This window comes from Aquarana catesbeiana, linkage group LG10, assembly GCF_042186555.1.
Source record: "Aquarana catesbeiana isolate 2022-GZ linkage group LG10, ASM4218655v1, whole genome shotgun sequence".
Classification (NCBI taxonomy): Eukaryota; Metazoa; Chordata; class Amphibia; order Anura; family Ranidae; genus Aquarana; species Aquarana catesbeiana.
Window position 1 is genome coordinate 85609902 of NC_133333.1, and position 72089 is coordinate 85681990.

General features: G+C 44.1%; 1 protein-coding gene across 1 annotated transcript; it reads left to right on the plus strand.

The window, feature by feature from the left end:
- Positions 1-5163: 5163 nt before the first annotated feature.
- On the plus strand, positions 5164-42777 carry PTH2 (parathyroid hormone 2). The gene is made up of 3 exons (XM_073602353.1): positions 5164-5322; positions 7503-7628; positions 36816-42777. The coding sequence occupies exons 2-3, from the start codon at positions 7519-7521 to the stop codon at positions 37261-37263; spliced, it is 558 nt and encodes a 185-aa protein (XP_073458454.1). The 5' UTR covers positions 5164-5322; positions 7503-7518; the 3' UTR covers positions 37264-42777.
- The last annotated feature ends 29312 nt before the right edge of the window (positions 42778-72089 follow it).

Genomic DNA, 72089 nt, shown 5'->3' on the forward strand with positions numbered 1-72089 from the left:
GAAAACATCGTAGATCCTGCCAAAAGTCGATATTCTCTCAGAGCTCAAGTGCAGAAGAAATGGAGACATTTGGTAATGTAATTAATCTGTCCCACAAGGCATTGTCCGATGGGGAATAGTCACTACTTTCAAAAGGTTTAGGTTTTTGTCCCCATTCGCATTTTAACCCATTTGATACTGTTATGGACATTAATAGATTTTGGCGTAATTTAACTGTTCTGAGACACTATTTCAATACAGATGAAATAAATGTTGATATATCAGATAACAATGCTGTTAATGATGATCACTTGAAGTTTTCCTTTAAGGAACAATGTGTCATTACAGATATGGAAGATCTTAGGGCTGAGAGTGCACTGGTGTTGAAACCAATGCAGGTGGCATTCATCTCGTCCCCCTGCATATGTCATCTTCTTTTTACCCTATACAGTCTAGAAGTCCCGATATGGACAAATTTCAAAAACTAGTTGAACGTGATCTGTTTGCACTTGCTTCACAGATTTCTTCCAGCACGCAGATCAACAAAGATAATCCTAGTATTAAAGAGAGATCCATTTTAAGAATCTTGATAGATGATCCATCTATCATGGTTCGTAATGCGGACATGGGTGGAGCAGTGGTGGTTATGGCCAGGGAGATGTATAGGGAGGAAGCTTCAAGACAATTAAATGATATTAATATTTATTCCATTTTGATAAGTGATCCCACCAAAAATGATAAAAAAAATTCTTACCCTGTTAGTACAAAAGGGAGCCGACTTAGGGGCCTTTACTCCCAAAGAAGCAAAAAAGTTGATCCCAGATTTTCCCATACCGCCCACCTTCCGCCACCTCCCCAAGGTTCATAAGGGCATTGTTCCAGTCCAGGGCAGACCCATTGTATTGGGTATTGGTTTCCTGAATGAACACTGGGGTGAGTGGGTGGATGGACAGCTCCAATCTATTGCCCATACACTGCTCAGTTATCTTAGGGATACAAACCATTTGTTAGACATCATGGATCATTTTCCATGGGAGAATGAATTCAATTGGCTCAGCTGTGATGTTGCAAGCCTTTATTCATCTATACCACATCATCTAGCTCTGGAAGCTGTTTCCTATTGGTTGAAGTTTAGTACTGAGATGTCTTCAGATTTATGTTCATTCATTTTGGAAGATCTTGATTATTTGCTTACACACAATTTTTTTTTATTCAATGGGGTTTTCTATCTCCAGAGGTGTGGGGCCTTGATAGGGGCAATATTTTCGCCCCCACTAGCCAACTAGCCAATATGGGTTGGTGGGAGAGGTCCCATATCTTTGGAGATAGAAAACCCTTTAGGGAACAGATTGTTGTGTACTATAAGTATATAGACGATTTGATCTTTATTTGCCGTAGAGGGATTGTACTTGACTGTTTTCTGGAATTCTTGAATGAGAATCGGCACAATCTCCACTTTAATTGTGGCAGTGATAGGGAGTCTATTTTCTGTCTGGATGTTTTGTTGAGCAACAAAAATTGGAAAGTCTCCTGTAGTCTATATAGAAAACCTTTAGCGGGCAAGAGTCTCCTTCACGCCAGTTCCAGTCATCTCCACCACACCATCAAGGGTATCCCAGTTGGGCAATTTCTCAGATTGCACTGCATCTGCAGTGAGCAAGTGGCTTTTGAGGAAGAATCCTCAAAGCTGTACCATCGCTTTCCAGCCAGGGGATACCCTAGATGGTCATTAGACAGAGCATATTCTATGGCCTTGAACAGAGAAAGGAAAGATTTATTATCTTGTCCAAAGAAATCATGTACAAAAAAGTTGAAGAAGAATTGGGTGGATAAGTGTCCTTCTTTGGCTTTAGGTTATAGTTTAGAATTTAATCAAATTAAACACATTGTCAACAAATATTTATCCATACTTTATAATGACCTGACGTGCTCATAGTGGCCAGAAAATCAAAAACCCTGGGTAATTACTTATCACCCAGTTTTTTTGTGTCCAAAGACATTCCTGCAGGGTCACACTTTCTGCTCTTCGGTTGATGGCAGGCAGTACAGTATTGACAAATTTTTCAATTGTAACACCCTTTATGTGGTGTGTGCCATTACCTGTGCAGCATGTTCCATGCAGTATGTGGGGAAAACCACTCGCAGACTCACAGGCAGGTTTCGTGAGCATTTAGCAGACATTAGATTATGTAAGCCCACTAATGTAGCCTGTCATTTTAACTCCAAACATGGAGGAAATCGGTCACTTGTACAAGTACGGGTGATCGAAAAGGTGAAAATCCCCCAAAGAAGAGGTGATGTATTTTGCCTCCTCTGCAAAAGAGAGGTCTTTTGGATCTTCAAATTTACACAGTACGATACCGAGGGGCTTAAACGATTAGTGGGATGTCACAAATTATTATGAAGTCTGACTTTTTGTTCCAGAATCAGTTCCCCCTCTGGGCAGTGCCCTTTCATATAATAAGTTGTGTTTTTTCTTTTTTTTTTTGGTATTCTGTTGCAGTCTATATACTTATATACTAGTCATTAGGGCTGTGTACATCATTATTTTGTGAAATATCTGTCAATACATGTCACTATTGATAACTTTTTTTTTTATCAATAGTGACATGTTTTGACAGATACAAGCATTATGTACATATAGAGAGAGCACTCTAAAGGAGGGAGAGCTGTCTGAGGAGAGCAGACTGAGGTACAAGCATCAGGTTAAAGGAGAGAGAGACACACACACACACTGACACCAGAGAGGGTGTGACCTATTATAGAGAGAGAAAGCCAAGCCTTTTCAGAGACTGCAAAGAGAGAGAGAGTGTGGTGAGGTGACCAGACTGTGTGGTGGAACTCCTCCAGAGAGAGAGAGACATTTTTTCCTGCGATGCCCTGGAGAGCGCTGCAAGAAGATAGAGGGGAGCCAGGATCAGTGTCACCCACATGTTCCGCCACCGTTAAGCTCAGGAACCCTGATCGGTGACCCAAGCAGCACCCAGCTCAGCAGAGACGACCCACGCCGTTTCAGGGATCGTGATATCCATCCAGGTATTGGGTCGGCCGCTGCCTCTTCACATTGCGAGTTTTGCTACCAGTTATCTCAATCGGCCCTCAGAAGGAGATCCAGTGCCTTACAAAATTGCTAGGAGCATCAGGAGCCTGAACCAGCACCTGGGATTATCGTTGTGTCATCGCACAGAGGATTGGTGAGAGGGTGAAAACCCAACATCCTTCTTGGCACCATACTGACACTGCATGCAGACACCAATTTCCCTTTTTAGTGTCACAGGATGCTTGTTTGGAGCTGCCGCCTCTAGTAGTTTGCCCTTTAAACCTCTACCTAATGGAACATTCTAGAGGATTACTGCTCCATGCAAGCTTTTTTAAACCTTCTCTTTTAAAACAAGGGCCCCACCATTTGCTAGCAGAAGACACTAGTATTCTTCACCTCAGGACCTGCAACATTACAGACTTGTGCTTACTGTATTTGTGTAACCCTTTTCTTTTCGTTGTGTGTTTGCTTCTCAAAGGTGTTTGCGGCCAGAAGGAGCTGAGAAGTTGACAAGTCTTCTCTCCTCCCTCTCAGCGCCTGTGTTAAGAGCATATAGATTACTGCCCTTTCTATACCTGCAGTTGCTAAATATTGAAGGTTGTTTTTTCTAATGTATTAGTTATTTGTAGCAAGGTTTAACAGTGTTGTAAGTTTCCATATACTTTAAACCGTACTAATATATTCAACTTGTTTATCACTACCAGGTGTGTGTCTATTTTTGGTGATAATCCACAGCCAGGATAATGGTATTTACCGCATGTGTCCTTAAATGTGTTTGCAGTAATTTTATTTAACCAGGTGTGTCAGAGGGGCTGAGGTCATTCTTGGAGCTGAGGCGGAGATCAGAGAATCCAAATTCACCAAGCGGCTCCAAGCAGCTCCTTGGTTTTATTGTATAGGTTGTAATTATTTGTGGTATTTGTGTTTTTTGTCTGTTTTGTTGCAGAAACCTCGGATACAAGGGTTAATTGGCATAATCAATCACTGGTTGACTTCTGTCAAGCAGGGGAGCCCACACACATATAGAATTTGATCAGTGTATGGCCAACTTTAGTTTCAGGACTGACTGAGCAGAAATTCAAATCCTGTAGCTGATAAAAATAGCTCCATGCTATGTATTTTATCTGTGTATTTTTGCAGTCTAGTCTAAGACATTGGCCATGCACAGTCTATAGCTACCCAAAGAATGCAGAGAATGCATGGGTATAAGGAAATAATAATTCTGCAGATGATTTCCTTCAAATAATAATGCTGTGTGTTCATATCGTATACTTCTGTTAGAAAAAGATACTCTGACTGCCTCTGTTATATAGGCAATATACAAAAACAAAACTCAATTGATAGCCTCTCTCCTACAGAACATTGCTATATGTGTCTTCTGGGTTTGCAGCTATCACATAACTACCCTAAGCTTCATAAATCCTATCAACACCATTTATGAGCACCAAATTTCTCTTTCAGTATAAAGTCATGTTCAAGTAGATAAGAAAAACTTTTTTGCCATGCAAATAAACTTTGTTATTCTTAAAATTTGTTTCTCTAATGATAGGAAAATTCAAGAACAAGGGCAGCCATTATTTCACGTCTTGTTGTCACATCATCTGTCAGAAAGGCTGGTGACTCATGTCTAGGCTCCAAGCAGCTAACAAGCTAACGATGGCTCCTGTTCCATAAACAATTAGACCATCAGCGCTACATTTTTAACAAGGTCACCCTTAACCCCAACACATCAGGTCATAGAGTTTCCTGGACATTTGATATTGTATTATTAAATACAAGACAACAGGAAAAGAAAAAGGAGGAGGTGGGTTAAGCAAGAGGTCCATTGTTTCTGCTGACTTTGAATTAAAACCAACAATATTGGATTCTTCACTTGCAGACCTGACACCAGTCTCGATCCTGAGGTTTTGCAAAGAAGACTCACCTAATTTTTGCATGTCATTATTCAATTCATTAAAGTGTCCAGTTTAACCAATGTACCATATATGCTGTGCTAAAGAAATAAAGACAACCAATAAAGTAAATATATCCACTTCCTCTTGCCTCCTCCTTTATGTCTCGACACAAGGCCTTGGACTAATAGATGTTGAAGAGCTATCGAAGAGACCCGTGAGTTTTATGGGCAGAGGTGACATAGTCAATTTTTCACATAAGGAAACGAGTAAGAAATTTGCGTCATTTCGGCATCATATTTACGTGTATATAAATGAAAAGAGGAGCTGGTGTAGTAAGAAAAAAAATCATTGCACTTCTTAGAGGCTCCTCAAGACAAAAAGTCAAGAAGATAAAGATAGACTATTCAGGTAAACTCAATTTTTTCAATTCGAAACTACTAATATTTAAATACTATTGTATATTTGTACTATATCATTTTGTATGCTTGTAGCAATACTTAGAAAAGAAGGTACACTCTTTCAACATTTATTACTAAGACCTGTGCAAAAATATATTTTTCAAGCAAAGGGTACATTGATGTTAGTATTATGAAGCTAAACATTTGAAAGTTTTCTAAAGAATATTTTCTTTTCAGGTTTAAAAAGTAAACCACACAAAAAATATTAGTATTTGTTAGATTCTGGAGAATTAAGCCACTGACTTTTATCCCTTTAATATTTTATCCCTTGGGGACTATATTGGCAGGATCTCTCTGTTTGAATTTCTGGCTCTCTAACCTGCTGTGGTCAATGGGGGAGGGCTGGGGGATCTCATTCTCTCTGTTGGATTTTCCACTTGTTTTGCAATATAGAGAATGCAACAGGACATGTTGGAACAACCAACAGTGGGGGACAGCACCTATAACCTACAGGTGAACAAGAACAGAGCCAGGAAAAATGATAGGGATAGCTCCCCACTGAAGTATTAAAAGGCATATAAGAACCCAGAGGTTAATTCAGCCAACCGGTTTAACATTCAATAATAAATATATTACTTTTAGATAGTTTGACTCTCTATAAATATAATAATCACAAGCTGTCTAGTTTAATATAGTTGTAAAGATTTGTGCTGCTTATGTTTTTGTGTACATTCCATAATTCATGACAACATTGTCCTATTGCTTAAAATATACCTAAAAAACATAAATATATATATTCTCTATTGGTTGAACTGGATGGACTTCTGTCTTTTTTCAACCAGATTAACTATGTAACTATATTGTAAATGTAAATTTGTTTTGGAAGAGGGACAAAATTCCAAGTAGGAAAAAATTAACAAAAGGGGTAAAAATCCAAGGCAGTGAAAAAGAACCAGAAAATATGGTGGTAACATCTTGCCACCTAAGTTTCTAAAACATAAATGTTGTTGGTGGGTGACTCAACTCATTACTATGTATTAAAAATTGATATATCAGATTTGATTGGACTGACTCTATAATAATAGAAGAACTATCAGTTCTGGCAAATATACTAAGGTACAGTTTTGCAAATTTAGACATTTAAAAGTGGTTCCCACGAAATACTGTTGGCTTCTAATAGGTGTACAAAACATATTAAAGAGGTAAAGTTCTAAGGTTAAAATAACCTAAAATAAGGAGCATTGTACAATTGTGTTAACCAACAGCAACCAATCAGTAAGAATCTTTCATTGTTTGTGCTCTAAATTAATTAAATATGATGTGATTTGTTGCTATGAGTTACTGTACTTTGTACACTATTATCCCTCTGCATTTCCTATTGTGTAGACAATACAATACATGTCTATAATATGAGAAAATGTACACGTGTAAAGTGGTGGACACAGAAATGTAATTGTTTCTTCCAATGCTTTACTTTTCCAAAACAAATGCAATTAAGATTTTTGTTTTACATAATTAATGTTGTACAATTAATAAACCTGTACCGATCAAAGAATAGTGGGCTATCATTGCTAATCTAGTTCTGAAAATGCAGTTTGCCTAGAACAAGCATGTCAAAGCAAAGTCAGAGCTGTTAGTGTGCACACTTATACAGAGGCAGTGATATAAAATGTATTGAAGCCAATGGACAATCAATGCCTCTGAGAATCACATTTCCGATTCCTTAGCTGCATTTGTAGACCAGCAGTAGCACAGAAATCATCAGGTTTTGTGGACGAGAGTTCTCAGGTAAGTATTTGAGGGTAATGCATTCAGATAGCATTTGGAGCAGGTACACCAATGGGCAGTTTCTGACTTTAGGTCTACTTTAAAGTCAATTTTGTCTTAAAAATACAAGGACCACATATTACATACTGTGCCCCATCTAAAAATGCAGCATTATACCCATTTAAAACAAAGTATCTGTGCAGAAGAGTTAGAAAATATACTTACCTTACCTTCAGATTCCACACTGAAAAGACGTCATAAGAAGACACTTAAGCACAGTGCATAATTGGGTAGAGTTCCTCTCCTTTCTTTAGACTTCCTAAATCAGTGATACTTATGCCTAAATAATATACACAGAGATCAGTGTACAATATGTATTATGTTATAACATGATATGACATTAATATATTTGATGCTTTGTAGTGACATTGCACAGGGCATGGAAAAAAGAGCTGCTGAGCGAAGTTTCTTTCTGATCACAGTCCTTCTGGGATACTGCATTGTGTTGTCCTCTACAGCCATAATCACCAACATCCGGAATCCAAACAGGTATTAAGCACAGTATTGTTTTTTATCCTACAATTTAGGTAAATAAGCTTTACACTTTATATCAGGGAAGTTGAGTAAAGGTAGGATCCACAAAGAAGAAACTTGCATTAGGCTCCTGTATAGACTCTGACATTCTATTATATAGGAATTTAAAGCAGAAGAAAATGAGGGAAGGGGACAAACATGGTTTCTTTTTTGGGTTGATAGGTAGAAGTTATTATTGCATTAGAGGTTTTATTACTCTAATGCCCCGTACACACGAGCGGAATTTCCATCAGAAAAATCTTGGATGGTTTTTCCGACTGAATTCTGCTCAAGCTTGGCTTGCATACACACGGTCACACAAAAGTTCTCTGAACTTTCAACCATCAAGAACGTGGTGACGTACAACACTACAACGAGCCGAGAAAATGAAGTTCAATGCTTCCGAGCATGCATCGAATTGTTTCCGAGCATGCGTGATTTTTTGTGCGTCGGAATTGCATATACAGACGAACGGAATTTCGGTCAAGAACTTTTTCCGTCGGAAAAATAGAGAACCAGCTCTCAATCTTTTGCTGGTGGAAAATCAGACAGAAAAAGTTGGATGGAGCATACACACGGTCGGAATATCCATCCAAAAGCTCCCACTTTTTTTGACGGAAATTCCGACCGTGTGTATGCAGTACAAAACTTTTAATAGAAATGCTTCATGCCAACCTTATAGATATTTCATTTATTGCTAATAATATGTACTAAAATGAATCATATTTTAGAAATTAAAAAGATAATTATTTATTAAGACAAAAAAGAAACCTTATTAGGAAACTATAATTCAGTTATATTACATGCCAGGAAAATACATTGGGTCATTTTATTGACTCTTTCCTTTTACTGAGAGGATACTCCTATTCAAACTCTAGGAGACAGTCGATTAAAAGGAAAAAAAAATTTCATTTTCATTTGAGGACCCCTAAAGCTCTTCAAATGCTGTAGTATCTATCATTATATTTGGCGTCAAGATGATTTCGTTTTTTGTTTTTGTTTTTGTTTATTCTTGTAGGGTTATTTATTTCTCTTTTAACAAGGATACTCATATATCATTCATAGTTCAAAGATAGAATCCAAAGGATAACATGTTTTTTTTTTTTTATAAATGTAAACTGTAATGGACTTTGGTCGATTTGTTATCTTTTTGGTGCTTAAGGTTCCGTTCACACTTGCGAGAGTCCAAAGTTGTGCGATTTCCATTTTGATGCAATATTTTGATGGAACTTTGGATGGGTGTGATTTGGATGCGGCTTTATTGACTTTGGCTTTGACTGTTACACAACCGTTGCATTGATAACATTAAGATGCGACTTTCATGCAACTTTTGAGAGTTTACATTTCAGTCTATGGCACTCAAGTCACATGAAAGTCTTATCAAAGTAGTGCAGGGACCTTTTTAAAGTTGCTGTGACTTTAAGTCGCATAGGTTTGAATGGCTTTCATTACATGGGCTGCGACTTGTCATGCAACTTTATGTGTCCAAAGTCGCATTACAAGTTGCACAAGTGTGAATGGAGCCTAATTCTTTAATGATCTTATTTGTTTTACAAATAATCACATAATTAATGACGTAAGGATTTCTAGAGACCCTAGATGTATCAGGCTAAAGAAAAACCATTGCAGAAGCAACCTGCCCTTTGGCTGGCTTTCTCTGATTGAGACCTTAAACTAAACTGTCAGATAAGGGATGAATAACTGTAATGAAACATTAAGTTCAGTGCTTACATTTACAAGTATAGTTAAAACTGTTTTTGTTTTGCATAGAATAGGGAGGGGTTAAAACATATGTTTGTGTCCCAGCAAAGAGATTTATCTTCACTTCCTGTCCCGGAGATGCAATAAGTTAGAGGAAGGTTGTCATCGGAACTGGTGTCCTCATTGAAAGATTTTAGTCACCTCTTGTTCTGGTAATAACTGTTGAATTTTGGATTTCCCATCACCTTTTAGGTGACAGTGGCTAGTAGAGGGCTGAGTCTACCTAGCTGAGACACAGACAGCAATAAAAACATAAACAAAGAATAGTTACAATATCCTGGGTAACACTATTACTTATCAATTAATCAATGTGTTAATCATGTATTAATAAATATATTAGTTACATCACCAATAAATCTATAATATTATTACTATTATTAATATTATTATCATTATTACACAGGATTTATGTAGAGCCAAAAGTTTGTGCAGCGCTTTACAAAATAAAGGGGAACAGCTACTCACTGCAAAGCATATTCCCATGGGCAATAAGTTTAAAAGGCCAACGTTAATAAAAACTATAAATAAAAATAAAATAGCTTTTAAAAATATTAAAATGAATGCACACTATCATCATTTAAATGTTACAAAGAATATAACAGAGTTTGTAAAAAGGAAATCAGGGATGCAAAAATTCAAAACGAACGACAGATTGCAAAGGATAGTAGGAGAAACCCCCAAAAATTCTTCAAATATATTAATAGTAAAAAGGTCAGGTTTGGCCTGGGTGACTGGAGACAAAGAGAAGGCAAATATATTAAATACCTTCTTCAGCTCTGTGTATACAAAGGAGCATAGGGGAGATCATGTCCATAATGGGGGTGGTATTGACACAGCCCCAAATGATTCACAATGGCTCAAAAGTGATATGGTCAAGAAATATTTAGACAGAATAAAGGTGGATAAAGCACCTGGACCAGATGGCATACGCCCATGGATCCTAAAAGAATTGAGTTCTGTCATTTTCAAAGCCATTGTTTCAAATTTTTAGGTACCCTTTAATGACTGGAATGGTACCACTGAATTGGCGTAAGGCCAACGTGGTGCCTATATTTAAAAAGGGACCAAAGTCTGTACCAAGCAACTATAGACCTGTTAGTTTAACTTCTATATTTGGGAAGATACTGGGGAGTTTAATAAAAGACCACATAGATGAGTTCTTGCTGGAAAAAAGTATTTTAACCACTTCAGCCCTGGAAGGATTTACCCCCTTCCTGACCAGAGCACTTTTTATAATTTGGCAGTGTGTCGCTTTAACTGCTAATTGCGCGGTCATGCAATGCTGTACCCAAACGAAATTTGCATCCTTTTCTTCCCACAAATAGAGTTTTCTTTTGATGGAATTTGATCACCTCTGCCGTTTTTATTTATTGCGCTATAAACAGAAAAAGGCCATGGGCATATGTGATATTGCACCCCAAAATACATTCAGCTGCTTTTCCTGAGTACGGGGATACCACATGTGTGGGACTTTTTGGAGCCTAGCCGTGTACGGGGCCCCGAAAACCAATCACCGCCTTCAGGATTTCTAAGGGCATAAATTTTTGATGTCACTCCTCACTACCTATCACAGTTTTGAAGGCCATAAAATGCCCAGATGGCACAACCCCCTCCAAATGACCCCATTTTGTAAAGTAGACACCCCAAGCTATTTGCTGAGAGGCATGTTGAGTCCATGGAATATTTTATATTTTGACACAAGTTGCGGGAAAGAGACAAATTTTTTTTTGCACAAAGTTGTCACTAAATGATATATTGCTCACAAACCCCCCCAAATGACCCCATTTTGGAAAGTAGACACCCCAAGCTATTTGCTGAGAGGCATGGTAAGTATTTTGCAGCTCTCATTTGTTTTTGAAAATGAAGAAAGACAAGAAAAAATTTTTTTTTTTTTTTTTCAATTTTTAAAACTTTGTGACAAAAAGTGAGGTCTGCAAAATACTCACTATACCTCTCAGCAAATAGCTTGGGGTGTCTACTTTCCAAAATAGGGTCATTTTTTGGGGGGGGGGGGGGGGGGGTTTGTGCCACCTGGGCATTCCATGGCCTCCGAAACTGTGATAGGCAGTGAAGAATGAAATAAAAAATTTACGCCCTTAGAATGCCTGAAGGCGGTGCTTGGTTTTCGGGTTCTGTACGCGGATAGGCTCCCAAAAAGTCTCACACATGTGGTATCCCCATAGTCAGGAGAAGCAACAGAATGTATTTTGGGGTGTAATGTCACATATTCCCATGGCATGTTTGAGCAATATATAATTTAGTGACAACTTTGTGCAAAAAAAAAAAATTGTCTCTTTCCCGCAACTTGTGTCACAATATAAAATATTCCATGGACTCGACATGCCTCTCAGCAAATAGCTTGGGGTGTCTACTTTCCAAAATGGGGTCATTTGGGGGGGTTTGAACTGTCCTGGCATTTTATGCACAACATCACAACATTTAGAAGCTTATGTCACACATCACTCACTCTTCTAACCACTTGAAGACAAAGCCCTTTCTGACACTTTTTGTTTACATGAAAATTTTTTTTTTTTTGCAAGAAAATTACTGTGAACCCCCAAACATTATATATTTTTTAAAGCAAATGCCCTACAGAATAAAATGGTGGGTGTTTCATTTTTTTTTCACACAGTATTTGCGCAGAGATTTTGCAAACGCATTTTTTGGGGAAAAAACACACTTTTTTAAATTTTAATGCACTAAAACACACTATATTGCCCAAATGTTTGATGTAATAAAAAAGATGATCTTAGGCCGAGTACATGAACACCAAACATGACATGCTTTAAAATTGCGCACAAACGTGCAGTGGCGACAAACTAAATACATTTTTAAAAGCCTTTAAAAGCCTTTACAGGTTACCACTTTAGATTTACAGAGGAGGTCTACTGCTAAAATTACTGCCCTCGATCTGACCTTCGCTGTGATACCTCACATGCATAGTGCAGTTGCTGTTTACATTTGACGCCAGACCGACGCTTGTGTTCGCCTTTGCGCAAGAGCAGGGGGGGACAGGGGTGCTTTTTTTTTTTTTTTTCTTTATTATTTTTTTGCTTTTTTATCTTATTTTTAAATTGTTCCTTTCATTTTTTTTAAAATCATTTTTATTGTTATCTCAGGGAATGTAAATATCCCATATGATAGCAATAGGTAGTGACAGGTACTCTTTTTTGAAAAAATTGGGGTCTATTAGACCCTAGATCTCTCCTCTGCTCTCAAAGCATCTGACCACACCAAGATCGGTGTGATAAAATGCTTTCCCAATTCCCCAATGGCGCTGTTTACATCTGGTGAAATCTAAGTCATGAAATGCTCATAGCTTCCGGTTTCTTAGGCCATGGAGATGTTTGGAGCTGCTCTAGTCTCTGATCAGATCTATGGTCAGCTAGCTGAATCACCGGCTGCATTCTCAGGTTCCCTGTTGGGACAAAAGAGCCAGAGAAAAACATGGAAGATGGTGGGGGGGGGGCATTCCCTCCCACTACTTGTAAAAGCAGTCTAGAGGCTAATTAGCCACTAGGATTGCTTTTACATGAAAGCCGACCGCTGGCTGAAAAGAATGATACCAAGATGATACCTAAACCTGCAGGCATCATTCTGGTATAACCACTCAAAGTCCAGCAACATACCAGTACATTGCTGGTCCTTGTTGGGCATATATTGTAATCTTTTTTTTTTTCATGCAGCCTGTGGGCTGAACGAAAAAAAGAGATTGATCGATGGGTATGCCCACCATTAGAATACCTCCCTTCATCCACCCACTTCTAATGATGGGCATACATGCACCGTTTATATATGCCGAAGCATGGGGGCATCCTCCCGCAAAAGGTAGGAGCAAATCGCTCCTCCGCCCCTGCTGCCCCCATGCTTCGCCATATATCACCTTCGCTGGAGTCACGGCTTTATATATCCTGGGAGCAAACGCTGTTGCTGTCAAGATAAATAAATCCGCGCTGCAGCTGAGTGGTGTACCTGAAGACAAAAAAATGGTTAACAATAAAACACAGTAAACGGCAAAGTATAAAAAATCGCATAACTGTAAAGCAAACATAATAAAACATAATAACAATAAAACATTGCAGAATAGAATACAGAATTTCCTCGTAGATGGAATTGGTCACATCTGGCAGATGGATAGATAGATAAGGAACCACAGATGGATAGAGGGTCTAGGTAGGTGGCAGGACCATCACTGGAGCATCAAAAGAGGCTTACCAGAGTTAAGTGACTTGAAAAGACCTATGTCTTACAAGTCTGAGAAGCTTATTGACCACCTGGTCTGGCAAGATGAATCGTCAGATATCCTCAGCTTACAATAGAGGGAGGGGTCTCACCACAGCTTTCAACGTTCCCGAACGGTCCAACAGGCCAAACGAATATTTCAAATACCATGCTAGAAATAAGACTCACATAGCGTGATAACGTTTAAAAACATCAATTTATTAAAATAATAAAAGATAAACTCACATGGTAGGAGATCAAAGACAGCTCAAAAAAGATCAAACAGCGGTAATCGTGAGGGGTCCACTCGACATGTTTCAGCTACAAAGCCGTCATCTGGAGTGCGGAGCCCCCCACCTCACCGCTTTATAAACAAGTAATGACCCCCACTGGGAGTGTCACAATACCGGAAGTTAAACAATTGATGTCACTTCCGGTTACTAGAAATATTGATATACTGTTAGACTAACACAGATATGTATGAAATATGAAGGGAGCAATAGACAGTATTATACAGCTATCACTCACAAATGAAAAATACGAGTTATATGATGAGTATTATAGTAACAGCTTGGTCTGCTGATTCGGAAGTGATCCAAACACAAACCAAGCCTCTCTGTCAATACAGCCAGATCCCATAGGCTGTAGTGCCGTCACGCTCCGCCTATCTGATTTGGCCTCGTAATCCGTGTATGCGCGATGACGTCATCTTCCGCTCTTCAAGTGCGGCGTCGGTGCGCTCCACTACTAGGACCAAGCCTCTCTTTCATGCTAGCAGCCACATCTCGTCTCATATGAGAAACGAGGCGCTGATAGGTTAGAGAGGACCGGAACTCAGCCATAATGATCTGACATCAGTTTTAAAGTGTCAGCAGAGATGGATCTAAACAGAAATAGTATTTAAATATGCCATGATGTCGAAACATCATGTAATCTGTAAACAGACCTAATTAAGATTATAGAGGGGCATCAACCGCAAACCATTTATTAATTAAAAGTTGTGAAGGGAAACTAAAATGACACTACCAATGAGGGGCATCACATACCATCATATACAATAAAATAAAAATAAGAAAAAAAGGGGAAAAGGGGAAAAAGAGGACTGGACAAGACCTCAACATGAGAAGGCATTCTCCATACAGTAATCAATATACAAATTATGCATATCCTGAGGTGGTATTAATACTACTACGTTACTTAATAATAATATGCAAAGTATATTAATCTAAAATTCATATTGACACCAATAACCGATATATGAATCTAAAATTCATATTGACACCAATAACAGTAATTAGAATTAAAAAATTGTTAAAAAGAGAATATAAACTATATACCTAAGCTTGGTTAATAAAAGAATTGATGTCCCACTCCACATTAATACCTTGCGGGAAGTGGGACCCCAATTCATAAATCCAGTAAGTCTCCAAACGGAAGACACCCCTAAGGGTCGAACCCCCTGGCAGGGGGCAACATATTTATCGATAGTGAGAAATTGTGTGCCCTCAGGGTTTCGGTCATGGAATTCCCTGTAGTGTCGAGGCACAGTGTGTTTGGTACTACCTGCTTTAATGAGATTAATGTGTTCAGAAACTCGTGTGGTAAATGATCTGATGGTCCACCCCACATACTGCTTACCACATGGGCAAGTCAGGAGATAAACTACCCCTGTGGTAGCGCAAGTGCAAAATTGCTTGATCTTATAGGAACGACCAGTCACAGTAGAGGAAAAACTATGACTGGCCCTCCTACCGCAGGTGTTAAACTGACATACTAAACATTTTTTGCAGGGGTAGAAACCAATCCAATCATGAAAAAAAGAAGGTTTACTCGGGGGGTTGATGACATTGGGTGCCAACTTGTTTCGAAGAGATGGAACACCTTTGAAATCCACCTTGGGGGTTCTGGGCAACAGAGGGCCCAAAACCTTATCCGTTTTAAGGACATTCCAATGGTGTTCAAAAATTCTTTTGACGTGCTTATGTTGAATGGAGAATGATGTCAGAAAAGACCATTTAAAATCCTCATTTACTTGTCGAGGTCTATCCTCCAATAATAATTGACGATCAGTCAAACAAGCATTATCAATCTCCTTATCCAAATCAGAAGAGTTATATCCCTTCTCTAGGAACCTATCTTTTAAAGACGCTGCCTGGATCAAGGTGTTAAGGTCAGTGCAGTTCCTACGTAATCGTAGGAACTGACTTTTGGGAACTGACCTAATCCAAGGCGCGTGATGGCAACTGTCGGTCGGTATGTACGTATTTTTGAGCTGTCTTTGATCTCCTACCATGTGAGTTTATCTTTTATTATTTTAATAAATTGATGTTTTTAAACGTTATCACGCTATGTGAGTCTTATTTCTCGCATGGTATTTGAAATATTCGTTTGGCCAGTTGGACCGTTCGGGGACGTTGAAAGCTGTGGTGAGACCCCTCCCTCTATTGTAAGCTGAGGATATCTGACGATTCATCTTGCCAGACCAGGTGGTCAATAAGCTTCTCAGACTTGTAAGATGTAGGTCTTTTCAAGTCACTTAACTCTGGTAAGCCTCTTTTGATGCTCCGGTGATGGTCCTGCCACCTACCTAGACCCTCTATCCATCTGTGGTTCCTTATCTACCTATCCATCTACCAGATGTGACCAATTCCATCTACGAGGAAACTCGGGATTCTCTTTTCCATCATTTTCAACACACAACCCTCATAGACTTTTGGTGGTGGTTTTCTATTCCACTAGTCACTACTAATATATTTGTTTATTTTTTATGGACTTGATTGGTTGATTTACCATATACGTATGGTTTCCTAGACCTACTATATTGTTTTTTTCATTATTGTTTATTAATACTCACCGTATTTCAAGTGTTGTTTTGAATCACATAGTGTCACTGCAATATGTTTTTTTGCCCCGCAAGGGGTGACTAGGTTTCTATTCACTGTTTCATATATGTAAGATTTATAATATATATATACACATAGAGCTACACTATTATTATTATTATTTTTAACCTGTACCTGTGTCTAGAGGTGTGTTAGCTGCTAATTGTACTATATATTTTTTTAGTATTTTTTGGCGCAGCGCTGTACTTATTTTCCTATTGATCCTAGAATAGAATACAGTAAAAAAGAGCAGAACAATAGAGAGAGAATAGAGAGAGAGAACAATAAAACAAATTTTTTTGTGTTTTTTTTTTTTTTACGCGTTTTTTTGTAACTGTAACTTTTGTAACTGTAACCGGTTCCAGGTTCGGGTCTCTCAAAATGCGATGGCATCTTGGGAGACCCTGTGAAAGTGTGCCTAGTCTGTGCAATGCTGTACCCTACGCTAATACTCAACTAGTGTATGGTAGCATTCAAAACATTCACCAATGCAAAGACAAGGATTGTCAGGACAGGGGGGACAATAATAGCGGGTGTCACGCCTATATCCGCGCTTGCTGCAGACATGACATCTTTTTTGGGGGGGTTCGTTGGGTAGGGGTACTCGGGAGGACATAAAGAAAATGCCTCTCATGCAGCCAACTGCATTTGGTTGGGGATGTGAATGGGGGAAGTACGGGCGCTGCAGAAGTGGTGGGTTCCCAATTAGGATTGGCGAATGCAGCAGGAAGGGCATTATGGGCACGACAGGCCTGTGTTTGTCTTCTTCTTGGTGGCAGCGGGACACTACTTGTGCTTGCCACCTCACCAGCTTGAACTGCACTTATGGGACTCCCCACGTCACCAAGTATTACTGCAGTGCTGGTTTGACTACGACCGGGGTGTACTAGGCCGCTGGTGCTTGCCAGTTCACCAAAACGCTACCAAAAAAACTGTTAGCGATCACAGGGATCAGGCCTGACTCTGCGAACGCTGCAGTTATGTGTGTTTAGTGTTTTGTAAGTGACAGTGATCGATCGATACTGCACTTGGGTGGGCTGGGCTGGGCGGAGGGGCATAACGCAGGTGCTAGCAGGTATCTGGGCTTATCCCGCTAACACTGCGTTTTTGGGAACCCTAAACTGCTGGGGACGCTAGTATAGATCTGATCGGATCAGATATTGATCCGTTCAGATACTATACCACTAAGGGAGGTGTACGGTGCATGCGTGGGTGTTAGCGGTACTGGCGCTAACCTGACGCTGCCTGGGGAGACGCAGACCTTATCTGACCCTAAAACCTAAGTTATATCACCGCCGGGCAGTCAGGGGGCTAAACCTTTATTCGGTAATAAACAGCGGGTGCCCTGACACTATAAAAAATAAACAAACTAACCAGCGTCACCCGTAACAGTTATATGGTGATTACTGGTGAAAGGGTTAACTAGGGGGCAATCTAGGGGTTAAAACCTTTATTAGGTAGTATATGGGGGTCCCTGACGCTATAAAACACTGACGGCGAACCTAAATATTTACCTCCCTAACTAGCGTCACCAGTGACACTAATACAGCGATCAGAAAAATGATTGCTTAGTGACACTGGCGACGGGGGGTGATCAAGGGGTTAAAACTTTATTAGGGGGGGTTAGGGGGATTCCCTAGACCTAATGGGGGCTAACACTAACTGCCCTACCACACTAACTGTCACAAACTGACACCAATGCAGTAATCAGAAAAAAAAACTGCTTGGTGTCAGTGTGACAAGGGGGGGAGGGGTGATTAGGGAGTGATCGGGGGGGGGGATCGGGGGGTAAAGGGGGGGTGTAAAGTATGCCTGGCGTGTTCTACTGTGTGTGTAGTGTTTGTGCACACATAGCGATGTCTTCTCTCCTCAGCGCCGGAACGGAAAATACCGAGCCGAGGAGAGATGACATCACTTCCTCCACTTCTGTTTACTATGCAGAAGCTGAGGAAGCCTGTCATTCGCCAGGAGCGATCGTGAGGGGGGAGCCACGAATGAGTGGCCTCCCCCTCATCTCTCATCGCTCCTGACGAGAATCCGACCGCCGCAGGCACCGGGGGGGTCCGTTTGGACCTCCGCCCGTGCAAAGGCAAGGACATACCTGTAAGTCCTTTTGCCTGCTCGTGCCATTCTGCCGACGTACATCGTCGTGCGGCGGTCGGCAACTGGTTAAGCAACAGACTGCATGGGTTCATGAAAGACAGAAGTTGTCAAACAAACCTGATTTATTTTTATGAGGAATTGAGTAAAACATTGGACAGAGGGGTAGCTGTGGACGTGGTATACTTGGATTTTGCAAAAGCGTTTGACACAATTCCCCGCCCATGGCTAATGTGTAAGGTTAAGTCTACAGGTCTGGAAAAATCAGTTTATAATGGATAGAAAACTGGCTAAAAGACAGAATTCAGAGAGTAGCAGTTAATGATTCTTACTCTGAATGATCTAAGGTTATCAGTGGTGTACCCCAAGGTTCATTTAATAATTTAATATATTTATAAATGATGCCTGGGATTAAAAGTACCATTTTAGTCTTTGCAGATGACACTAAGCTATGCAGTGGAATAATGTCCTTACAAGATGTCTCCAACTTACAAGCTGACCTTAATGTACTGTTTAATTGGGCAACTATGTGGCAAATGAGGTTTAATGTTGATACTGTAAATATAAAGTTATGTACTTGGGGGCTAAGAATATGCATGCATCATACATACTAGGGGGAGTACAACTGGGGGAATCAACGGTGGAGAAATATCTGGGTGTTCTTCTAGATCATAAGTTTAATAATAGCATGCAATGCCAAGCTGTGGTGTCCAAAGTAGGGATGAGCGACTCGAACATCGGCTGTTCGATCGTTCGTCGAATTGCGAACGATATGGGCCGTTCGTGCCAAATTCGTGTGGCGCGTCACGGCCCATAATTCACTGCGGCATCGCAGTGCATTGCTTGCTGATGATTGGCCAAGCATGCACTATGACCCGCATGCTTGGCCAATCACAGCGCCGCCTTAACAGAGAGCCGTAATTGGCCAAAGCCAAGGAGGCTTTGGCCAATTATGGCTCAGGGGATTTAGTACACGCCCCACACTATATAAGGCCGCCTGCACAGCGGCCCTGTGCAGTGTGTTCCGGTGTGCTGAGAAATAGAGAGAGAGAGAGACAGTGTCATTTCTTTTGAGTTAGCTAAATTAGGCAGTACAGTCAGTCAGTTAGCTGCACTTAAACTGTATTGTCTATATATATGCATCCCAGGTGTTGCATATATATATATATATATATACACTGTATTCAGTTTAGCTAGATCCGTTCCTGTTATCTTCTAGACTATTTACATTTAGTGCAGTGCGTCCTGCTCACAGTGTTCAGCTAGATCCGTTCCTGTTATCTTCTTACTGACAGGCAGGCTTGTCTTGTTACAGTATTTTGAAGAAAATTACTGGTGTTCTTTTGATCCTATTAGTACCACAGTCAGGCAGCTAGACTATTTACATTTAGTGCAGTGCGTCCTGCTCACAGTGTTCAGCTAGATCCGTTCCTGTTATCTTCTTACTGACAGGCAGGCTTGTCTTGTTACAGTATTTTGAAGAAAATTACTGGTGTTCTTTTGATCCTATTAGTACCACAGTCAAGCAGCTAGACTATTTACATTTAGTGCAGTGCGTCCTGCTCACAGTGTTCAGCTAGATCCGTTCCTTTTCTCTTCTTACTGACAGGCAGGCTTGTCTTGTTACAGTATATAAAGCTACCTAAAGAAAATTACTGGTGTTCTTTTGATCCTATTAGTACCACAGTCAGGCAGCTAGACTATTTACATTTAGTGCAGAGCGTCCTGCTCACAGTGTTCTGCTAAACCTACAAGTTAGTGGGGTGCGTCCTGCTCACAGTGTTCAGCTAGATCCGTTTCTGTTATCTTCTTACTGACAGGCAGGCTTGTCTTGTTACAGTAAATACAGCTACCTGAAGAAAATTGCTTGTGTTCTTTTGATCCTATTAGTACCACAGTCAGGCAGCTAGACTATTTACAGTTAGTGCAGTGCGTCCTGCTCACAGTGTTCTGCTAAACCTACAAGTTAGTGGGGTGCGTCCTGCTCACAGTGTTCAGCTAAACCTACAAGTTAGTGGGGTGCGTCCACCTCACAGTGTTCAGCTAAACCTACAAGCTAGTGGGGTGCGTCCTGCTCACAGTGTTCAGCTAGATCCGTTTCTGTTATCTTCTTACTGACAGGCAGGCTTGTCTTGTTACAGTAAATACAGCTACCTGAAGAAAATTGCTGGTGTTCTTTTGATCCTATTAGTACCACAGTCAGGCAGCTAGACTATTTACAGTTAGTGCAGTGCGTCCTGCTCACAGTGTTCTGCTAAACCTACAAGTTAGTGGGGTGCGTCCTGCTCACAGTGTTCAGCTAAACCTACAAGTTAGTGGGGTGCGTCCACCTCACAGTGTTCAGCTAAACCTACAAGCTAGTGGGGTGCGTCCTGCTCACAGTGTTCAGCTAGATCCGTTTCTGTTATCTTCTTACTGACAGGCAGGCTTGTCTTGTTACAGTAAATACAGCTACCTGAAGAAAATTGCTGGTGTTCTTTTGATCCTATTAGTACCACAGTCAGGCAGCTAGACTATTTACAGTTAGTGCAGTGCGTCCTGCTCACAGTGTTCAGCTAAACCTACAAGTTAGTGGGGTGCGTCCACCTCACAGTGTTCAGCTAAAGCTACCTGTGGAAGGTTGGTGGTGTTCTCATACTACAGGCAGGCAGTTGATTTTGCTAGCTGCAGTATCAGTACATATATATATATATATATATATATATATATATATCCCAGCTTAGTGCAGCTACAGGCCATTAGTATGTCTGGAAGGCCAAGAAGGAGAGGCAGACAGTCACAAGCCAATAAGAGAGGGCAAGCAGGCTCTGTGTCTAGTGCTGGTCGTGGAGACGGTGCATCCTCATCAGCACGTGGCCATGGGACACGCTTGGCCTTTTTTTCGGCAGCTGGCCATGTTGAGCCGCAACATGCGAAGACTTGGTCGAGTGGATGACCAAGCCGTCCTCATCCTCCTCATCCTCTCTCACCCATGCCCAGGGTACTTTGTCTGGCAAAGCAGCGGCCTCTTCCCTCGGCTCAATGTCATCAGTGACTCCTTCCCTAGCCCCACCATGTCCTCCTGAGGAGTCCCTTGAACTGTTTGACCACAGTGTTGGGTACATGCTCCAGGAGGATGCCCAGCGTTTGGAAGGCTCTGATGATGATACTGAGCTCGATGAAGGCAGTAACATGAGCACGGACAGAGGGGGTGCCCAAGAAGGACAGCAATCTGGCAGTCATGCTCCCCCTGCTGCAGCATACTGCCAGGTTTGCTCCAGTGATGAGGAGGGAGGGGATGATGAGGTCACTGACTCAACGTGGGTGCCTGATAGGAGAGAGGAGGAGGAGGAGGAGGAGGAGGCGGCACATCACCAACGAGGCAGGATGCCCTCCAGGGGCCAGCCTAAGGGCAGCACATTGACTGCATCACACCGCAAAGCTCCACATGTGCAGGGCGCTGCAGTCTCTGCGCGTTATTCAAAAAGTTCTTTGGTGTGGGCCTTTTTTGAGACGAGTGCATCAGATCGCACCGCTGCTATTTGCAACATATGTCTCAAGCGTATCCAAAACATCTCCCGCTTGGGTACCACATGCTTGACCAGACATATGTTGACCTGCCATGCAGTTCGTTGGCAAGCGTATCTAAAAGACCCACACCAAAGAACAAAGAGGACCTCTCCTTGCTCCTCATCAGCTGAGATTTCCAACCCCACTAGACCTTCAGTCCTCTCTGAGACCTGCACTGAGAGGAATGAAGGTGTAGAATTAGGTGTGTCACAGCCAAGTACTTGTGGGCAATCTGATTTTGGTACACCGACATCAGATTGTACCAGGCAAATTTCCCTGCCCCAGCTGCTGCACCGCCGAAAGAAGTTTGCTCCCAGCCATCCACATGCCCAGCGGTTGAATGCTAGCTTGGCAAAATTGCTAGCACTTCAACTGCTGCCTTTTCAGTTGGTAGACTCTGCCCCCTTCCGTGAGTTTGTGGAATGTGCGGTTCCTCAGTGGCAGGTACCCAAACGCCACTTTTTCTCACGGAAGGCGATTCCGGCTCTCTACCAGCATGTGGAAGGCAATGTCCATGCCTCGCTGGACAGGGCGGTCAGCGGTAAGGTGCATATTACCGCTGACTCATGGTCCAGCAGGCATGGACAGGGACGTTACCTAAGTTTCACGGCGCATTGGGTGACTCTGCTGGCAGCTGGGAAGGATGCAGGACAAGGTGCAGTAGTGTTGGAGGTTGTTCCGCCACCACGCCTCCAAAATGCTAATGATTGTGACACACCTCTCTCCTCCACCCCCTCCTCTTCTTCTTCCTCCATGGCCTCTTCCTCGGAACCAGCGGTGCTCCGTAGTCGTTCAAGGGGCTACGCAAGTACGCAGGCCAAAAGATGCCATGCGGTGCTTGAGCTGGTGTGCTTGGGGGACAGGAGCCACACTGGGGCAGAGGTTCTGTCAGCTCTGCAGGGGCAGGTTCAGAGGTGGTTGACGCCACGCCAACTTAAGGCAGGAATGGTGGTTTGCGACAATGGCACCAACCTCCTCTCTGCCCTCCGACAGGGACAAATGACCCATGTGCCCTGTTTGGCTCACGTCCTTAACTTGGTGGTGCAGCGGTTCTTGGGCAGGTACCCGGGCTTACAGGATGTCCTGAGGCAGGCCAGGAAAGTCTGTGTGCATTTCCGCCGGTCATATAATGCCAGTGCTCGGCTGACGGACCTCCAAAAGGAGTTTAACCTGCCCAAGAACCGCCTAATCTGTGACATGCCCACCAGGTGGAACTCAACGTTGGCCATGCTGCAGCGGCTGCACACGCAGCAGAGGGCCATCAATGAGTACCTGTGCGACTATGGCACCAGGACAGGGTCAGGGGAGCTTGTTTTTTTTTCCCCACGCCAGTGGACCATGATCAGGGATGCATGCACTGTCCTGTCACCATTTGAGGAGGCCACGAGGATGGTGAGCAGTGACAGTGCATGCATCAGTGATACTGTCCCCCTTGTCCACCTGTTGGAGCACACGCTGCGTGGAATAATGGACAGGGCACTTGAGGCAGAACAGAGGCAGGAAGAGGAGGACTTCCTTAGCTCTCAAGGCCCCCTTTATCCAGACAGTGTTCCTGCGTGCCCGCCGATCACACAGGAAGAGGACGAGGAGGAGGAGGAGGAGGAGGAGGAGGAAGATTGTGTCAGTATGGAGGTGGAGCCTGGCACTCAGCATCAGCAGCAGTCTTTAAGGGATCAGTCCCAAGAAACACATGGACTTGTACGTGGCTGGGAGGAGGTGGCTGTGGACCATGTCGTCCTTAGTGACCCAGAGGACTCCGGACCGAATGCCTCAGCAAACCTACGCTGCATGGCCTCCCTGATCCTGCAAAGCCTGCGTAAGGATCCTCGTATTCGTGGTATCAAGGAGAAGGACCAATACTGGCTGGCAACCCTCCTTGATCCACGTTACAAGGGTAAGGTTGCGGACCTTATCTTGCCATCGCAGAGGGAGCAGAGGATGAAACATCTTTGGGAGGCCTTGCAGAAAGGTCTGTGCAACGCGTTCCCAGAGACTGGGAAGTTACAAACTCCTGTTTCTGGACAACGTGTTGCTGAGGCTTCGGTCAGTCAAAGAAGGAGCGGTGGAGAAGGTGGCCGTCTGACCGATGCGTTCAGACAATTTTTTGGTCCGCAGCCCCAAGGTATGATCGGTTCCAGCAACCATCGCCAGCGTCTGTTTTACATGGTGCAGGAATACCTAGGGGCAAGATCAGACTTGGACACCTTTCCCACCGAAAATCCTCTGGGTTACTGGGTCTTGAGGATGGATCACTGGCCAGAGCTTGCACAGTATGCAATTGAGCTACTGGCCTGTCCTGCATCCAGCGTTCTCTCGGAACGCACATTCAGTGCTGCTGGAGGTGTGGTAACCGATCACAGGGTGCGTCTGTCCACTGACTCGGTCGATCGACTGACCTTCATAAAAATGAATCAGTCTTGGATCACCACCAGCTACCAAGCACCTGATGCTGATGTAACCGAATAATTTTTTTTGAAATCTCAGATCCCTTCAAAGACTGCCTATGCTGATGCTGAGTGACTATCCCTGAGTAATTATCCTCTTCCTCCTCAATCATCACGCTGATAGCTTGTAAGAACATTTTTGGTTCTGGGCGCCACCACCAGTGCCTAAGGCACAATTTTTCAGCCCCTGTTTAACAGGGGCGTGTAATTACAATTTTTGATGTAATACTTTGCAGCAGGGCTCGTTCCTGCATTCCAACTAGAGTGTCTGTGAGGGGTTGCAGTGTTGTGGCACCAGCACCAGTGCCTAAGGCCCAATTTTTCAGCCCTTGTTTAACAGGGGCGTGTAATTACAATTTTTGATGCAATACTTTGCAGCAGGGCTCGTTCCTGCGTTCCAACTAGAGTGTCTGTGAGGGGTTGCAGTGTTGTGGCACCAGCACCAGTGCCTAAGGCCTAATTTTTCAGCTCCTGTTCAACAGGGGCATGTAATTACAATTCTTGATCTAATATTTCACAGCAGGGCCCTGTGAGGGCTTACAGTGTTGTGGCCACAGCAACACCTAAGGCCCAAATTTCTGCTGAGTATATAGGGCAGGACCCTACTTTCAAACAACTAACTTACAAACGACTCCTACTTGCAAACGGAAGGAGACAACAGGAAGTGAGATGAAATCTACCCCTAGGAAGGGAAATTCTCTCCTGTAAGAGTTAATATGGGAAAAACATTTCTCCTTTCCACTGATGCTTTCCAATCCATTGGGACAAAAAGTGAGGTGAAATCTTCTGAAGAGGAGGAAAGACAGCAAAACAAATGTCACAGGGGTGATAACCCTTCCCTATGTTTTCCAAAAAGCTTAAAAAAGATTTTTTGGCTGGAGCTAAACACGTTAAAAATGTACCCGTTCAAAATTACAAAGAGATTCTACTTAACAACAAACCTACAGTCCCTGTCTTGTTTGCACCGCCTGTATACTGCTGTTCAGAGTATATAGGGCCTGGTGGCCCCACACCTTTCCTTATTTTAATTTGGGTGTGGGGTTCCCCTTAATATCCATACAAGACCCAAAGGGCCTCGTAATGGACTGGGGGGTACCCATGCCGTTTGTCTCACTGATTTTCATCCATATTGCCAGGACCCGACATTACATTAAACCCGCAAGCAGTTTTAAATGAGATTTTTTCCTTTAAAAATGACATTTGGTGCAGGGACTGTTCTAAACACAGGAAACACGCGTCACTTTACAGGCATACTATAGACACCCCTCAGGTACGATATTTAAAGGAATATTTCACTTTTTTTTTTTTTTACTTTAAGCATCATTAAAATCACTGCTCCCAAAAAAACGGCCGTTTTTAAAAGTTTTTTTTGCATTGATACATGTCCCCTGGGGTAGGACCCGGGTCCCCAAACCCTTTTTAGGACAATACCATGCAAATTAGTTTTTAAAATGAGCACTTTTGATTTCGAACTTTCGAGTCCCATAGACGTCAATGGGGTTCTAACGTTCGTGCGAACTTTCGGTCCGTTCGCAGGTTCTGGTGCGAACCGAACCGGGGGGTGTTCGGCTCATCCCTAGTCCAAAGTGAGCAAAGTAATTTCTTGTATTAAGAGAGATATGGACTACAGAGAGAGATATATAATTTTACCCCTGTACAAATCATTAGTAAGACCGCATCTGGAATATGCAATTCAGTTTTGGGCACCATTTCACAAAAAGGATATCAGGGAACTGGAGAACGTGCAGAGAAGGGCAAGCAAACTGATAAGAGGCATGGAGGAGCTCAGCTATGAGGAAAAAATAGAGGAACTGAATTTATTCTCTCTTGAGAAGAGGAGATTAAGGGGAGGATATGATCAACATGTATAAATACATAAGTGGTCCATATAGTGAACTTGGTGTTGAGTTATTCACTTTAAGGTCATCACAGAGGACAAGGGGGCACTCTTTACGCATGGAGGAAAAAAGATTTAATCTCCAAATACGGAAAGTTTTCTTCACAGTAAGAGCTGAGAAAATGTGGAATAGACTCCCTCAAGAGCTGGTTCTGGCCAGCTAAGTAGATTGCTTATCCCATTGCCTCTCGGGGGATCAGGAAGGAATTTTTTCCCCTGCTGGTTGCAAATTGGATAATGCTTTGCTGGGGTTTTTTGCTTTCTCTGAGTCAACTGTGGGTATAGGATTGTGTATATGGGATTATATGATATTTTTTTTCTTTTTCCCTTTTATAGTTTGAACTAGATGGACTTGTGTCTTTTTTTCAACCTGACTAACTATGTAATTCAATACAAGAAGAATCAGAGGGCCTTGCCCATTAGTGTTTAGGTCTGGTTCACATTAGTGCGATTTCTAATGCGACCTGAGTCACACAGAAGTGCATGACAGGGGAAATACATTGTTTTCAATGGTGGCCATTCATATCAATGCAGCACAACTGCGATGCAAGTTTGAGGAAAGGTTCTGCGATACTTTGATGCAAAGCAGTGAGATCTTGTGACCCATAGTACCTAAATGGAAAAGTTTAAATAACACATGTACATATGTTTTTGATGCGAATTTGGTGAGTTTTTCGCAGTAATAGTAGTCATCCAAGGCATAAAATTGCATCCAGAAATGTACAGCACTGAAGCTGCATTTCGATCGCCCACTGCATAAACACTTTCAAAACTGATCGCAATAGTGTAAACCAGACCTTACAATCTACATAAAAAAGTAATAAACTTTATTAATCACAGTGCTAATATTGTCACAGCATTATATCATATTATAATATAATATAATATTACAGCATTAATATTGTCCAAGAAGGAACTATACTTACTGTAAACCCACAATAACATTATAGATAAAAAAACTGTATTTTAAACCTTACACCGGCCTGTCTACATAGAAAATGCATAAGTATAATAATCACTTTGTAAATGTATCTTTGTGAACTTCAATAAAGAAACATGGGTCTACTAAAAGTCTATAAAGCACAATAGAGTTAGACCATTCGACCCCTTTCATACTGAGGCATTTTTCAGGCACTTTTGGGCTAAAAATAGCGCCTGTAAAGCGCCTGAAAAAAGGCACCCCTGCAGTCACAGTGTGAAAGCCCGAGGGCTTTCACACTGAGGCGATGTGCTGGCAGGACATTAAAAAAACTCCTGCAAGCAGCATCTTTGGGGCGGTGAAGGACTGCTCCTCCACCGCTCCTGCCTATTGAAATGAATGGGCAGCGCCACCGAACCGCCGGCAAAGCGCCGCTGCAGCAGCGCTTTGCGGGTGGTTTTTAACTTTTTTTTGGCCGCTAGCGACCGGAAACCTCCGCAAAAACGATGGTAAAGTGCCACTAAAAATATTGGCGCTTTACCGCAGACGCCTCGTGTGAAAGCAGCCTTCTAGTATAAATATAAAATATTGTATATTAATATTTTCTACTCTGATCACTCTGTTATCATTTCTGGGTGCACAGGTTTTTTTGTCAAATGACAGCTGGGCAGGACCTATATCATTCCAGGTGAATGTCAAATGCTGTCCTCCCAGAATGCGCCCCGAGCGCTCCTGCAGCGCTATCTGTCACTGACTTCATCAGACACAGCCTGATGATTGATCAGTGTACCGGCCTGCCGCCGGTACCATATGATCACTGATCAATTACAGCAGATCATATGACAATTGTAAACAATGAATGGCTTTGATTCGTGCCATTCATTATGCACAGTTGTGTTGCTAGCTGTTATTGGTCATAGTGATGGTACAGACATGGCACAGACATGGTACAGACAGGGCCAATTAGAGCACAGATTTAATTTAATTCAGTAAGAATTAGGGTTGCATCCATACCGTTTTTTTACCAGTGAGTGCAGGTACCTATACTTTTGGTCAAGTACTCACCAAAACTGAGAACTGATACCTGTACGGTGTGATTTGAGCCCATACCCTGAACCGCTCCTGTGTGAACCTAGGCTGAAGTCACTATGACAAGCCTGGGTTCACACAGGAGCGGTGGGAAAACCGCATGCAATTCAAACAGGAATGGTAAAAATGGTGGCTTATACCAGTGAAATTCACTGTTACTGTAAAAGCAATCATAAACATGTAAAAGAAAAATCTATTATATTACTATAGTAACACTGTATTGCTACCAAAAAATGTAAGAATTTTTTTTTTAATTATTTATTGAATGTAATTACATTTTTTCTACATACTATCACCAGTCAGTGTCCCTAATCTGGTGATAGTATGTAAAAAAAAAAATCATGAAAAAACATATTTTTTTTAAAATGTCTTAATTTTCCAAAAAAAATTGACAAAAAAAATATAACTTAAAAAAACTTGCTATGCTACTTATTTAATAACTTGGACTGTCTACTTTCCAAAAATGGGTCATTTGGAGGATATTTATACTGTCCTGGTGTTGTCAGGCCTCAAGAAATGAAATAGGATGTCAGTATATCAGGATTAATTGATTTTTAGATATTCTGTATATACTATAGTTTGTGGACTCAATAAACACTGATTTGGGTTATTTTCAGCAAAGAAATGTAACAGTATACATTTTGGGCTAAAATTTTATAACAGAAACAAGGAAAAAAAAAATTTCAAATTTTTTGGTCTTTTTTTGTTTAATTATCAAATCCAGTGGTGATTTATTACCACCATAAGAATGATCTATTTGTGTGAAAAAAAACTTTTTATATGGATACAGTATTGCATGACCACGCAATTGTCATTCAAAGCGCTGAAAATTGGCCTGGGCAGGAAGGGGGTGAAGGTGCCCAGTATGTAAGGGGTTAAATGGATGTTACTTGCATGCAATCCAATGACCAGTAGCCTAAATTTTTATTGTACTTGACCTGCCATGTAGTTCGTTCTTCCTTGTAAACAATACTATCTCTCATTAACAATTGTGAACCACACGTGATGCACGGACACTTACTAATATTTAATACAGTCATTATGACAATTGTTTTATTCTACAAGGATTTTGGATATAAAGGATAATTTCATCTATGATTTATGCATTTCTTATGATTTTCCTATTCGCTAAATCAGATTACTGATGGGACTGCTGCACAGGATTAATTCAGGGCCCAAGATTACCTCTCAGTGTACTAATAATACAGTAGGGATTTATGTATGCTGAAGTTGGATCCTGCAGTTCATTGCTTGTACAAGCCTAAAGAAGAACTTTGTGCCAAAGGCACTGTAACGAGTCCCTTGCTCGCTCGGTTCCACTCTCCCGACACTCCTCTGCAGCTATAGAATCAGATTGCAGATCGCAACATCTGATTGTCCGGTCATCCAGTGCTCCGGGATTAGAACTACAGCTATGTGCTTTTCTAACCCAGTTGTGATAGCTCAGAACAAACGCCAGGCAGGCTGTATGTAAGTTCAACCAGGACTCTCTTTTATTGGAAAATACAGGCCCTTTTATACACTAAAAGTGGAGGTGCATACCTCCGGCTCATATTACTCTGAACATACACCTGTGACCAGAAACCTAATTAACATGGGCTAATTAACTAATCCCTTTAGACAGCCTAGATGACTCAGACATGACCTTTAGGCCAGACTGGCCGTCTTGTAGTTCAGAAAATCCAATCAACATTATCACAATAGCAGAGTTAATTAAACACAAAGAACAATGGGGATCTAATGACTCTTAGATCCCATACTAGAGACTTATTTACAATACACATTTTAGCAGACAACAGACAGGTAGCTGGAATTGATGACATTAGCATTTAACAGTAGGAGTCCCAACGGTATGAATCAGTCACTATTCTAATATGGCAAATCCAGGGTCCCCAGAGTCTGTGTGTCCTGGGGGACCAGGACCCGAATCCACAGTAATACCACCTCAAGGGTCCCCAGGCATACAGCTCACAAAGAGCACCATTCCCCCAAATGCCAGGGCCCATGATCGATCGGCAAGAGGCTAGCATACAGTCCCCTCCAAAAGTCTCTCTCCCGGCTAGGTCTGTCACAGGCACATTTGGAAATTATTAGTAATGGCAATCTACAAACAGGCGCTTCTAGATAATTGTAGGCTTTTTATTTTTTGCTCCTAAAAAGTTCAGGCACTGTATAGAGAACCAATATAAGGCAGTCTGTGTAATGAATGTTAGCCCTCTGCAGCTAGAGGGGAACAAAACAAAACACAAGGGATAGTGTCTTTAAGGCAGGGTAAAAGGGGCAGCTGTCCTGGGCCCTGTCATTGTTGTGGGGCCCAAAGCAGCTGCCTCATACTTGCCAACTATCCTGGTTTAAATTCCCTTGTCCCTTGAAGTTTTAGTCCTGTGCTGTGTCCCAATATCTCAGTGTGAAGTGCTGCTACTAATGCTGCCCAGCTCTGCCCTATTCTTTTGCACGGAAGACTCACCCGCAGACCCTGTGTTTACATGTAAATAACCATCATTCATATGTAAATAGCGGCAACATTCATATGTAAATAGCGGTGGCCGGTGGCATTGATATGTAAATATAGGCGGCATTCATATGTATATCATGCCCCCCTGAGGTCATATCCACCATTGCCTCCCCAGTGGGCAGTATAGGTGAAGGGGCATGCTTGAAAGTCCTGCCTACAACTGTGGTCATTAAGCATAACATCCGCCTTTTCTGCAAAGGTAAGCAAATTGGCGGTGGGGGGGTAGTGTGGGGTGTGCAGAGGTAGGCAGAGAAAGAATTACAGTTTGGGGTGCACAGGTGAGCAAGGTGGGGATGTATAGAGCTAAGGAAGGTGGGTGCAAAGATTAGCAGAGGAGGAAGGTAGAGTTAAAAGGGGGGGGTTGGAGTGGAGAGGATGGGGGAGGTTTTAGGTGCAGAGGTTAGCAGGGGTTTTAGGATGCAAAGGTGTACTGACAGGGTGGACAAAGATAAAGGTAGCATGTAGGGCAGCCCATTCATTTCAATGGCCTGCTCTATGTGCTAGAAATGCGGAAGAAAGTCCTTAACCCTTTTTCAAAATCTCACAGGGCCACAGTACATGTCAGCAGATGCGTGAGGGTGTCATTAATAATTGATGACCCAGCTGTGTATCTGCTAAAGGGTAGCATGTTTCTGTGGTGTCAGGAATGCGATTTTGCATGCGTTCCCGACACACACAAATGTGAACACAGTCTGAATGTCTGTTACATTGGTGCTCACTGGTCAGTGTAAATCTTCTCATTACATTGGGGCTTGGTGTAGAAACCTTTCATTCACACAAGTGGCCAGTGTGAATGTTCCCCTTACATGAGTGGTCAGTGTAAATCCCTCTTTATATTGGTGGTTACTGTGAATGATTCTATTACATTAGTGGTCAGTGTAAACCCCTATTACATTGGTGGCCAGTGTTGAAACTCCTCTTTTTATTGGTAGTCGGTAAAAAAAACAGCATTGCCATTGATCACACCCTCCCCCCAGCCCTGCCACTGATCCCAAGAGTTCTAGGATCCCTAGGAGTTTTCTGTCTATTGATGGGTCCGCTCACCTCCCCAGTCCATGGTTTGCAGGCAGTGAGGAGATGATGTGCTGTAACCTCTAGCAACCAATCAGTGAGCAGTATTACTGTACAGTAATCTCTAGCAACCAATCAACAAGCAGAAATCATGTGCTGTAACCTCTAGCAACTAATCAGTGAGCCGTAATGTGTGTTGTAACCTCTAGCAACCAGTCAGTAAGCGGTAATGATATGCTGTAACCTCTGGCAACCAAGCACAATCGCTGCTGCCTGATCTGATACAGTAAACTGATTTTGTGTCTAGCTGCTATTTATTGTATGTCTCAGAGCAGGTAAAGAGCAAAATTGCATGGGGGGGGGCCCAAGAAAATTTTACCCAAGGTCCAATCAATATTAAAGATAGCCCTGGATAGTGTTGTGCAAAAGAACAAACAACAGAAAAATTCCTCGTAATCCAGCGCTGGGGGGGAGATGTCTACAAAACACTTGAGGCATACCTCAGAAAAGTCATAAAAATGTCTATGCTTTACACGTTTGCGTAAAAAGATTTATTGTAAAATCAAAGTCAAAGGATTCCAAGAATGGAAAGGGTTAAAACATGGCCGACAGGTAATCAATGTTAAACATCATGCTAGGTGTTGAACCTCAAACAAAACCTCGGCAGGCTGACTCAGGCATATCAAGGCCGGTGCAGGGGGCGACCAAAAGGTGTGTAGGTGCCAGATGGGCATCCACCAAATGGAAGGGATGACTGACCACTGGTAAAACCTGCAAGGGTCAGTGAGGTAGAGAGGCCCCCAGTGGACCGGACATAGGACTCCAAACCGCCAAATGGTGCAGCTGGTTTGGTCGAGTGGCGCACTGGATGTGTCATGTCACCAACACAGCACGATGTTGAACCAACTTACCGCAACAAGGCTTGGGATGGAACAAAGGTGCAGCTGTAGAGCAGATGGAAAGCTGTCAGCAGGCTGTAGTCCTGATAATGTGTCAGCTTGCTGACATCTTTCCATCTGCTCTACAACTGCACCTTTGTTCCATCCCAAGCATTGTTGCGATATAGAGGGTTCTTTACTGTAATGCCCCGTACACACAGTCTGACTTTGTTCGGACATTCGGACAACAAAATCCTAGGATTTTTTCCGACGGATGTTGGCTCAAACTTGTCTTGCATACACACGGTCACACAAAGTTGTCGGAACATCCGATCGTTTTAAACGCGGTGATGTAAAACATGTACGTCGGGACTATAAACGGGGCAGTGGCCAATAGCTTTCATCTCTTTATTTATTCTGAGCATGCGTGGCACTTTGTCCGTCGGATTTGTGTACACACGATCGAAATTTCCGACAACGGATTTTGTTGTCAGAAAATTTTATCTCCTGCTCTCCAACTTTGTGTGTCGGAAAATCCGATGGAAAATGTCCGATGGAGCCCACACACGGTCGGAATTTCCGACAACACGCTCCGATCGGACATTTTCCATCAGAAAATCCGACCGTGTGTATGGGGCATTAGAGCGGCAAGGATGTGGAATTCCCTTCCACAGGCGGTGGTCTCAGCGGGGAGCACTGATAGCTTCAAGAAACTATTAGATAATCACCTGAATGACCGCAACATACAGGGATATGTAATGTAATACTGACACATAATTACATACATAGGTTGGACTTGATGGACTTGTGTTTTTTTTCAACCTCACCTACTATGTAACTATGTAACTATGTAACTATGAGTCGGTTCAACATCGCGCTGTGTTGGTGATGTCACATCCAGAGTGCCACCCGACCACACCAGCTGCACTATCTGGCAGTTTGGAGTCCTATGTCCGGTCCATTGGGGGCCTCTCTACATTACTGACCCCTACGGGTTCTACCAGTGGTCTATCATCCCTTCCTTTGGGTGGATGCCCATGCGACATCTGGCACCTACACACCTTTTGGTCGCACACAGCACCAGCCTTGATATGCTTAAGTCAGTCTGCCGAGGTTTGGGTGAGATTAAGGTTCAACACCTAGCATGATGTTTAACATTGATTGCCTGTCAGCCATGTTTTAACCCTTTCCATTCTTGGAATCCTTTGATTTTACAATAAATCTTTTTACACAAACTGTGTAAAGTATAGACTTTTTTGACTTTTCTGAGGTAAGCCTCAAGTGGTTTGTAGCCATTACCCCCCCCCCCCCCCCCCCCCCCCCCCCAGCGCTGGATTAAATCTTTTGTTGTTTGTTTTTTATTTTTTGCATGCCTCATTTTGCTCTTCCTCCTTTTTCCTTTCACAATTGCCATTTTCTCTAAGGGCAGATGAATCCATCTCCCTTCAGTTCCCAGAACTCTGCCCAGAGCTCTGGGTCTTCCTCCTAAAACATGTGACAGAAACTTTCCGAAATGAAGCTGTGAGGCCAGGGTTACATCACCAGTGCATCAAGAAACCAGGGATTGGAAAAACATTAATTGTAAGCAAAAGCAAAAATATTTGCCTAACCAATGAATGTAAGATGATTTCTGCATGAACTGCATGTGGGTGTGATTTTTATTGAAAGGAGAAAATGAGATTGTTTAAAGCCATATTAAACCCAAAACCCTCAGTTTTCTGGTGATCTGGCCAGTAACACATCTCCCGTGTTAGAGTGCCCCCACTCTGAATGAAAGCGCACAGGGGCACCTTTAAACAGCAGCACTGTCAGTCTTGTGGGGAGGGGAATGTTAGATGTACTAGCAAATTTAGATACACTAACAGACTGAAACCAAACTCCAGCTAACACTTTGTAAGCAGTTGCAGCAAAGGCTTTGTTGTTTTATGGATAAAGGTATTACATAAATACATAAAAGATAATCATTGCAAACACCCCTGTCAGTAGTAAATGATTTGTCTCAGCCTTCTAACTGCTACATTTTCAGGACAGATTGTTCTGTTGGATCACAAGGTAAAACAAAAGAAAGAAAGCACTAAAAAGAAAAGTAATGCAGCCATCACACCTGAGAACTGTTAAACTGGAATATAATAAATGTTTGCTTTGGGATTAATACCACTTTAACTCTTGTTGCATCAGACACAAATTGCAAAGTGTACATACTTACCTTCAGGATTATCAAACAGATACTAATTGCTTTTATTTCAACACAATCCTTAGATTTTTTTTTCTTGTTCAATATTTTATTTATTTTAGGTAGATAGGTAATAACAAACATAGCATGAGAGACAATGACAAAATAGAACAATGAGCCGGTGTCTTCGTACATGTTAACCAGATGATAACATTACAACACTGATAAAGGAAACGTAGGGGAGAATAAACTCCCATCTGACGCGCATGGCACAGGCAGTTATGGCACAAGTATTTACAAAGAAGAGTAATGATTGCAGAGGGGGTCTCAGAGGAGTACCCTAGGAGGCCCCTGCCACATATCCTTAGATAACATCAAAGGAAAGAGATGAGAGACATCAAGGAGGAAAAGATAAAGAAAAAAAGAAAAAAGGAGAAAATAGAAAGCGGGAAAGAAGAGTGTAAGGGAAAAAGCAAAGGGGGAGGGGGAGAGAGGCGTCTGTTCCGCTACAGGACAAGGGACCAACTAAAGTGAGAGATTAGGCTCGTCATCTTAGGGTTCCAGGAGCTTGGGGTCAAATTGTGGAGGAAGGAAATGATCCACCCACGGTTTCCACATTTCCAGATGTCGTGGGATCCTATCCAGGAGGGTCGCTTCGACCTTAGATTTTTTTTAACTACTGAATGTTTCACTTTGCAGCAGAGTTTCACCTCATTCACTAGACTAAAAGGAAAATTCTCTTATGCCGCGTACACATGATCGGATTTTCCGCCAGCAAAAGTCTGATGTGAGCTTTTGGTCGGAAATTCCGACTGTGTGTATGCTCCATCGGACTTTTGCTGGCGGAAATCCCGCCAGCAAAAGATTGAGAGCAGGTTCTCAATTTTTCGATCGTCTGTACCAATTCTGACGCGCAAAATTCCTACGCATGCTCGGAAACAATTCGACACATGTTCGGAAGCATTGATCTTCATTTTCTCAGCTCGTCGTAGTGTTTGTACGTCACCGCATTCTTGACGGTCGAAAGTTCAGAGAACTTTTGTGTGACCGTGTGTATGCAAGCCAAGCTTGAGCGGAATTCCGTCAGAAAAACCATCCAAGTTTTTTCCGACGGAAAATCCGATCGTGTGTATGTGGCATTACAAAATTAAAGTCCCTTTGCGAAATGAGCAGCCTGTTTGCCTTTAGTATGTCAACCCCAGTATCTCCAGAGAGACAATTGGTTGTTGCTAATATAAATATAAGCAATAAAAACTTGACAGGGGTTCCTTACTCTTTCCAAATCAAAAAAGGTTTGCCTATACAACTTAAGCTTTTCATTGCTGTAAGCAGGTGAGGATACATTCAGAGATAAAATTGCAAAGCGTAAATTTACACCCACAAAAGAGAATAGAAAATATTCATATTCAATATTTCATAAGTATACTAGAAAACAAAGCAGAAGAGCAGCACACCAACCTCATGCAATAAAAACGACACATTTCTCACATTAAAATAAACGTAGATGTATTGACAAGCATGTGTAGAAGCAGCATTTATCATTGTCACTGTAAAATTCCCATCAGTATGATTAGCCAGCTCAGTATGATTAGCCATATCATCTAATACACCATACATACAGTATATCACATCTTTTTTTCTTATATTATTTCGTACATAAAAAAACTATTCCTGTATGGTAACCACAAATGTGAATTATGCCTTGTATTATTTTGTTCTTCTAGACTTTGGAGAAGCGATCTTTCTGACCAGTCAATAAATAATAAACAGAAAAACACCTTTATGTCTGGGCCAGACTCCTGGAAACAGCAGCTCCCTTCTATATCATTACACAACTGGAGTCTTAAAATGTTAACATCGAATATTCTCCCTGATGAACCCACTGAAGAGAGAGCCAGAAAGTTACTCCTGCAGCCCATCGCCAGGCAGATTCTGTTTGGCTCTAATGAGATAGCCAAAAAGGTATTGCCAGATGACGATGAAATCAAAAGTGCAATATCTGACCAGAGATGGCTTCCTCCGTGGCCTGCAAATGAAGAGCTGGATAAAAGGAGCATTGTGGTGGCTGATGATGCTGCCTTCAGAGAGAAGAGCAAAATGCTCACTGCAATGGAGAGACAGAAGTGGCTCAACTCATACATGCAGAAACTTCTGGTAGTGAACTCCACTTAACCAGCTGTACATTGTGTGCTCTAAAAATATAGTCACTTACAATAAAAATGATCTCAACTTTTCATTGTAAGCTGTGTACACCTTCTGTATTTTTCACCATTTGTGGCAAATGTTATAATGTAAGGAAGGTCATTGAAATAATGAAATATGATCATTGTAGATACATTACTTGTATGTTACTGGAAATAACCATTCATGAGTGCTGGGGGGAGTGCGCAAAAACAAACCATGACCAATGCCCACAGAAGAGATTGACTTACATCTAACCAAAGGACTGTGGATGTCAGCTTGGTAGAAGTAGCAAGTAATCTCCATGGTCATGAGAATGGAAGCCCTTACAGTACTGCTGTATATGTACTGTTGGTGCTGTCTGCTATTGATATATTAAAAACAACATGCTTTAGATTTATAAACAGTAGAACACGGGCAATTTTCAGGACTTATGGAAAGAAGAAGTGGCCTCTGAACTGGACCTTTCTATTACCTGGGTACTTTAGATAACGCATACTGTAAACGACTGTGCCAAAAAGTAATCTGGACATTTGCTTTCATTTTTATCTGTCACGTATACTAATGTGTTTTGTGCTAAACATAAACTTTATGTTGCACTAATTTTTCTCAAATTACAGTGCGATATACAGTATACTGTCATCACTAGTACAGAAGCCCTTCCCAGTCTAACTCTTCAGTAAAGACCCCCCAGTACAGACGCACCTTTCCAGCCTAACCCTTCAATACAAACACCCCCAGTAAATACACCCCAGTACAGCTTCCCTCCTAGCCTAATCCATCAATACAGACACCTCCAGTACAGACGCCCCTAACCTAACCCCTAAGTACAGCCACCCGAAGTTAAGTCCGACTCCAAGCCTTACCCCTCATTACAGACTCCCCCAGTACAGCCCCCTCCTACCATCCTAACCCCGCAGTACAGATACTTTCCAGTACAATCCCCCGGTACAGATACCCCCCAATAGAACCCCCCCAGACCCCTCTTCCAGATTAAACCCTCAGTACAGTCCTCTCCACTAATACAGACACCCTATACAGAAGCCCCCCTCCCAGCCTAGCCCTTCAGTACAGACACCCCCATACAGATCCTCTCAGCCTAACCCCTCAGTACAAACCTCCCCAGTACAGAACCCCCCACCCCAGCCTAACCTTTCAGTGCAGACTTCTACAGTACAGACCTCCCTTGCAGTCAACTCCTCATTGCAGACACATCCAGTACAATCCCCCCTCCCAGCCTAACCCTTTAATACCGACCCCCCCAGTAAAGATACCCCTCCCAATGTAACCCTTCAGTACAGACCCCTCCCCAGACAGATACCCCCTCCCAGTCTAGCTCCTCAGTATGAACACCCCCAGTATAGACACCCCCTATTACAGACCCCCTTAGTACAGACAACCCTTCCCTGTTTAACTCTTTACTAAAGCTCCCCTCCCCCCAGTAACAGTGCCCTCTCTCAGCCTTAATCTTCCATACAGCTTCACCCCCTCCCCCCAAGCCTAACTTCTCAGAACAGAGCACACCAGTATAGATGCCTCCTCCAAACCTAAGCCTGCAGCACAGACAACCCTGAGCAAAGACCCCCTCCCAGTCTAACCCCCTATGTGCAGACCCCCTCCAAGCCTAACACCTCGGTACAGACTCCGCTGTACAGATGTCCCCTCCCAGCCTAACACCTCAGTACAAAAAATCTCTGTTTTTTTCCCCGCAAAGTTTGCTAGAAAGGGTATATAGCAATGTGAAGACAGTTCATCCAGAATTTTTAGTGTTAACATGTGGTCACATCCCTTTAGCACTTGATGGATTATTTACATGTTGAAGCAATTGGGATTTGAGCGCAGGTATATCTTACTTCTATTGTATTGCATTGCAGGTCAGTGGCCAGACCTGAATCTTGTAGCTCCCCTACAACTTTTGTCTGTCTGACCCATGTTTACAGAGCAGAGTAGGGACTGGCCACTGAGGGATTACTTTGATGCAGTTGGCCAGCTTAAACATATGTTAAAATACATGTGAACAAAAAATCCCTGTTTTTCTTTTTTGGAAAAATTTGCTAAAAAGGGTATGCATTGTGCAGAGAGTTTATTCAGAATGTTTAGTGTTCACACTCCTCTAGCACCTGATGGATTATATACATGTCAAACAAATGTACCCCCTCACCAGTATTCCAACAGTACAAAAAATAGCCACTGCCCCCAACTATAACTGGCCTTGCAGCAAGCAGCACGTGTCAAACAAAATCAAAGAAAATTCACAGCTCAATTCATCTACCAGCCTGAAACCAACCAAATTAGCCTGTTTAACAGTATGCATTATAAACAGGGGTTTAGTTTGCACACATTTGCAAATACATGCGTAAGCTGCAGAGCCACTTCACAGCACCCCATTTGCATTTTGCAGAGCAGAGTAGGGACTGGCCATTGAGGGATTACTTTGATGCATTTGGCCAGCTTAAACATATGTTGCAATTAGAGATGGGTGAATTTTAAGTTGAATTTGTAATTTTTTGCTGGTTATGCTCCATCATGAATTTGTTTTGTTCAAGAGCCTGCATAAATTCCTCAAGCAATGAAGTGGTACCAGTTCAAAACATTATGACGTAATCAATATACTGATATCATAATAGTATAGAGTCTATGAACATGGAATATCTGTAATCAGATTGATGACGCCATAATATTTTGGACTGGTACCACTTGATTGCTTGAGGAATTTGAGCATGATCTTGAACAAAACAAATTCAATCTAAAATTCATAATGGAGTATAACCTGCAAAAAATTACATTCTTGGATATTCAAGTCATGAAAAAGGATGATGGATCTTTTGGAACAACTTTGGACCGTAACCCACGGCAGGTAACACCCCGCTTCATGCAGAAAGCTTTTACCCTAAACCACTACTATGCGGTATCCCTTTGAGTCAGTATCTGAGGCTCCGTCGGATATGCTCCAGTGTGCTTGACTTTCAAACCCAGGCAAATGCACTGGGGAATAAATCACTCCTAAGAGGATATTCAAGTAACTGCCTTAAAAAACCTTGAACAAGGTTAAGAATATGGGATGAGCCGAACACCCCCAGGTTCGGTTTGCAGCAGAACATGCGAACATGCAAAAAGTTTGTTCGAGCACATGAACACCGTTAAAGTCTATGGGATACGAACATGAAAAATCAAAAGTGCTAATTTTAAAGGCTTATATGCAATTTTTTGCCATAAAAATTGTTTGGGGACCCAGGTCCTGCCCCAGGGGACATGTATCAATGCAGAAAAAAAGTTTTAAAAACAGCCATTTTTTCGGAGAGCAGTGATTTTAATAATGCTTAAAGTGAAACAATAAAAATTAAATATTCCTTTAAATATCGTGCTTGGGGGGTGTCTATAGTATGACTGTAAAGTGGTGCAGTGTTTCCCGTGTTTAGAACAATACCACAGCAAAATGACATTTCTAAAGGAAAAAAAGTAATTGAAAACTGCTTGCGGCTGTAATATATTGTCGGGTCCCGGCAATATAGATGAAAATCATTGAGAAAAATGGCATGGGTTACCCCGCCCCCCCAGCCCATTACCAGGCCCTTTGGGTCTGGTATGGATATTAAGGGGAACCCACATGTAAAAAAAAAATGGTGTGGGTGGCCCCCAGGCACTATATACTCTGAACAGAAGTATATATACTATACGGCCTGCCCTATATACTCTGCAGAAAATTGGGCCTTAGGTGTTGGTGGTACCAGAACACTGTAAGCCCTCACAGTTACTCTTGGTAAGCGCAGGAACGGGCCCTGCTGTGAAATACTATATTTTAGAAATCGTAATTACATGCCCCTGTTAAACGGGGGCAGAAAAATTGGGCCTTTGGTGGTGGTGGTGGTGGTGATGGTGGCACAACACTGTAACCCCTCACAGATACTCTTGTTGGGCACAGGAAAGGGCCCTGCTGTGAAATATTGGATCAAAAATTGTAATTACATGCCCATGTTAAACAGGGACAGAAAAATTGGGCCTTAGGCAGTGGTGGTGGTGCCCTAAACCAAAAATATTGTTGGAAGCTAGCATCATTAAGATTGAGGAGGAATAGGATAGTCATTCAGCATAGGCAGTCTTCAAGGGATCCCACATCCATAGAAAAATCAATCAGTTACATCCACATCAGGTCCGCATCCTGCCTCTGGGTCTCTGCTCCCAGCCTCAGGCATGAGTCTCACTAGCTTGGCCTTCTGTCGACAGATGAGTACACTAGGTAGTGTTGGACGAGCTGTTTGGGCCATGCATCAACTGTTTGGGGCGCAGAACACCCGAATTTGCAGGGCGCTTGGCGGGAGAGTGCCCCACAATGCACTGCGTGCTGACCAGTACATTGTAACAGCCCTGATTGGCTGAAGCACTGTGAGAGCCACGATTTGACAAAGTCATGATGACTTTGCCCAATCATGGCTCAGTGCTCATAGTCCCACCCCACACTATAAAAGGTTCCTTCTCACAGAACCTTTTGCAGTTCAAAGTTGGAGATAGAGCAGGGCTCAGCAAGCTTGTGGGTGTTAGTGTAGAGTGTCAGTGTACTGTTAGTGTAGTGTCAGTGTTTTGTGAGTATAGCGTAGTGTATAATAACCCTAATCCATCAGATGGTAGAGCTCTTATCGCCTGGCCCACTTCCCTGAGCTCAGCTGTGTGGGCCTTTTTAGCACACGTGCAGCCGATTGCACTGTTGCAATTTGCACTCTCTTCCACAAGCAGATCAAGCATGGCAAAAACATCAGCAATTTGGGTACCACATGCTTGACAAGGCAATTAACCTCTCACCACTCCTGAGCACCTGAAAGCCACACAAAAGGGACACACTTCTTCTCCTCACTCCCCACCATTCATCTCTACCCCCACTATATATCATGATGACCTCTCAGCAGCTTCCACTGACAGGGATGATGATATAGGAAAGGGTGTCACAGGTCCGTGCAACAAATCTGCCAGCAGCACACCACCAGATGTAGAGTATGGCAGGCAAATTTCTCTGCCCCAGCTGCTGCAGCGAAAAAAAAATACTCTTCCATTGTCAGGGCTGGCTCAGCCCTTCCTTCTCTGAGCTGGCCGCTCAGCTGTCGGCTAATTGCCAGCTCTCATCTCTCTCCACAGTTAACCAGCTGTTGTGGATCTGCTCATCAGTCCCGCCTACTTAAAGATCTCCAGCTCACTTCATTCCTGCCTTCGCATTGGTCACATCACAAGAAACCATCTCCTGCGTTCCTGTTTAAAGCCTGGCTTTGCTGACATCCCTTCTGTCTCCTTATACTGCTTGCTGTTCCTCTACTTGGATCCCTGACCCTGACTTCTGGCCTGGCTGACTGCTCGATCTGGTTACTGAACTCTGGCTTGGCTGATTACCCGATCTGGTTACTGAACCTTTGCTTGGCTGACTACTCAATCCGGTTACTGGACTCTGGCTATGCTTTGACTACGCTTACTCTATTTATCTTTTCATTTTTATTAATAAACAGGTGTGTTTTTACTGTACTTCTGTCTCGGTCTGGTTCATGGTTTCTGACATCCTGCCACCCACATGCCCAGCGCCTAAATTCTAGCTTTATCAAATTGCAGGGTTTACAACTCCTGCCTTTCCATCTGGTGGATTACCCCCTTCCGTGAATTTGCAGAATGTGCTGTACCACAATGGCAGGTTCCCAGTCGCTATTTCTTTCTATGTAAGGCCATTCAAGCTCTGTACCAGCACGTGGAAGGCAATGTTTTGGCATCGTTGGGCAAGGCATTCAGTAGCAAGATCCACATTTCTGCTGACACATGGTCCAGCAACTTTGTTGAGGGATGATATGTTTTGTTCACAGCACACTGGGTAATTCTGCTTGCAACTAGGAAGGATACAGGACTTGGCTCAGTGCTGGACCTTATTTAGCCGCCACGTCTCCATACAGCTGGTGGTGATGATGTGAGATCTGTGAGCTCCACACCCTCCTCCTCCTCCTCAATGCACCTTTCTGCTGAATTGTCCTATGAACCACCAGTACCCCCTAAATGTCCAAGGGGCTATTCAACGAGTCAAGCTAAAATATGCCATGCAGTGCTTCAGCTGGTCTGTCTAAGGGACAGGAGCCACACCGGAGAAAAGATTCTTTCAGCTCTGTGATAATGGCACTAACCTTCTTTCCGCCCATCAACAGGGAAAGTTGACACATGTACCATGCCTGGCACATTTTGGTCCTCCATTTGGTGGTGCAGGGTTTCTTAAACAGGTGCCCAGGGTTGCAAGATCTTCTAAGGCAGCTAGAAGAGTCTGTAGCAATTTCAGGCAGTCATTCAGAGCCAGTGTTCGTTTGGCTGAAATTCAACGAGAATTCCACCTGCCTGTAAACTGCCTGATTTCTTTCATGCCCACCAGGTGGAACTCAACTTTGGCAATGCTGCAGTGGCTGTGCAAGTAGCAGAGGGTCATCAACGAGTACCTGTGTGAGTATGGCACCAAGACAGGCTCAGGGGAGCTTGGATTTTTTTCCCCACGCCAATGGCTGCTGATAAAGGATGCATGCATTGTACTGTCATCATTTGAGGAGGCGGCAAGGATAGTGAGCCGTGATAACGCATGCATCAGTGACACTATCCCTCTTGTGTTCCTTTTTGTGCTGGAGCATACTCTGTGTGTCATTATTGACAGGGCACTCGAAGCAAAGCAGCAGGAGGAAGAGGAGGACTTCTTTTCCTCTCATGGCCCGCTTTATGCAGACACCATTCTTGCGAGGCCACAGAACACAAAAGAGGAGAAGGAAGAGGAGGATTATGGTAATTGTGGAAGTATTGAAGCAGAGGATGACATACGTCAATCTTTAAGAGATGGTTTTCAGTCCCCAGAAACCTTGGGAGTAGTACGTGGCTGGGAGGAGGCAGTTCCAGATAGTGTAATTCTCAGGGACCCGAGTCCTCAGCGCCCAGGGCTGTCAGCTTTAAGACCCCATCGCCAGCGTCATATGGTGGAAGATTATCTAGGGGCCAAAACAGACATGGAGAGCTTTCCAGTAGATGATCCCCTGGGTTACTGGGTCATGAGAATAGACCACTGGCAAGAACTTGCCCAGTATGCAATTGAGTTGCTAGGCTGCCCTGCATCCAGCATGCCTTCTAAATGGGCATTCAGTGCTGCCAGAGGTTTTGTGACAGAAAAAAGAGTGCATCTGTCCACAGACTTCGGATGACCGGCTGACATTTCTCAAAATGAATCAGTCCTGGATTAGCAGGAGCTATCAAGCCCCTGATGCCGATGTTGCTAATTACATTTGTTGGGGATCTGGAATCTTTACAAGACTGTCTAGGCTGTCCGGCTTCATGCGTGTTTATTCTATCTTTAAGTAATTTTTTGATATAAGTTTCATGGGGACAATTAACACCCAAGGCCAATTGTTTGTGCACCTGTGTTACAAGTGCACATAATTTTAATTTCTTTACATCAGGGTCCAGTCCTGCACTCCCCAAGAGTAACTGTGAGGGGTTACAATGTGCAGACAACATTTAAAGCTCAATTTTTCCCCACTTGTTTGGCAGATGCATATAATTTAAATGTTTTACAGCAAGGCTTGCTTTCATCAAGAGTACCTTTATAGGGTTACGGTGCGGAGGCACCGAAGATCTCTATAGATCTATTGTGGACCAAAGCAATTTGTACGCTGGTCAACACATTGCCATTATTCCCCAGTCCCTTGCCAGAGATTGGAAACCAATTATGGTTTCCGAATTTAAGATCTTTCTGGGCCTTTCCCTCAACATGGGCATAATTAAAAAGAGTGAGTTGCGGTCATATTGGTTCACTGACCCAATTCACTATATGCCCTTGTTCTCTGCCTCCATGACCAGGGCACGATACAAGCAGATTTTGCGGTTCATGCACTTCAACAACAATGACCTTTGTCGTCCTCGTGGAGACCCCGAATATGATCGGCTCTACAAAATTCGGCCCCTCGTAAACCACTTCAAACAACGTTTTGCAGACTTGTTTACTCCCCATCAAGTTGTCTGCATTGATGAGACAACACTCAAGGCCCAATTTTTCCACACTTGTGTGACAGCCAGTTGCATATAATTTGAGTTTTTTTGCAGCAGGGTCCAGTCCTGCACCCTCCAAGAGTAACTGTGAAGAGTTACAGTGTGCAGACACCACAACACCCAAGGCCCAATTTTTCTGCACTTGTGTGACCTCATTTTTAAGAGCAGAGTCCAATCCTGCATTTGCCATGGATAACTGTGAAGGGTTATGGTGTGAAGCCCAATTTTTCCGCACCTGTTACTTGTACCCAAAGTCTGTGAAAGAGACACCAGATTTTGTCTAAAAAAAATCCTTAATCTTGGCCTGAGTGTACAGCCGTGGACAAAAGTTTTGAGAAGGACAGAAATGTAAATTTTCACAAAGCCTGCTGCTTCAGTTTTTATTATGGCAATTTGCATATACGCCAGAATGTTATGAGGCTGCACTGATGGGAACTGATAAGGCAGCACTGATGGGTACTGATGAGGTTGCACCAATGAGGTGGCACTGATGAGGTGGCACTGATGGGCACTGATAGGTGGCACTGGTACGCAGCACTCTTGGGCATTGATAGGTGGCACCGATGAGCACTCATAGGCGGCACTGATGGGCACTAATAGGTGGCACAGATGGGCACTGAAAGGCTGCACTGATGGGTACTTATGGGTGGTACTCACAGATGGCACGTATTGATTGGCACTGATAGGTGGGCATAGATGGGCATTGATAGATGGCACTGATGGACACTGATGGGTGGCACTGATGGACACTGATAAATGGTACTGCTGGGCATTACTGATGAGGAGACATCTGGCAGGCAATAATAGTTGGCATTGACTGGCAAGATGAGTGGGCACTTACTGGCATCTTTTGGGCACTTACTGGCATCCATCCATTGTGCTTTTCCCTGGTGGTCCAGTGTGGGCATCTGCGAGGGGACTGTGCTGATAAACATTCAGTGCAGACCCCCCCTGTCAGGAGAGCTGCCGACTGGCTCTCCTTTACTCGCGTCTGTCAGACGCGAGTGAGGAAATGCTGATGAATGGCTCTTCCTGTTTACACCGTGATCAGCCATGATTGGACATGGCTGACCACGTGGTAAAAAGCCTCCATCAGAGGCTCTTTACCGAGATCGGTGCAGCGGTGTGTCAGACTGACACACCGCACCACCAATCGCCGCGTGCTCCCACAGGCATGCGCCGGCAGTTATCCCGAAAGACGTCATATGACGTCCAGTCAGGATAACTGAGCCACCGCCCGGCCGTCCTTTTACTATAGGCCGGGCAGGAAGTGGTTAACCACTTGCTGTCCATATAACTTACTTATATGGCGGCAAGGTGGCACTGCTGCACCGGATCACATACCTAGTATGTGATCCAACACTTTCTGGTCTTAAGCGTGCATGCGTTCTGCCGGCAGCCTGCTAATGCTGTGATTATCCAGAGCAAAATTTAGATCCCCATTGAAGTCTATGGGACTCGAACATTCAAAATCAAAAGTGCTAATTTTAAAGGCAAATTTGCATGGTATTGTCCTAAAAAGGGTTTGGGGACCCGGGTCCTGCCCCAGGGGACATGTATCAATGCAAAAAAGTTTTTCGGGAGCAGTGACTTTAATGATGCTTAACCACTTGCCAACCGCCTCACGCAGATATACTGCAGCAGAATGGCACGGGCAGGCAAAGTAACGTATGGGTACGTTACTTGCCACCCACGGGCTGGGGGTCCGAGGTGGTCGGCGTCTGTCCCTGAGCGATCAAAGGTGAGGGGGAGGCCATCCATTCGTGGACACCCCCTCGCGATCGCTCCCAGCCAATGACAATCTTCCTCTGTTGCTGTAATGTAAACAGCGGCAGAGGAAGTGATGCCATCTCTCCTCAAGCCGGTCTTTTCGTTCCGGCGCCGAGGAGAGAAGACATCAAGTAAGTTTGCACCAACACTACACTAACAGTAGAACACTCTAGGCACACATTTCACCCCCCCATCACCCCCCGATCACCCCCCTGTACACCCTGTCACAGTGACACCAATAGCATTTTTTTTTTTCTGATTATTGCATTGGTGTCAGTTTGTGACATTTATAAGTGGTAGGGCAGTTAGTGGTAGCCCCCTTTAGGTCTAGGATACCCCCCTAACCCCCCCTAATAAAGGTTAACCCCTTGATCACCCCCCGTCGCCAGTGTCACTAAGCGATCGTTTTTCTGATCACTGTATTAGTGTCACAGGTGACGCTAGTTAGGGAGGTAAGTATATAGGTTCGCCATCAGTGTTTTATAGCAACAGGGACCCCCATATACTACCTAATAAAGGTTTTAACCCCCTATTGCCCCCTAGTTAACCCTTTCACCAGTGATCACCGTATAACTGTTACGGGTGACGCTGGTTAGTTAGTTTTTTTATTATAGTTTCAGGGCACCCGCCGTTTATTACCTTATAAAGGTTTAACCCCCTAACCGCCCGGCGGTGATATAAGTTAAGTTTTAGGGTCAGATAAGGTCTGCGTCGCCCCAGGCAGCATCAGGTTAGCGCCAGTACCGCTAACACCCACGCATGCAGCATACACCTCCCTTAGTGATATAGTATCTGAACGGATCAATATCTGATCCGATCAGATCTATACTAGCGTCCCCAGCAGTTTAGGGTTCCCAAAAACGCAGTGTTAGCTGGATCAGCCCAGATACCTGCTAGCACCTGCGTTTTGCCCCTCGGCCCAGCCCAGCCCACCCAAGTGCAGTATCGATCGATCACTGTCACTTACAAAACACTAAACACACATAACTGCAGCATTCGCAGAGTCAGGCCTGATCCCTGCGATCGCTAAAAGTTTTTGTTGGTAGCGTTTTGATACAGTCGCTAACAGTCAGGAGCTTTTTTGCCTGTGAGTCTCACTAGTGTACCACTAAATTTAGAGCCCAAAATGGCAAATCAAATATACACTAGTGAAGAGGCCTACACGTTTCTGAGCATGACAGATAGTGAAGAGGAAGTCACTCATCTGTCAGATTCAGGCTCAGAATACGATCCTGTAGAGGACAGCAGCTCCATGACAGATAGCTCGTCGTGCCCATAGTGCCCTTCCTGCTGCATTCGCCAATCCTAATTGGGAACCCACCACTTCTGCAGCACCTGTACTTCCCCCATTCACTGGCCAACCTGGCATTCAGGTGGAAACAGTTGATTTTAACATCACTTGATTTTTATTCGCTGTTTTTCACCGAAGATCTCTATAGATCTATTGTGGACCAAAGCAATTTGTACGCTGGTCAACACATTGCCATTATTCCCCAGTCCCTTGCCAGAGATTGGAAACCAATTATGGTTTCCGAATTTAAGATCTTTCTGGGCCTTTCCCTCAACATGGGCATAATTAAAAAGAGTGAGTTGCGGTCATATTGGTTCACTGACCCAATTCACTATATGCCCTTGTTCTCTGCCTCCATGACCAGGGCACGATACAAGCAGATTTTGCGGTTCATGCACTTCAACAACAATGACCTTTGTCGTCCTCGTGGAGACCCCGAATATGATCGGCTCTACAAAATTCGGCCCCTCGTAAACCACTTCAAACAACGTTTTGCAGACTTGTTTACTCCCCATCAAGTTGTCTGCATTGATGAGACAACACTCAAGGCCCAATTTTTCCACACTTGTGTGACAGCCAGTTGCATATAATTTGAGTTTTTTTGCAGCAGGGTCCAGTCCTGCACCCTCCAAGAGTAACTGTGAAGAGTTACAGTGTGCAGGCACCACAACACCCAAGGCCCAATTTTTCTGCACTTGTGTGACCTCATTTTTAAGAGCAGAGTCCAATCCTGCATTTGCCATGGATAACTGTGAAGGGTTATGGTGTGAAGCCCAATTTTTCCGCACCTGTTACTTGTACCCAAAGTCTGTGAAAGAGACACCAGATTTTGTCTAAAAAAAATCCTTAATCTTGGCCTGAGTGTACAGCCGTGGACAAAAGTTTTGAGAAGGACAGAAATGTAAATTTTCACAAAGCCTGCTGCTTCAGTTTTTATTATGGCAATTTGCATATACGCCAGAATGTTATGAGGCTGCACTGATGGGAACTGATAAGGCAGCACTGATGGGTACTGATGAGGTTGCACCAATGAGGTGGCACTGATGAGGTGGCACTGATGGGCACTGATAGGTGGCACTGGTACGCAGCACTCTTGGGCATTGATAGGTGGCACCGATGAGCACTCATAGGCGGCACTGATGGGCACTAATAGGTGGCACAGATGGGCACTGAAAGGCTGCACTGATGGGTACTTATGGGTGGTACTCACAGATGGCACGTATTGATTGGCACTGATAGGTGGGCATGGATGGGCATTGATAGATGGCACTGATGGACACTGATGGGTGGCACTGATGGACACTGATAAATGGTACTGCTGGGCATTACTGATGAGGAGACATCTGGCAGGCAATAATAGTTGGCATTGACTGGCAAGATGAGTGGGCACTTACTGGCATCTTTTGGGCACTTACTGGCATCCATCCATTGTGCTTTTCCCTGGTGGTCCAGTGTGGGCATCTGCGAGGGGACTGTGCTGATAAACATTCAGTGCAGACCCCCCCTGTCAGGAGAGCTGCCGACTGGCTCTCCTTTACTCGCGTCTGTCAGACGCGAGTGAGGAAATGCTGATGAATGGCTCTTCCTGTTTACACCGTGATCAGCCATGATTGGACATGGCTGACCACGTGGTAAAAAGCCTCCATCAGAGGCTCTTTACCGAGATCGGTGCAGCGGTGTGTCAGACTGACACACCGCACCACCAATCGCCGCGTGCTCCCACAGGCATGCGCCGGCAGTTATCCCGAAAGACGTCATATGACGTCCAGTCAGGATAACTGAGCCACCGCCCGGCCGTCCTTTTACTATAGGCCGGGCAGGAAGTGGTTAACCACTTGCTGTCCATATAACTTACTTATATGGCGGCAAGGTGGCACTGCTGCACCGGATCACATACCTAGTATGTGATCCAACACTTTCTGGTCTTAAGCGTGCATGCGTTCTGCCGGCAGCCTGCTAATGCTGTGATTATCCAGAGCAAAATTTAGATCCCCATTGAAGTCTATGGGACTCGAACATTCAAAATCAAAAGTGCTAATTTTAAAGGCAAATTTGCATGGTATTGTCCTAAAAAGGGTTTGGGGACCCGGGTCCTGCCCCAGGGGACATGTATCAATGCAAAAAAGTTTTTCGGGAGCAGTGACTTTAATGATGCTTAACCACTTGCCAACCGCCTCACGCAGATATACTGCAGCAGAATGGCACGGGCAGGCAAAGTAACGTATGGGTACGTTACTTGCCACCCACGGGCTGGGGGTCCGAGGTGGTCGGCGTCTGTCCCTGAGCGATCAAAGGTGAGGGGGAGGCCATCCATTCGTGGACACCCCCTCGCGATCGCTCCCAGCCAATGACAATCTTCCTCTGTTGCTGTAATGTAAACAGCGGCAGAGGAAGTGATGCCATCTCTCCTCAAGCCGGTCTTTTCGTTCCGGCGCCGAGGAGAGAAGACATCAAGTAAGTTTGCACCAACACTACACTAACAGTAGAACACTCTAGGCACACATTTCACCCCCCCATCACCCCCCGATCACCCCCCTGTACACCCTGTCACAGTGACACCAATAGCATTTTTTCTTTTTCTGATTATTGCATTGGTGTCAGTTTGTGACATTTATAAGTGGTAGGGCAGTTAGTGGTAGCCCCCTTTAGGTCTAGGATACCCCCCTAACCCCCCCTAATAAAGGTTAACCCCTTGATCACCCCCCGTCGCCAGTGTCACTAAGCGATCGTTTTTCTGATCACTGTATTAGTGTCACAGGTGACGCTAGTTAGGGAGGTAAGTATATAGGTTCGCCATCAGTGTTTTATAGCAACAGGGACCCCCATATACTACCTAATAAAGGTTTTAACCCCCTATTGCCCCCTAGTTAACCCTTTCACCAGTGATCACCGTATAACTGTTACGGGTGACGCTGGTTAGTTAGTTTTTTTATTATAGTTTCAGGGCACCCGCCGTTTATTACCTTATAAAGGTTTAACCCCCTAAACGCCCGGCGGTGATATAAGTTAAGTTTTAGGGTCAGATAAGGTCTGCGTCGCCCCAGGCAGCATCAGGTTAGCGCCAGTACCGCTAACACCCACGCATGCAGCATACACCTCCCTTAGTGATATAGTATCTGAACGGATCAATATCTGATCCGATCAGATCTATACTAGCGTCCCCAGCAGTTTAGGGTTCCCAAAAACGCAGTGTTAGCTGGATCAGCCCAGATACCTGCTAGCACCTGCGTTTTGCCCCTCGGCCCAGCCCAGCCCACCCAAGTGCAGTATCGATCGATCACTGTCACTTACAAAACACTAAACACACATAACTGCAGCATTCGCAGAGTCAGGCCTGATCCCTGCGATCGCTAAAAGTTTTTGTTGGTAGCGTTTTGATACAGTCGCTAACAGTCAGGAGCTTTTTTGCCTGTGAGTCTCACTAGTGTACCACTAAATTTAGAGCCCAAAATGGCAAATCAAATATACACTAGTGAAGAGGCCTACACGTTTCTGAGCATGACAGATAGTGAAGAGGAAGTCACTCATCTGTCAGATTCAGGCTCAGAATACGATCCTGTAGAGGACAGCAGCTCCATGACAGATAGCTCGTCGTGCCCATAGTGCCCTTCCTGCTGCATTCGCCAATCCTAATTGGGAACCCACCACTTCTGCAGCACCTGTACTTCCCCCATTCACTGGCCAACCTGGCATTCAGGTGGAAACAGTTGATTTTAACATCACTTGATTTTTATTCGCTGTTTTTCACCGAAGATCTCTATAGATCTATTGTGGACCAAAGCAATTTGTACGCTGGTCAACACATTGCCATTATTCCCCAGTCCCTTGCCAGAGATTGGAAACCAATTATGGTTTCCGAATTTAAGATCTTTCTGGGCCTTTCCCTCAACATGGGCATAATTAAAAAGAGTGAGTTGCGGTCATATTGGTTCACTGACCCAATTCACTATATGCCCTTGTTCTCTGCCTCCATGACCAGGGCACGATACAAGCAGATTTTGCGGTTCATGCACTTCAACAACAATGACCTTTGTCGTCCTCGTGGAGACCCCGAATATGATCGGCTCTACAAAATTCGGCCCCTCGTAAACCACTTCAAACAACGTTTTGCAGACTTGTTTACTCCCCATCAAGTTGTCTGTGTTGATGAGTCCCTGATTAAGTTTTCTGGCAGCTTGTCATTCAAACAGTACCTTCCCAGCAAGCATGCCAGATACGGGGTCAAGATGTATAAGCTCTGTGACAGGCCCACAGGCTATACATGTAGTTTTATAGTTTACGAGGGCAAAGATAGTCACGTAGAGCCGACAAACTGCCCTGACTACATAGGAAGCGCTGGCAAGATTGTGTGGGACTTGGTGTCACCCTTATTCGGAAAGGGGTACCACTTGTACGTGGACAATTATTACACGAGCGTGCCACTTTTTAGTCACCTTTTTGATCAACAGATTGGAGAATGTGGCACCGTGAGACCTAATCGCCGGGGCTTTCCCCAGCGGCTTGTAGATTCCCGTCTTAGGCTGGGGGAGAGAGCCTACTTCAAGTGTAATAACTTGCTCGCTATGAAGTGGAGGGATAATAAGAATGTTTTCGTTCTTACCTCCCTTCATGCAGACACGATGGTCCAAATTCCTGCGGCGACTGGTGTTGTGGAGAAACCCCTCTGTGTCCACGAATATAACCAAAATATGGAAGGGGTGAACCTCAACGACCAGTTGTTGGCTCCATACCTAAGGCCAGACGTTGGTACAAGAAAGTGGTCTGTTTATTTATTTCAATTGGCTTTGCTGAACGCTCATGTGCTATACGGAGCTTCAGGATGGACTGGATCCTTCCTAAATTCCAGGAAGAGATCGTCAGAGCCCTTCTGTTTCCAGACGGTGCTCCACCTCACCTTCTCCAACCAAATGCAGTAAGCCGGCTGCTTGAGAGGCATTTTCCGTACGTCCTCCCAAGTATCTCTACCCAACGAGCCCCCCAAAGAAGATGTCGTGTCTGCAGCAAGCGCGGATATAGGCGTGACACACGGTATTATTGTCCCTCCTGTCCTGACAATCCTGGTCTTTGCATTGGTGAATGTTTTGAAAGCTACCATTCACTAGTTGAGTATTAGCGTAGGGTACAGCACTGCACAGACTAGGCACACTAACACAGGGTCTCCCAAGATGCCATCGCATTTTGAGAGACCCGAACCTGGTACCAGTTACAAAAGTTATAGTTACAAAAAAAGTGTAAAAAAAAAATAAAAAAAATAAAAACACAAAAAAATATATAAAATAAAAAAAACAAAAATATTTTATTGTTCTCTCTCTCTCTATTCTCTCTCTATTGTTCTGCTCTTTTTTACTGTATTCTATTCTGCAATGTTTTATTGTTATTATGTTTTACCATGTTTGCTTTTCAGATATGCAATTTTTTTATACTTTACTGTTTACAGTGTTTTATTGTTAACCATTTTTTTGTTTTCAGGTACGCCATTCAGCTGCAGAGCGGATTTATTTATCATGACAGCAACATCGTCTGCTCCCACGATACATAAAGCCGTGACTCCAGCGCTGTCGGAGGTGATTTCACCACCACAGTTACATACTTCAGCATATATGCCGAAGCGTGGGGGCAACAGTGGGTGGAGGAGCGATTTGCTCCTACCTTTTGCGGGAGGATGCCCCCATGCTTCGGCATATATATATTTTAGGCACAGGTTGCATTAAATGTTTTGTTTTTTACTATTTTTTTTTGTATTTGCTTTGCAGGTATGGTAAGTCTTACTGTTATACTGTAATGTTACTTTGTTTTATTGTTAACCATCATTTGCTTAGCAGGTACGCCATTCAGTTGCAGTGCATATTTACCTATCTGGACAGCATATATATATTTTAGGCACAGGTTGCGTTAAATGTTTTGTTTTTTACTATGTTTTTTTTGTATTTGCTTTGCAGGTATGGTAAGTCTTACTGTTATACTATAATGTTACTTTGTTTTATTGTTAACCATCATTTGCTTAGCAGGTACGCCATTCAGTTGCAGTGCATATTTACCTATCTGGACAGCAACAGCGTTTGCTCCCACGATACATAAAGCCGTGACTCCAGCGCTGCCGGAGGTGATTTCACCACCACAGTTACATACTTCAGCATATATGCCGAAGCGCAGGGCTGTTTTCCACTGGGTACACTGGGCAGTTGCCCGGGAGCCCCACTTGTCTGGAGGGCCCCATCCAGGGCCGATCCTCAGCGCTGCAATCTGCTGCCTAAGTTGACTGACTGCCGTCTAGCCAGCAACCAGTGACATCAGTCAGAGGTCGCGGCCGCCCCAGCATTCATAGCGTGCCGCGGCCACCCCAACTGCTAGTGAACAAGCTCCGTCCACCTCTGCCATGTTCTTCAGACAGCGTGGAGAGGGAGTGGAGCAGAAAGACAGCCCTTGATAGCTGGCGCTGCTTTGCTGCTGTGAGTGACACACTGTACTGCACCAGGGCGGCGGCCACAAGTCTAATGCCCTGTACACACGGTCGGACATTGATCGGACATTCCGACAACAAAATCCATGGATTTTTTCTGACTGATGTTGGCTCAAACTTGTCTTGCATACACACGGTCACACAAAGTTGTCGGAAATTCCGATCGTTCTAAATGTGGTCACGTAAAACACGTACGTCGGAACTATAAACGGGGCAGTAGCCAATAGCTTTCGTCTCTTCATTTATTCTGAGCATGCGTGGCACTTTGTGTGTCGGATTTGTGTACACACGATCGGAATTTCCGACAACAGATTTTGTTGTCGGAAAATTTTATAGCAAGCTCTCAAACTTTGTGTGTCGTAAATTCTGATGGGAAATGTGTGATGGAGCCCACACACGGTCGGAATTTCCGACAACAAGGTCCTATCACACATTTTCCGGTGGAAAATCCGACCGTGTGTACAGGGCATAACACGTGTAAGGCTGACCGCAGGTCAGCCTGTTATTGTAGGAGGAGTCAGGCTGCATAAAGCCTGCCCTCCTCCTTCTCCTTCTTGTGGTCGTAGGATCTCGTGTCGATAGGTCACTTCCGGGTTAGGGCAGGTCACGGCAGATCACTTCCTGTTTTCGGCTTGCAGGGCGGCAGCATGGTCGGCTGCAAGGTTCTCTTTTGGGTCTCTCTCCCGGTGGTCACGGTTCCGGTAGGTGTGGGCGGGTGGCATCAACGGAGGATCCACATCAGATGCCACCCGTCCCGCTCAGGTGCTGGCCTGGGCTGGAGGGGGGGGGGCTGGTAAGAGGAAGTGTTAGACGGCAGATGGGATGTAAGGAGAGAGAGAGAGTGGGATGCTCTGTCTCCTTATATGGCCAAAAGATACGGAAGACTCCCGGGGCGCTGCGATCTGAGTCTGCTTGTATACACTGCACACCCGCCCAGGTACACCACCAGTGATACCGCCAACCAGGTATTGTGTATTCTGTCTGATCGCACACAGGACTGAGCACTTACTATCAACTCCAGCATCCGTGCCTTGTACTACTGCACATGGGTTGTGTCAGTGGGCTCCGGGTGTGTGCTGCTCCGGGGCCGCCTGTCCGCTCCTTCCGATGCTGATGTGGGGGTAACCGGCCACCTGTCTGCTCCTCTCCCTGTGCAGATCCAGCTCCACGTGGGAGCCGCCATCCCGGTACTCACGCTGTGGGGGAAGGGGTTCAGCTGTTTGTTGCAAGGTATTTAATGTTTTGGTGCGGTTGGGGGTGTCTATGGTACAGTTGCAGTCAGGGCAGCCTGCGGATGCTGCCTCTTCACCTGCATGGGGCCATGTTGCTAGCACCCGGTTACCTCATGCTACGCATGTGTAAGGGTTCAGGGGTTAATTCAGGCTGTGGGGTTGTCATGACTCTTGCTCATTGCCTGTCATCTCATTATTTTCTGTGGGGGTCCTTTGGGGGCATGCAATTTACGATTTCTCATGTAATTTTTGGTTTTTCATGCGATTTACAGTTTCTCATGCATTTTACGGTTTTCTCATTCATTTTACGATTTAAATTTATGGTTTCATGCGATTTACGATTTCTTATTCATTTTACGGTTTTCATGCTATTTACAGTTCTCATGCATGTTAGTTTCGCATACAATTTACGGTTCTCGTGCATTTTACGGTTTCTCATGCGATTTATGGTTTCTCATATAATTTATGGGTTCTCATGCATTTTACAGTTTTTCAGGCATTTTTACGGTTTCATTAAAAATTACAGTTTCTCATGCATTTTACGGTTTCTCATGCATTTTACGGTTTCGCATGCATTTTACGGATTCTCGTGTTTTTTACGGTTTCTCATGTATTTTACGATTCCTCGTGCTTTTTACTGTTTCTCGTGCATTTTACACGTTTTTAATGCATTTCACGGTTTTATTAAATTACGGTTTCTCATGCATTTTTCAATCTCTCATGTTTTGTTACGGGTTCTCATGCTATTACGTTTTCTCATGCTATTTACGTTTTCTCATGCTATTTACGTTTCTCATGTAATTTACGGTGTTCTCATGAAATGTTCGATTTCTTATGTAATTTGTCACTTCTCATGCCTATTCATGTTTCTTATATTTCTCATGTTTTCCCATGTTTTTAACGTCTTACATGGTTCTCACGTTTTCCATGTTTCTTACGCTTCCCACGTTTTCCCATGCCTCTCACTTTTGTTCATGCTTACGTCTTCCCATGTTTTTCACGTCTTCCCATGTTTCTCACGTCTTCCCATGTTTCTCACGTCTTCCCATGTTGCTTTCGGGTGCTTCTCTCGTTTTCCCATGCTTCTCTAGTTTTTTCCATGTTTTTTCTTATTTTCACAGGTCTATTACGTTTCATGTCATGTGTTTTTTATGTCATGGTCTGTCATTTGTTTCACAGTGTTTGCATGCAGTTTACAGTGGTTTCATGCAATTTTTTTACAGGGTTTTCATGCAATTTTCACAGGGTTTTCATGCAATTTTCACAGTGTTTTCATGCAATTACGGTTTCTCGTGCAATGTGTCACTTCTTATGCCTTTTCATGTTTTCTTACATTCCTCATGTTTTTCTTACTTTTCTCATCTTTTCACGTTTTTTCCCTTGGTGCTCACGTTTGATTCTCTTGTTTTTCTTTGATTCTCACGTTTTCCTTTGATTCTCGTTTTCTCATGCTTCTCTCGTTTTCTCATGCTTCTCTCGTTTTCTCATGCTTCTCTCGGTTTCCCAGGCTTCTCTCGGTTTCCCAGGCTTCTCTCGGTTTCCCAGGCTTCTCTCGGTTTCCCATGTATTTTACGTTTATGTCATATGTTTATGTCATATGTTTGTCACAGCTTTTCGTTCGCTGCATTTCCGTTTGCTAGTGCTCACATTCAGGGTCTGTCACGTCTACAGATCTGTACAGGCTGAGGTTTCGTTTTTAATTGATTGTTGTCCCACAATCTTCTCGCCTGTTTTTCATACGTGCACGTTCACCATTACACATTTACTCCTACCCACCACGGTCTGTGGGTATCTTAGGCCTGAGTGTTCGTTTTTAATTTCTTGTCCAGGCGCTGCAGGTTGCTCGGGCTCACTCACTGCATACAGTAGGGGGGTGTCATCATTAGGTTCACATTCTTGCGCTATTGGTCTTGCCATTCCTGCACCCACATCATCATTGTCAGGTACCAGGGGTGTTTTGTCTTGGGGCTGGTTGTACGTAATGTTATTTGGTTGCTGTCAAACAGCTGGGTTGTTCATGTTCTACCACTGCAGATTACCCATCACGTCTATGGGTTGACAGATTGAGGTGATCGTTTTTAATTGGCTTGTTCGGTGGCAAGTCTCCTCATCTGTTCTTACGCTGTTTATGTATTTCATACAAACTCACGTCTCTCATGCAATTTACGTTTCTCATGCAGTCTACGTGTCTCATGCAGTCTACGTGTCTCATGCAGTCTACGTGTCTCATGCAGTCTACGTGTCTCATGCAGTCTACGTGTCTCATGCTATTTATGTGTCTCATGCTATTTATGTGTCTCATGCTATTTATGTGTCTCATGCTATTTATGTGTCTCATGCTATTTATGTGTCTCATGCTATTTATGTGTCTCATGCTATTTATGTGTCTCATGCAATATACGTGTCTCATGCATTTTACGTGTCTTTTGCAATTTGTTGTTTCTATGATAATCTCACTTTTATGTTTCTCTCGTTTTTCTAGGTTTTCTCATGTTTTCCCAAGGTTACTCTCGTTCTCATGTTTCTCACGCTGTTCATCAATTCACGTTCTCGTGCTACCAGGGTTTTTCATGTAGTTTGCGGTTTCTTGCAGCTTCGGTGCTTAGGCTGCTCACGGTTCATAGCTTGCATTATACATGTGTTTCGTTCTTTCACGCAGCTTACGTTCCTGGCGCAGGTTCTCAGCATGCTCACATTCTTTCGTAGTTCATGTTGCTGTCCCAGTGGCATGTCACTTACGCGGAGTAGGTTACCCAGGGGACTGGTTTTTCCCTCTTGTATGCACATAACCTTTTATTTCCTAGTTGCTTTTGGCTAGGGTTGGCAGAAGCATGGAACTATGGTAAGTCAGCATGGCAGCTCCAGCAGCTTTTACAGGCTCAGGGGGTTTACTGGATTCCGAATTTTCTCAGTCTCTAGGTCAGGATCAGTAGGCTTCCTACTTGGTTCGGTTTTTGCCCCTTTTATCTCATATCGGCATGACATTGTCAGGGCGTATCTGGTTGGACTCAGCATTTCATGTTGTTGGAGACCCCGACAGACTTTCTTTATTTGCTGCGCATTCTATAAGCAATCCTCAGGGTTCTTGAAGAGTAGCCCTCCTGCTGTGATCAGCGGACTTCTCATCATGGGTCATTTTTTCCGTGTGGTATCTATCACATTCTCATGGTCTCCTTCATGTTGGGTACCAGCTCGGTGCTCAGGGCAGGCTTATACCCGGTTTGGGTCATAAGTGATAGGAGCAGGTTCGGTGTATTTGTGCCAGGGACCCCGGCCCGTTTGGGTAGGTGGAGGTCGTCTTGTTTCTCTGGGTTTGGCCCAGATCCACTTTTTGAGATACTATAAGCGGTTGTTATTTGATAGTTTATACGTTATTTCCGTGGGCTATAATTTGGCATCATATTCATCCTACTGGTAATTTTTGCCCCCTTTCAGGCATACTGATCACTTGACCAGGGCACAACTCAGGTCTATGTTTTTGTTGCTTTTTGTTCCTTTGTTACACTATCACAGATTGACTCCGAGTACAAGTGTAAGGCTGACTGCAGGTCAGCCTGTTATTGTAGGAGGAGTCAGGCTGCATAAAGCCTGCCCTCCTCCTTCTCCTTCTTGTGGTCGTAGGATCTCGTGTCCCACCCACCCATTCCCATTTTTCTTTTCTTTTTCATTTTATTTCAATTCATACTTGGGTATGCCCCCTTTCAGGCATACTGACCACTTGACCAGGGCACAACTCAGGTCTATGTTTTTGTTGCTTTTTGTTCCTTTGTTACACTATCACAGATTGACTCCGAGTACAATGTCTACTTAAGTAAGTTCAACTTGTGCATCAAACACAGCCACTGTGTGTGCCCCTCAAAATCATCAAAAGCTGCCACTGTGCCCATCAAAAGCTGCCACTGTGCCCATCAAAAGCTGCCACTGTGCCCATCAAAAGCTGCCACTGTGCCCATCAAAAGCTGCCACTGTGCCCATCAAACTCGTGTTATATTTTCCAAACGTTGTGTTAATGTTTAAACACTGATTTTGTTGAAAGTACCAATAAATATAGCCTTATAGATAATTTGCATTTTTATTCTCGTGCGTGATTGTGTAGACAGGGCCCCAGTGCACTGTATTGCCCGGGGGCCTATAATGCTCTTAAGAGTTGGTTATACCAGAATGATGCCTGCAGGTTTAGGTATCATCTTGGTATCATTCTTTTCAGCCAGCGGTCAGCTTTCATGTAAAAGCAATCCTAGCGGCTAACTAGCCTCTAGACTGCTTTTACCTGCTTTTACAAGCAGTGGGAGGGAATGCGCCTCCCCCCACCATTTTCCATGTTTTTCTCTGGCTCTCCTGTTCCAACAGGGAATCTGAGAATGCAGCCGGTGATTCAACCAGTTGACCATAGAGCTGATCTGAGACCAGAGTGGCTCCAAACATCTCTATGGCCTAAGAAACCGGAAGCTACGAGCATTTCATGACTTAGATTTTGCCGGATGTAAACAGCGCCATTGGGAAAGCATTTTATCACACCGATCTTGGTGTGGTCAGATGCTTTTGAGGGCAGAGGAGAGATCTAGGGTCTAATAGACCCCAATTTTTTCAAAAAAGAGTACCTGTCACTACCTATTGCTATCATAGGGAATATTTACATTCCCTGAGATAACAATAAAAATGATTTAAAAAAAAAAAAAATGAAAGGAACAGTTTAAAAATAAGATTAAAAAAAAAAAAAAAAAAAAAAAAAAAAGCACCCCTGTCCCCCCCTGCTCTCGCGCAAATGCGAACGCAAGCGTCGGTCTGGCATCAAATGTAAACAGCAATTGCACCATGCATGTGAGGTATCACTGCGAAGGTCAGATCGAGGGCAGTAATTTTAGCAGTAGACCTCCTCTGTAAATCTAAAGTGGTAACCTGTAAAGGCTTTTAAAGGCTTTTAAAAATGTATTTAGTTTGTCGCCACTGCACGTTTGTGCGCAATTTTAAAGCATGTCATGTTTGGTATCCATGTACTCGGCCTAAGATCATCTTTTTTATTTCATCAAACATTTGGGCAATATAGTGTGTTTTAGTGCATTAAAATTTAAAAAAGTGTGTTTTTTCCCCAAAAAATGCATTTGAAAAATCGCTGCGCAAATACTGTGTGAAAAAAAAAATGAAACACCCACCTTTTTTATCTGTAGGGCATTTGCTTTAAAAAAATATATAATGTAATTTTCTTGCAAAAAAAAAAATAATTTTTTCATGTAAACAAAGTGTCAGAAAGGGCTTTGTCTTCAAGTGGTTAGAAGAGTGGGTGATGTGTGACATAAGCTTCTAAATGTTGTGCATAAAATGCCAGGACAGTTCAAAACCCCCCCAAATGACCCCATTTTGGAAAGTAGACACCCCAAGCTATTTGCTGAGAGGCATGTCGAGTCCATGGAATATTTTATATTGTGACACAAGTTGCGGGAAAAAGACAATTTTTTTTTTTTTTTCTTTGCACAAAGTTGTCACTAAATGATATATTGCTCAAACATGCCATGGGAATATCTGAAATTACACCCCAAAATACATTCTGTTGCTTCTCCTGAGTACGGGGATCCCACATGTGTGAGACTTTTTGGGAGCCTAGCTGCGTATGGGACCGCGAAAACCAAGCACCGCCTTCAGGCTTTCCAAGGGAGTAAATTTTTGATTTTACTCTTCACTGCCTATCACAGTTTAGGAGGCCATGGAATGCCAGGTGCCCCCCCCCCCCCCAAATGACCCTATTTTGGAAATTAGACACCCCAAGCTATTTGCTGAGACGTATAGTGAGTATTTTGCAGACCTCACTTTTTGTCACAAAGTTTTGAAAATTGAAAAAAGAAAAAAAAAATGTTTTTTTTCTTGTCTTTCTTCATTTTCTAAAACAAATGAGAGCTGCAAAGTACTCACCATGCCTCTCAGCAAATAGCTTGGGGTTTCTACTTTCCAAAATGGTGTCATTTGGAGGAGGGGGGGTTGTGTGCTATCTTGGCATTTTATGGCCTTCAAAACTGTGATAGGTAGTGAGGAGTGAAATCAAAAATGTACGCCCTTAGAAATCCTGAAGGCGGTGATTGGTTTTCGGGGCCCCGTACGCGGCTAGGCTCCCAAAAAGTCACACACATGTGGTATCCCATACTCAGGAGAAGCAGCTAAATGTATTTTGGGGTGCAATTCCACATGTGCCCATGGCCTGTGTGAGCAATATATCATTTAGTGACAACTTTTTGTAATTTTTTTTTTTTTTTTTTTTTTTTTTTTTTGTCATTATTCAATCACTTGGGACAAAAAAAAATAATATTCAATGGGCTCAACATGCCTCTCAGTAATTTCCTTGGGGTGTCTACTTTCCAAAATGGGGTCATTTGGGGGGGGGGGTGTACTGCCCTGCCATTTTAGCACCTCAAGAAATGACATAGGCAGTCATAAACTAAAAGCTGTGTAAATTCCAGCTATAACTTTTGCGCAAACCAATAAATATACGCTTATTGACATTTTTTTTACCAAAGACATGTGGCCGAATACATTTTGGCCTAAATGTATGACTAAAATTGAGTTTATTGTATTTTTTCTATTACAAAAAGTAGAAAATATCATTTTTTTTTTTTCAAAATTTTTGGTCTTTTTCTGTTTATAGCGCAAAAAATAAAAATCGCAGAGGTGATCAAATACCATCAAAAGAATGTGGGAAGAAAAGGACGCAAATTTTGTTTGGGTACAGCATTGCATGACCGCGCAATTAGCAGTTAAAGCGACGCAGTGCCAAATTGTAAAGTGCTCTGGTCAGGAAGGGGGTAAATCCTTCCGGGGCTGAAGTGGTTAAAGTGAAAAAAAAAAAGTGAAATATTCCTTTAAATATCGTACCTGGGGGGTGTCTATAGTATGCCTGTAAAGTGGCGCGTGTTTCCTGTGCTTAGAACAGTCCCTGCACAAAATGACATTTTTAAAGGGATAAAAATCTTTAATGTAATGTCGGGTCCCGGCAATATGGATGAAAATCAGTGAGACAAACAGCATGGGTACCACCCCCAGTCCATTACGAGGCTCTTTGGGTCTTGTATGGATATTAAGGGGAAGCCCGCACCCAAAGTAAAAAAAGGAAAGGCGTGGGGCCCCCAGGCCCTATATACTCTAAACAGCAGTATACAGGCGGTGCAAGACAGGGACTGTAGGTTTGTTAAGTAGAATCTGTTTGTAATTTTGAACGGGTACATTTTTAAAGTGTAGCTCCAGCCAAAAAATCTATTTTAAGCTTTTTGGAAAACATAGGGAAGGGTTATCACCCCTGTGAGATTTGTTTTGCTGTCTGTGCACCTCTTCAAAAGATTTCACCTCACTTTCTTCCCCAATGACAAATGTTTTTTGACAATTTGGGGTTTTTAGTGAAACAAGGATTGTTGATAAAGCATCAGTGGAGAGGAGACATGTTTTTCCCATATTAACTCTTACAGGAGAGGGGTAGATTTCATCTCACTTCCTGTTGTCTCCTTCCGTTTGCAAGTAGGAGTCATTTGTAAGTTGGATGTTTGAAAGTAGGGGCCTGCCCTATATACTCTGCAGAAATTGGGGCCTTAGGTGTTGGTGTTGCCACAACACTGTAAGTCCTCACAGTTACTCTTGGCGGGTGCTGGAATGGGCCTTGCTGTGAAATATTAAATCAAGAATTGTAATTACATGCACCTGTTGAACAGGGGCAGAAAAATTGGGCCTTTGGTGGTGGTGCTGGTGCCACAACACTGTAAGTCTTCACAGTTACTCTTGGTGGGCGCAGAAACGGGCCCTGCTGTGAAATATTAGATCAAGAATTGTAATTACATGTCCCTGTTGAACAGGGGCAGAAAAATTGGGCCTTAGGCACTGGTGCCACAACACTGCAACCCCTCACAGATACTCGTCTCTAGTTGGAGCGCAGGAACGAGCCCTCCTGCAAAATATTGCATCTAAAATTGTAACTACACGTCCCTGTTAAACGGGCTGAAAAATTGGGCCTTAGGTGCTGGTGCCACAACATTGCAACCCCTCACAGATACTCTAGTTGGAGTGCAGGAACAAGCCCTGCTGCAAAGTATTGCATCAAAAAATGTAATTACACCTTCCTGTTAAACAGGGTCTGAAAAATTGGGCCTTAGGCACTGGTGCCACAACACTGCAACCCCTCACAAATACTCTAGTTGAGCGCAGCAACGAACCCTCCTTGCAAAATATTGCATCAAAACTTGTAATTACACGCCCCTGTTAAACAGGGTCTGAAAAATTGGGCCTTAGCCACTGGTGGCGGCGCCCAGAACCAAAAATATTCTTACAAGCTATCAGCATGATCATTGAGGAGGAAGAGGATAGTCACTCAGCATAACTGGATAGTCACTCAGCATCAGCATAGCCAGTCTTGAAGGGATTTTACATTTCAAAAAAAAATATTCAGTTACATCAGCATTAGGTGCTTGGTAGCTGGTGGTGATCCAAGACTGATTCATTTTTATGAAGTTCAGTCAAACAACCGAGTCAGTGGACAGGCGCACCCTGTGATCGGTTACAGAGCCTCCAGCAGCACTGAATGTGCGTTCCGAAAGAACACTGGATGCAGGACAGGCCAGTAGCTCAATTGCATACTGTGCAAACTCTGGCAAGTGATCCATCCTCAAGACCCAGTAACCCAGAGGATTTTCGGTGGGAAAGGTGTCCAAGTCAGATCTTGCCCCTAGGTATACCTGTACCATGTAACACAGACGCTGGCGATGGTTGCTGGAAACGATCATACCTTGGGGCTGTGGACTAAAAAATTGTCTGAACGCATCAGTCAGATGGCCACCATCTCCACCACTCCTTCTTTGACTGACCGAGGCTTCAGCAACACGTTGTCCAGGAACAGGAGTTTGTAACCTCCCAGTCTCTGGGAACGCGTTGCACAGACCTTTCTGCAAGGCCTACCGAAGATGTTTCATCCTCTGCTCCCTCTACGATGGCAAGATAAGGTCCGCAACCTTACCCTTGTAACCTGGATCAAGGAGGGTTGCCAGCCAGTAACGATCCCTCTCCTTGATACCACGAATACGAGGATTCTTCCGCATGCTTCGCAGGATCAGGGAGGCCATGCAGCGTAGGTTTGCTGAGGCATTCGGTCCGATCACTAAGGGGTCACTAAGGATGACATGATCCGCAGCCACCTCCTCCCAGCCAGGTACAAGTCCATGGGTTTCTTGGGAATGTAAATGATCTCTTGAAGACTGCTGCTGATGCTGAGTGCCATGCTCCACCTCCATGCTGACACAATCCTCCTCCTCCTCGTTCTCTTCTTGTGTGATCGGCGGACATGCAGGAACACTGTCTGGATAAAGGGGCCTTGAGAGCTAAGGAAGTCCTCCTCTTCCTGCCTCTGTTCTGCCTCAAGTGCCCTGTCCATTATTCCACGCAGTGTGTGCTCCAACAAGCGGACAAGGGGGACAGTGTCACTGATGCATGCACTGTCACTGCTCACCATCCTCGTGGCCTCCTCAAATGGTGACAGGACAGTGCATGCATCCCTGATCATGGCCCACTGGCGTGGGGAAAAAAAATCAAGCTCCCCTGACCCTGTCCTGGTACCATAGTCGCACAGGTACTCATTGATGTCCCTCTGCTGCGTGTGCAGCCGCTGCAGCATGGCCAACGTTGAGTTCCACCTGGTGGGCATGTCACAGATTAGGCAGCTCTTGGGCAAGTTAAATTCCTTTTGGAGGTCAGCCAGCCGAGCACTGGCATTATATGACTGGCGGAAATGCACACAGACTTTCCTGGCCTGCCTCAGGACATCCTGTAAGCCCGGGAACCTGCCCAAGAACTGCTGCACCACCAAGTTAAGGACGTGAGCCAAACAGGGCACATGGATCAGTCGGAGGGCAGAGAGGAGGTTGGTGCCATTGTCGCAAACCACCATTCCTGGCTGAAGCTGGCGTGGCGTCAACCAAGTCTGAGCCTGCCCCTGCAGAGCTGACAGAATCTCTGCCCCAGTGTGGCACCTGTCCCCCAAGCACACCAGCTCAAGCACTACATGGCATCTTTTGGCCTGCATACTTGCATAGCCCTTTGAACGCTTACGGAGCACCGCTGGTTCCAAGGACAAAATCACAGGAAGAGGCCATGGAGGAAGAAGAAGAGGAAGGGGTTGAAGAGAGAGGTGTGGCAGAATCACCAGTAGTAGCATTTTGAGGTGTGGTGGCGGAACAATCTCCAACACTACTGCACCTTGTCCTGCATCATTCCCAGCTGCCAGAAGAGTCACCCAATGCACCGTGAAACATAGGTAACGTCCCTGTCCATGCCTGCTGGACCATGAGTCAGCAGTAATATGCACCTTACCGCTGACCACCCTGTCCAGCGAGGCCAAGACATTGCCTTCCACATGCCGGTAGAGAGCCGGAATCGCCTTCCATGAGAAAAAGTGGCGTTTGAGAACCTGCCACTGAGGAACCGCGCATTCCACAAACTCACAGAAGGGGGCAAAGTCTACCAACTGAAAAGGCAGCAGTTGAAGTGCTAGCAATTTAGCCAAGCTAGCATTCAACCGCTGGGCATGTGGATGGCTGGGAGCGAACTTCTTTCGGCGGTGCAGCAGCTGGGGCAGGGAAATTTGCCTGGTACAATCTGACGTCGGTGTACCGATAGCAGATTGCCCGCAAGTACTTGGCTGTGACACACCTAATTCTACACCTTTATTCCTCTCAGTGCAGGTCTCAGAGAGGACTGAAGGTATAGTGGGGTTGGAGATCCCAGCTGATGAGGAGCAAGGAGAGGTCCTCTTTGTTCTTTGGTATGGGTCTTTTAGGTACGCTTGCCAACGAACTGCATGGCAGGTCAACATATGTCTGGTCAAGCATGTGATGCGCAAGCGGGTGATGTTTTGGCCACACGAGATACGCTTGAGACATATGTTGCAAATAGCAGCGGTGGGATCTTACGCACTTGGCTCAAAAAAGGCCCACACCAAAGAACTTTTGGAATAACACACAGAGACAATAGCACCCTGCACATGTGGAGCTCTGCGTTATGATGCAGTCGGTGTGCTGCCCTTAAGCTGGCCCCTGGAGGGCATCCTGCCTCGTTGGTGATGTGCCTCCTCCTCTCTCCTATCAGGCACCCACGTGGAGTCAGTGACCTCATCATCCCCTCCCTCCTCATCACTGGATCAAAGCTGGCAGTATGCTGCAGCTGGGGGAAAATGACTGCCAGATTGCTGTCCTTCTTGGGCACCCCTCTGGGCTCACTGTCAGATAAGGGTACTCACCGAGGCCGAGATGCTGAGAGCAGTAACCTCTTGCGACTAAGCGCACTCCATTCCTGAAGATGGTACAGGGGGTGAAGGGCACAAAGAGGCACGAGTCACCAGCAGGCTGGGCAGGCCTTGCGTGAAGGTCACCAGCAGGGAGACAGCTGTGCAGGACTGGAAGATGCTGAAGCTCAAGAAGGAAGATGAACAGATAATCCCAACAACAGGCCGGGGGTCAAACACTGATGACTAGTAAGAGTCTCTTAGACAGGCAAAAACAGTCTGGTGCAAAGGACTGTTAGCAGGTCTGTCAGCAGGCTGATGACTTAGTACTGAAGATTCATAGGAAAGTCCGTAAACAGGCCGAGGGTCAAATACAGGTAACTGGGGGCAAAGTCTGTGAGCAAGCCAGGTGTCGAGCACTGAAGAAAATAGCACAGTCCAGGAGCAGGCTGAGGGTCAATCACTGGAGACAGGAAGCAATATCCGTAGACAGGCCAAGGGTCAAACACAGGAAGCAAGTGGAGAAGTCCAAGAGGCAAGCCGAGGGTCAGATGCAGAAAGAGATCAGAGCAGGTCAAGGTCAATCTGGGTCACAACAGGTAATCAAGAATCAGGATACAAGCAGGAAACACACGGAGAGCTGAAAGACAAACCAGCAATCTGGTCATGGCACAGAGTGGCTTTATAGGCCAGTGGAAGGCTCATGTTGTGCACGCGCTACTGCGTACGTTGTTCCGCTGAATCGGGCACGTGCATTGGCCATTTCGCTGAATTGCACACACATTAACCGTTTAGCTGAATTGCGCACGTGCATTAGCCGTTTAGTTGTATTGTGCCCAGGAATGCGCCAGAGTGCCGCTCTACCGCGCATGTGCGAAGGAAGGCAGCGATATTGGCGAGACTGGTACTTTCTTCTTTCCTGACACTCAAGTTACTGCCTTCCCCTAGCTGAGTACCATCGTTGGAGCCTTCAAAACGCTGGGCATCCTCCTGGAGCATGTACCCAACACTGGTCAAACAGTTTGGGGGACTCCTCAGGAGGACATGGTGGGACTAGGGAAGGAGTGACTGATGCCGTTGAGCCGAGGGAAGAGGCCGCATTGGCAGCTGCTTTGCCAGACAACGTACCCTGAGCCTGGGTGAGGGAGGATGAGGAGGATGAGGACGGTCTTCCGCATGTTGTGGCTCAACACGGCCAGCTGCCGAAAAAAAAGGACAAGCGCTTCCCACGGCCACGTGCTGATGAGGATGCACCATGTCCACGACCAGCACTGTTGCCTCTAGACACAGAGCCTGCTTGCGCCTCTTTTATTGCCTTGTGACTGTTTGCCTCTCCTTGTTGGCCTTCCAGACATACTATTGGCCTGCACTGCAGTGAGATGTAGCTGCATAAAACTGGGATGTGTGTATGTGTGTGTATATGTATATATATATATATATATATATATATATATATATATATATATATATATATATATATATATATATATATTGATTATACAGCAGCTAGCAGAATGCCTGCCTGTGGTATTAATAGGATCAGAAGAAACACACCAGCACTTGTCTTTAGGTTGCTATAGGTGCAACTGTGCAGGGTACACAGTACACTAACTGTAAATACTTCAAGAGCCTGCCTGTGCTATTAATAGGATCAGAAGAAGCACACAAGAACTTGTCGTCAGGTAGCTATAGGTGCAACTGTGCAGGGTACACAGTAAACTAAATGTAAATACTTCAAGAGCCTGACTGTGCCATTAATAGATTCAGAAGAAGCACACAAGCACTTGTCTTCACGTAGCTATAGGTGCAACTGTGCAGGTTACACAGTACACTAACTGCAAATACTTCAAGAGCCTGCCTATGCTATTAATAGGATTAGAAGAATAACACAAGCACTTCTCTTCAGGTAGCTATACTGTAGGTGCAACTGTGCAGTGTACACAGTACACTAACTGTAAATACTTCAAGAGCCTGCCTGTGCTATTAATAGGATCAGAAGAAGAACACAAGCACTTGTCTTCAGGTAGCTATACTGTAGGTGCAACTGTGCAGGGTACACAGTACACTTAAGCCCCGTACACACGGTCGGATTTTCCGATGGAAAATGTCCGATCGGAGCGTGTTGTCGGAAATTCCGACCGTGTGAGGGCTCCATCGGACATTTTCCATCGGATTTTCCGACACACAAAGTTTGAGAGCAGGCTAAAAATTTTCCGACAACAAAATCCGATCGCGTCAATTCCGACCGTGTGTGGCCAGTTCTGACACACAAAGTGCCACGCATGCTCAGAAGAAATTCTGAGACGGAACAGCTCGGTCTGGTAAAATTAGCGCCCGGAATGGATACAGCACTTTCGTCACGCTGCAATGTAAAAAATGGTTTAATACAGCGCACTCTCTTCTTCTTCTTTATAATGTGAGAAGAATGAAGTAGTTTTGCTGCTCATATTCACACAGACTTCTCACAAACTTATTTCTTTATTATTTATCGGGATTCCCTCCAATATATTTTGATTTGTCACATCTGACAAAATAATTTTTGGGTTGTTTTCTTTTTTTTTTTTTTTTTTTTAAAGGCTGTTTTTTGGGGTTTTTTTAGGTTTGTATTTTTTTCCAAGGCTGATCTTTGTTTTATGTTGTTGTTTTTAGTTTTACTCCATAATATTTTTGGGTATGTTTTGTGTGTCAAGTTACCACAACACCATTGATATCTTATATTATTTAATCTCAAGAAGGTTGCTTGGTGTTGGTGTCCCTTGTTAATTTCACATTGTATTTTTGAAATGTACCTGAATCCTCACAAACAAACTGTCCTTTTTGAAGGAAAACACACATAGGCAGGTATAATTGAAACAAAAAATCCTTTATTAAGGGCTCAGAACCAAACAAAGAGGGAGGCAACGCTGGAGAAACAGCAGAAATTGGCGAAGCCTTGGACCCCCAGGGCAGACCTCAGGCCACCAATTTTGATGTTAAAGAATTGATGAATCCTTGTCTAAGGGAGTGCAGTCTGGTCCAGAAGTCCCAGAGATCCGGAAAGCAGCAGATGACATCTATGTCCCCAGGCTGTGGTACTACAAGAGGCTGCATCTTTTGCCAGACCAGACTGGACCCAGGTCATCACTTTCTGGTCTTCTTTACACGCTTCCTTCCCGGCTGTGGCTCTGGTGTTGGAGGTGTGGCAGGAGGAGGAGTAGGACCTGGAGGAGGAGGAGTAGTAGGACCTGGAGGAGGAGTAGTAGGACCTGGAGGAGGAGGAGGACCATGTGTGAGGTCACAAATGTGGGTAGCAGATGTTATTTGGCCCCTCAACCCCTTATTGAGAGCTTCCAAAATTAAGGACTCACACAGGAGTCGTTGGCCCTCCTCCATCTGCAGCATTTTGCAGGCAGTTATGCAAGCAAAGTCCTCCTCCACAGTGTGGGGGGTTCTCAGGGCCTCTGTAGCCTTCCAAAAGAGGCCTATGGCAGCCTCATCCAGGGTACTCCTCTTCTTGCCACTTTGTCTTTGCAGGTGTAGGGGAGGGACCTGGATATCAGGCAGCCTGCTTTGCCCAGCCACCACCTGGCTGAGACTTCCCTGTGTATGAAAAAGGGACATGGTTGTAGTTTTTGCTTCATCAATCACAATCATAAATTAGCACTCCAAACTAACATCTAGTTAACATCATTGATTGGACAAGCAGAAATATTTAGAGAAATGCTATACCTGGTTCAATCTGGGCTCCTCCACATGTTGCTGCCTGGAAGGCCCAGGTTGGGCGTCAGAAGCCTCAGCTGGGGGGGAAGGAAGTGTGGAAGGAAGATTGGAGAGTGCTGGCCTGGGTTCAGTCTGACCTGCCAGAAAATTCAGCCTATCATAGTACCACAGCCTGGGGACATAGATGTCATCTGCAGGTCCGGATCTCTGGGAATCCTGGACCTTCTTGTGCTCCCTTAGATAAGTGCTCCTCAGGCCACCAATTAGGATCTTCAAATAGGTCATGTCTGCCGTGGGGATCACCGTCTTCACAAATTCCAGCAATTGATCCAGCGCTGCCTTCCTCTTTGTTTTGTTTGGTTCTTATAATGTGGGTGGTTTATCTGCCACAGACAAGGCAGCTCCCTGAACATATCAATGAAAATTTCCATAAAGTCGTTATCTTTCAAGATATCGATTTTCACTGCAAGACAAAACACAAGACAAACCTTAATGTCAGGCAAAACTCTACTAATCTTGTTACAATATAGTCCTCAATCTGGAAGCAGTATAGGCCCAAGTTTGGCTCTTACCTTCGTTATCACGATCGGCGCCTCCGATACTCCTTCCTCCGCTCACAGATCATACGTACTACGCACGCGTGTTACGCTTTATACACACTGCGCATGCGTGTAACTCCGCCTGCCCCTGACGTTCTTTCTAGTCTATTCCCCGCCCCTTTTCGTTCGGCGCAGTGGGGGAAGAGCACATGGCGGAGTCAGAGCAGGTGCGTGCTAATTACAGCAACGAGATGGAGGAGGAGGAGGAAAGCCCGGAGCCGGAAACGTCTGGTTTCAGAAGGAGACGATTTAAGGCACCAAATATGTCCTTTGGGGAGATGTTGGAGATGGTTGACATCCTGAAGAGGGCTGACTATGATGTAAAGTATGGACCTTACCCCAACCCCAATGTCCGAAAGGCCAAGATCATGGAGAAAGTGGTCAAAAGTCTGCACCGGAATTTCGGGGTACGTCGATCGAAAGATCAGCTCAGGAAGCGGTGGTCGGACCTCAAATTTAAGAGAACACGAGCAGTACAGAAAGATCC

Excerpts from the sequence above, each read along its gene's own strand:
- PTH2 (XM_073602353.1), top strand. The coding sequence starts at position 7,519 with ATGGAAAAAAGAGCTGCTGAGCGAAGTTTCTTTCTGATCACAGTCCTT. Across the intron at positions 7,629-36,815 it reads AACATCCGGAATCCAAACAG|ACTTTGGAGAAGCGATCTTT; the intron begins GTATTAAGCACA and ends TTGTTCTTCTAG.